The sequence below is a fragment of the Leucoraja erinacea genome, chromosome 6, assembly GCF_028641065.1.
Source record: "Leucoraja erinacea ecotype New England chromosome 6, Leri_hhj_1, whole genome shotgun sequence".
NCBI lineage: Eukaryota > Metazoa > Chordata > Chondrichthyes > Rajiformes > Rajidae > Leucoraja > Leucoraja erinaceus.
In genome coordinates, this window is record NC_073382.1 from 51,144,356 (window position 1) to 51,216,444 (window position 72,089).

The 72,089-nt window shown below is 43.1% G+C and overlaps 1 non-coding gene and 1 pseudogene across 1 annotated transcript; one reads left to right on the forward strand and one right to left on the reverse strand.

The window, feature by feature from the left end:
* The first annotated feature begins 26,372 nt into the window (after positions 1–26,372).
* On the forward strand, positions 26,373–26,513 carry LOC129698489 (U4 spliceosomal RNA). The gene has a single exon (XR_008723675.1). It is a non-coding gene; the product is annotated as a U4 spliceosomal RNA (small nuclear RNA).
* Positions 26,514–51,511: 24,998 nt separating this feature from the next.
* Positions 51,512–51,615, reverse strand: LOC129698473 (U2 spliceosomal RNA; annotated as a pseudogene).
* Between the last annotated feature and the right edge of the window lie 20,474 nt (positions 51,616–72,089).

Genomic DNA, 72,089 nt, shown 5'->3' on the forward strand with positions numbered 1-72,089 from the left:
GTTTTTATAACAGAATAAAACTAGGAAACTGAAGTACAAGTTGAACTCGTATGATATGATATAGTTACACAAAACTCTGGCTATATTCCATTTATCACTGTGAAATGTTGAGCCAGAGATCAGCCACAAATCACATTGAATGGTGAAGGGCTGATGATCTCAGGTCTGTACATTGATAACTTGATTAGTACCAGGATGCGTTCTCTAGAATGAGTGGGCATTATATGGGGTCATTAGAGCCTTGGAGAGATACTTTACTGACACCTCAACTGTGTTTTGAGCCTGTGGTGAATTCTTGTCTCCCCACTGCTGAACGCTGCTGTGCCTGAAGCTGGAAAGAATTGACCAATGAATCACCCATAGTTTGATGTGATGAGATTGCCTGTGAGGGCTGGTGTTGGTGGGCCAGTGCAAGTGATGTGACCGCTCAGTGCAGAGGTGTGTGGCCCAGCGCTGCCAGCATGATGAATACCAGCCATTGCTGAGCGCTGGCAATACTTTTAACAGAAGTTTTAACAGATCACCTAGATCCTTGGGTGTTTTCCATTATCTCCTGATAGATTTCTCAATGGTAACCTGCTCACTGGATGAGAGAAGTCTGTGACGGTTCTATCAAATACAACAGGAGGCGATGAGAGAACGGTACAGTCTGCCAGACTCCAGCAGTGCATTGAACTAATTGAAACTTGTAACATTCAGAAAGGTCACAGGAGTCTGACCGAGGATAGTTCCAGGGACAAAGAAGTCTAAATGAAGAGACTAGAACCGTACAGAATGAGTGGTAGGTTGTTTTGGACTAAGATGGAAATTTTCATCACTTAGAAGATGGCGAACTCTTGAAATGCATTACTCCAGGAAGCTGCAAAGGCTTGGTCATCGTGTACAATGTAAAGGGAGATCAGTAGATTTATAGACATTAGTTTAGTTAGTTTAGTTTAAAGGTACAGCGCAGAAACAGGCCCTTCGGCTCACCAAGTCAGCACCGACCAGCGATCCCTGAGCACTAACACACACTATCCTACACACGCTGTGGACAATTTACAATTTTACCAAGCCAATTGGCCTACAAACCTGAAGTGTGGGAGGAAACTGGAGCACCCAGAGAAAACGCACGCAGGTCATGGGGAGAATGTACAAACACCAAGCACATGTAACTATAGTCAGGATTGAACGTGGGTCTCTGGCGCTGTAAGGCAACAACTCTACTGCTTTGTACAAGGCATTGGTGAGACCAAATCTGGAGTATGGTGTACAATAGGAAGGATGTCAACAAAATAGAGAGAGTACAGAGGAGATTTACTAGAATGTTGCCTGGGTTTCAACAACTAAGTTACAGAGATAGGTTGAATAAATTAGGTCTTTATTCTCTGGAGCGCAGAAGGTTAAGGGGGGACTTGATAGAGGTCTTTAAAATGATGAGAGGGATAGACAGAGTTGATGTGGACAAGCTTTTCCTTTGAGAATAGGGAAGATTCAAACAAGAGGACACGACTTCAGAATTAAGGGACAGAAGTTTAGGGGTAACATGAGGGGGAACTTCTTTACTCAGAGAGTGGTTGCAGTGTGGAATGAGCTTCCAGTGGAAGTGGTGGAGGCAGGTTCGTTGGTATCATTTAAAAATAAATTGGATAGGCATATGGATGAGAAGGGAATGGAGGGTTATGGTATGAGTGCAGGCAGGTGGGACTAAGGGAAAAAAAGTTGTTCAGCACGGACTTGTAGGGCCGAGATGGCCTGTTTCCGTGCTGTAATTGTTATATGGTTATATGGTTACTGCTGCACCACTGTGCCACCCTTGAAGGCATCAATGATATTGGGATAGTGTGAGGTAAACATTTGACCATGATTTTGGTTGAAGGATTGTATAACTCACTCATGTGCTTATTGCTTCAAGTCTTGTGTTATGAAACAGAAGAAGATGCCAGATGGAAAGACTATTATTAGCTTCCAGCCCAAGTGCATCGTTCACTATCTACAGATCCAGCCAGTCTCAACCCTCATAAAACAAAATCTCATAAGGGAGACTTCAATTGATTAAGATTTGTGAACATGAGTCGCGTCAGCATCTGTCCCCTGAGGCAACATAATCAACTCAGCTGCTAGCTGAGATAGAACTCCACTAGTTCCAAGATTGCCATTTGGGGCTCATTCAGTTAGACTTTCACTCTGATTTACTCCATATTGTCCTGTACCCATTCCTGTCTGCAAAATAGTAATTTCACTGACAATAAACCTGGCAGCTTCTCATTTTACACTGCCTAAAGATTGCCCTTAGCATGCCAATAGCTTATTAATGCACACCTATTCGTAATGTGACTCTCAGCATATTACGCCAGAACTATTTGGACAGTTACATGGATAGGATAGGTTTAGGGGGATACGGACTAAATGCAGGCAGGTGGAACTAGCATAGTTGGGGCATCTTGGTCGGCAAGGACAAGTTGGTCTGAAGGGCCTGTTTCATGCTGTATGACTCTAACCTTATTTCTGGATTATCTTACATGTCATGATCTAGATTTAAAGTCACTTTTAACAATCAATCCATACATCTGTTTACAGGAAATAAGTTACCAGGACTATAGGACTACTCCTTGATGACATTATTTTGATATCAACCAAGAAATTCAGCACAAACTGAATATTTTCATGCCAATTGATTTAACAAGAGTGGACTGGAAACACCATATCAGTAAGGCAATGTCAGCACAGTGGATGGCATTCAGGCAGAACATTTAAGGGTCCAGAGGAAAGATGTTCCTACGGAAACCCTGTTCCTGCCTTCATTACCAGATGGAACTGAGATAGCAACCTCAACAGGTGAGCAAGTTTTTATTCAGATGTCAAACTTAAACATCAAACTGAACTGATGTCCAAACTCATAACTCATGAAACCAAAGCTATGCAACATATTTATTCATTGATGATGTCAGCAAAGTACTGTCACCATAGAACAAGTAACAACATTTTTAAGATACTGTTAGAATTAATAGACGTTTAGTTTAGTATTGTCATATGTACCGAAGTATAGTGAAAAGCTTTTGTTTGCATGCTGTCCAGTCAAAGAAAAGACTGTACATTAATACAATCAAGTTGTCCACAGTGCAAAGATAAAGGATCAAGGATACAACAATCAGTGCAAGATTTAACATTGAAAGATATAACATAAAAACGCTTCCAATATTTCAGTCTATTTGGCTCATGAAGCCACATTTTGCTCTTCCAGTCAAAAGCCATTAATGCAATTAAGCTGATCGAGGTTGGCTTAATCCATATTTATGATATTTAAGAAATGTAGCCAAAGTAATTATCATTCCCAGAAGAATTGCATTACAAGAGTATCATGCATTGAAAGCAATATCCAATATAGTTGAATAAAAGCCCCATTTGTCCTGAAAGCTAATGTAAAAGATCTCTGGCACTGTTAAGGGTCGGTCCCACTTTCCCGAGTTATTCACGAATTCTCCTGTTATTTACAAATTCTCCCGAGTTTTCAAACTCGCAGAATGTTCGTAACGAGTCCGTAGGAAGCCGTAGGATTCCGTGGATATATCGTAGCAGCTCGTTATGCCAGCCATAGGTACTCGGGGCATCAGGTAAGTCGGGATGTTTTTTCAGCATGATGAAAAATATCCACGAGTAAAAAAATAGCCCCGAGTACCTACGGCTGGCATAACGAGCCGCTACGATATATCCACGGACTCCTACCGACTCGTTATGAACATTCTGTGAGTTTGAAAACTCACGAGAATTCGTGAATAACTTGGGAAAGTGGGACAGGCCCTTTATGAGGAGAAAGGTCATTATTATGGCACCTTGAATCAGAGACTGGACATACAGTTACATTTTTCACTCTGGTTAGTTCCTGCCAGCTTTTGTTAAGCTCCACATTTTGCAAGCAAGAGAGAAATGTGTCAGTTAGTGTCATGCAAACTATTTGAGTGATGTGTCTTTCATGATGGAGTGGTTGCTGTTTGTAAGATGTGGGATGTGGCCATAAGTGTGCAACGGTGAAGTGGAGCATACTGCACAAAGTGGTATAGGAGTTTTGAGTGTTAGAGACTGCCAGTAAGTTAGTGTTGGGGTGTGTTTGTGTGCAGTGAGGGGGGTAATGCAGCAACAGCATTTAACAGTATATTCACTGACCTTGAGTTATCATCTAAGGTCAGTGAACATGTGGTACAACTTCAAATATACCCTCTAGCCTGACCTCTGGCATTGATCTTGGATCTAAAGAGCCTCCTTGCTGCCTGTAGATATAGGTCCTCACACCTATTTTTCTTCATCACTTTGAAGGCTGCCAAATGAATGCTCAGAAAACTTGGGTTAATCCCTCTGGCATGTGCCATAGCTTGCCTGGCCAGTTCCCTAGTAAACCATCTATTCACACGTGCTCCAGCCATAGCATACCACTCCTTCTAAGAGATCCAAGCTAGCTTTAGTTTGAGTTCAGTTTAGTTTATTGTCATGTATACCAAGGTACAATGAAAAGCTTTTGTTACATGCTAACCAGTAAGCGAAAAAACAGTTTGCGATTACAATCGAGCCATCTACAGTGTACATATACATTGTAAAGGGAATAATGTGAATAAGGTTTATTGCAAGATAAAGCCAGTAAAGTCCGATTAAAGATAGTTTGAGGATCTCCAATGAGGTCGATAGTAGTTCAGGACCGCTCTCTAGTTGTGGTAGGATGGTTCAGTTGCTTGATAACAGCTGAGACAAAACTGTTCCTAAATCTAGAGATGTGCGTTTTCACACCTATACCTTTTGCCCGATGGGAGAGTAGGGAGTGGCCAGGGTGCAACTCGTCCTTGATTATGCTGGTGGCCTTGCCGAGGCAGCGTGAGGTATAAATGGAGTCAATGGAAGGGAGACACAAAATGCCAGAGTAACTCAGCGGGACAGGTAGCATCTCTGGAGAGAAGGAGTGGATGATGTTTCGTGTCGAGACCCTTCTTCAGACCCTTCTTCAATGGAAGGGAGGTTGGTTTGTGTGATGGTCTGGGCTGCATCCACAATTCTTTTCAATTTCCTGCAGTCTTGGGCGGAGCTGTTTCCAAACCATGTTGTGATGCATCCTGATAAATCACTGCATGCTAAAGCTGAACAGTGGCTAGCTGATACAATCGGCCAAACAGCACTGTGGAAACTGGTATCTTCAAATGAGCGGCTGACCTGCTGGCTGCATCCTAGTCAAAGGGAACAGCATAATAATATCGTGCTGTGCAACTATTAACTCTATCCCACAGGGGTTTTCAAAGTTAGGCTCCATGCATATAGTGATGTGAAGTAAAATAAAAATCATGTATTTCTGTTGGCTGTAAAACTTACTCAAGGGTTACGAGACATCCAACTCACAACTTAATTGTATCTCAAGAGCAGATCAAAAGTTACAATAATTTTTTACTGAAAACTTTCTTTGTCATCTGTCCACTGACAGATATTCAATCTACAAGATTGGGCATTGTTGCCTTTCACAAATCTGTCATGCCCACAAATTAACCACTATGATAACTAGAAAAAAACCAGAAGAGACTTTAGATGTTAATTCTCTCCATTTTGACTGCGGCCCAGTGAGCAGTTATTGGAGGCACAGAATATGCCAACAGTATTGACATTTATTCAGGGATCTCTGGCCAGCCTTTTCCGCAACAGTAGAAATAATAGTGGTTCAGGTTGAGAGATTGTTCACTGAGACTGGGATTCTCAAGTAACCTAGTCCTTGTGCACGAGACTCTGCAATGCAGCTGAGTAATCCAGCAATTTTTTTTGTGCCTCTGCAATAAATTAAAGGCTGGATGTTATCCTTAACTCCTCGCTGAAATAAACAAGCAAGAGTTCTGGACTCCAGTGTTTTTTATGTGAAAGGGTATATCAAATAAGATAAGTACAGCAGAATTATAACACATTTATATTTAACAACATTTGTAGTCCACACTCTCTAAGCTAAAATGGTTCACAAAACATGATTCAAATGTGTCATTCCTCAAAGTACTCAAAACACTTATAATAGTAGAAGGAACAGAGCAACATCAATGTACTGTACCTGTATCTTTATAGCTAAACTAATCACAGCTTTGCTTCATCCACCTTGTAGTCACTTTGTGAAACAATGAATTGGGTCCACAACAAATTGGTTCCACTAAAACCAAAGTCCATTATAAAGAGGTCTGTTAAAATGAAGGTTTATGTTAAAAAAAAAAAGATATTTAAAAAAATGTTTTGTGGTACTATTATTCACCATGATGGTCAAGTAATGATGGCAGGAATCAAGAGAATCAATACCTGAATTCAGACTTTGCTATCTATCTGGATCAGTGAGGACTATGGAGGAACATTGCAGGAACAACAAAATACTTTTTCTGAGTAGGAAGGAAATGCAGAACTGAAGGTACACAAAAAAGCTGGAGAAACTCAGCGGGTGCAGCAGCATCTATGGAGCGAAGGAAATAGGCAACGTTTCGGGCCAAAACCCTTCTTCAGACTGATCGGGGGCGGGGGTGGGCGGGGACAAGAAAGGGAAAAGGAGAAATGCAGAACTGAAGATGGACACAAAATGCTGGAGTAACTCAGCGGGACAGGCAACATCTCTGGAAAGAAGGAATGGGTGACGTTTCGGGTCCAGACCCTTCTCACTACATGCCATTCAGCCCACCAAGTCTACATCAGCTCACAGTACATTCCCATTAATCCTAATCACCCCACCTATTTTCCTGTAACCATTTTATTTATTTTCAGATAAAAATGTAAACAGCTCTCAAACCCCAGTACGGCTCCATGTCCCATGCAACTATTAATCTGCAGGATCAGCCATGCATATACCAGAACCCTGGAGTAGGTGAGATGTTGGGAATTCTGTGATCACTGATTAATCTCTTGGCTTTCCAAAGACTTTCTAATATCTATGACACTTACGTCAGAAGAGCGATGGAATTCTTTCAACTTGGCTGGATGGATGTAGTTGCAATATTTCTTTAAAAAACTTGCCAACACTCAGGGAAATCCAGCTGAATAATACCTTATGCACTAACTCAAACACCGATTCCCACCACTCCTTCTTTAGTACTCTTTAATTTGTGAATGTTACTACAGAAGTCCAAACATTACATTTACATGAGAATAGGAATTCCTCTGCTTTTCTCTTCGTCATATGTTATCCTGAGTCAGACAAATATTGCTATTCCTTCTTCAGTGGAGACTGGAACTTCTTACATAGCAGCGTATTGGAGTAACCGATCTGAATGAAGTCCTTGCACTGGAATATGCAAACTCCTGTGCACAGATAATAAAACAATAACATCTTATAAATTATACTTATAATTAGACAGGAAGAGAAATAAAAATTGGAACATAAAATTGAAATTGTGAGAAGGACATAAAAGAAGAAAATGAAAAAAAATTAAATCCACATTAATTTTCTTCTGAGTTTCCACATCTAATAATAATAATAATAATTTTATTTATAGAGCACTTTAAAAACAAACATAGCTGCAACAAAGTGCTGTACATCACTAATCATTGACAAAAAAGTTAATACACACCAAAAATAACAATCAAAAGAAATAGTAGGAAAAGACATGTAAAATAAAGAAACATCAAAAACACCACAAACAGAAGCAAAGCCTCAGGCATGGTCAAAAGCCAGGGAGTACAAATGCGTTTTAACACTGGATTTGAAGATGGACAGTGAGGGGGCCTGTCTGATGTGCAGCGGCAGGGTGTTCCAGAGTGCCGGAGCAGCAACAGAGAAGGCTCTATCCCCTCTGAGCCTCCGACTAGACCTCGGTACCTCCAGGAGCAGCTGACCAGCTGACCTGAGGGACCGGGCAGGAGTGTATGGGTGGAGCAGCTCAGAGAGGTAAGGCGGGGCGAGCCCATTCAGAGATTTAAAAACAAATAAAATCTATAACATTTCTTTCAGGATCAGAGCAGTTGTTCATTAGTAATGTTGATGATTATACCATTTAAAAAAATAATTCAGTTTTTCCTCATTGCACACAGCCTAACTATTTCCCTCTGACTTTCAAATAACCATTAGGGGCACCGTACGATTGGCAGCCCCGCCAACAGTCTGTTTTTTTGTCTTTTTTATTTTTAGTGTGTGTTAAAGTTTGTGTAAATGTTCGCTGGTTTGTTTTATGTGGGGGGAGTGGTCGGGGGGATTTTTTTTTTTTTCAGTTTCTTACCTTGCCAGAGATGCAATTAATTTTCATATCGCATTCTCCGGTCGCTCTGCGGCCGACCATCGATGGAGCTGGAGGGCTCCTTGGACTGACCTTGGGCCCCACTGCGGGGCGTGGACTTACATCAGAGTTGACCCCTTGCCTGGGATCGCTCCAACCGCGGCCTGCAGTCTTTACATCGGGAGCTCGCAGTCTCGGGAGAGGCCGTGGATGTCGGGAGCTCCAATGTCGGGGAAGGTTCGACCAGCCCCGATGCGAGGTTCGATCGTCCAGCGCGGCGGAGCTGACATCCCACCGATGCAGGAGCAGATCGTCTTGACGTGGAGAGCCTGCCGCCGGCTACGGAAGTTAAGATCATCCCGTCAACGGAGGGCTCGAGGCACCCGACCGCAGAGAGCAAAGGATGAGATTGAACTTTCCTTCCATCACAGAAAGAAATGTGGAGGAGTCTCTGTGATGGATGTTTATGTTCAAATGTGTTTTGTGTGTTCCGTTGATTTTTATTTGTACGACTGACTTAGCAAATGAAATTTCTAATATGTTGCAAAGCATCATATGTTGCAAAGCATACTTGGCTAATAAAGTATGGGCCGAAACCCTTCTTCAATTGTGATTGTGATTGAAGTTAAGAATTGTAGGGAAAATGTCTAAGTTCCCACTATCACTGTAACCGGCACAATTTCTATAATCGGACTTGTTCTCATCGTATTAACATTTAGACATTTGTTATGTACTCTTTTTCTCTGCACTACTTTACTCTCATTTTCGGTCAACATTCATACATCTACGCAGCCCTGGCAACCATCAGCCTGAAGAAGGATCCCGACCCAAAACCTCGTCTGTCCATTTTCTCGACAGATGCTGCCTAGCCCGCTGAGATCTTCCAACACTTTGTGTTTTGCTCAAGATGCCAGCATCTGCAGTTCCTTGTGTCTTCAGACCAGGCAATCAATTGGTAGATTGTGAACAAATGGCAACAATGCTAAATTCCCATCATGAATTACCATTACATTAAAAACATATAAATCTCAGTAACCTAACACCTTCTGGTGAATTACCTTAGTTGCTTAATGTCTTGGAATTTTACAAGTATTAGGAGCATTGGGATGAAAGTAAATAAAATAATATAGCGTCATGTAACACAAAATGGATTACACAAAATGTGGTTTAATTGATTTCTTCTCTGTATACTTAGGATTCACTATATTCAGCATCACTTTTTATATTACATTGAGAAGATTGTTTTCCAATGGTATATAATTTCTGCAATATTTATGAAAACAGGAAAAGATTAAAAAAACATGCTAGTATAATAGAGCATTAGGAAAACAGCGGGAAATAAAGGTAGTTTAAACTGGGAGATATTTATTAGAAAAGTCAAAGTGGCTTCATTTAATTCAATTTCACAGAAAATGAGATGTACCTAATTTCAAGAACATGCATTTTTTTCATTTAAGCATGGGCTATCAAAAGCAATCGTTAACAAAAAAATGACAAATGGCAAAGTCATAATCAGATGTGCTAATACAAGTGGTTTAACTTTCAGTAATTTGCACTAATTAATCTCCGTGAATGGTGCTGATGGACAAAAATTAAGTAGCAAGATAACTATCAATCCTTTGTATTAACAAGGCAACTATAAAGTGAAGCATAATTGGAATTCTTTATCTGTTGCTGACAAGCCTTAAATAGCGGATAAAGCAGATTGCCAATTAGCAATAAATACCTTGGATTAAAGACAATAGTGACATACAGTACCATGACGATTTATTCATCCTTTAAATTATGTCCTTCTGTTGGTTACATCGATAAAAAATATCAGACATACTACCTGTAGATCTATATAATGTGTTCCAAAATGAAATCTGAATATTTAGGGTTCCAGTATTATGCTTCAGACCGAGACTTATAGTGAGTGTATTGTGGTGATTTATTTCACCTTAGCAGCATGGGGAGAAATTCAGCCCAGGGCAGACATGACAATTGTTTCAAATAGGTGTTGCAGGGCATGAAATTTCAAAAGGAAAAGGATTACCATTATATTAATCCCACTCTTTGTGGAATGATAGCGCAGAGAATGACACTAATTGACACAAATGTGGTAATCCCTCTCTAATTAGAACATGCCACATGCTTCGGGTGACAATGTCACAGTGAAAATTTAAGGAAACCCCCACCTAAGTTCTGAACAGGAGGTGTGCAGGATGAATGATCTGCTCCATCAAAGCTGTGACAGCCTGCTCATATTGATCCTCAAAATAGAAGTGAAAACTGTTCTACTCTCCTTCACTATAATTCCTCCTCACCTTGAAGAGCAGTCATGACCTAAACAATTCAACTCCAAAGCACAAAGTATTCCAAATAGCATTCTGTTTATATAATACATTAGATAGTACAGTAATCTTAAAAAACACTTTAATGGATTTACAAATCTCAAGTATCAGTTAAAAACAATTCAAAAATTAATGGTTTGATTAGGTGTTCCTGATCTGGTAATATTTTTTATTTTTACCCATCGATTGAAGTTTGCTCAATATGTTTTGCCGCAATCAGCAATGGCTATGGTTTTACTGCTGGCAATAAATCGGATATGGCAGAGCAATCCGATAAACACAAGATGAAACGACAACTTTGCAAGACAAAACTTCACTTATTTTGATTTGTATGTAGACATTTTGTCTCATGGATATGTATTACAGTTTTTGCCAAATGAAAAATGATGCATTCTATGACAGATTGTAATTTAATAGGAGCGTGGGGACAGGAGAGGGAGGGAGAGTGGAATCACTGCAAAATCACATTTAAGACTAAACTGTTCCCAGAGTAGAAGTATATAGTTATAAATTTATTATACACAAAATAAAAGTTGGGATTTTTTCCCAAATTAGTTATTAGTCCACAGCTCCATAGACCTTTTCGGAAATTCCGTTTATTTTGGGAACTAAGCTTTGTCTGCTCTCACTGACAGTGTCCCTGCCATCACTGACAATATTGACAGGCTGTTGCACCAGACAACATCCTGGCTGCACACTTGCAAAGACATTAGCATAGCAATATTGCCCACGTATGTGTTTAAGAGGGAACTGCAGATGCTGGAGAATCGAAGGTTACACAAAAAAGCTGGAGAAACTCAGCGGGTGCAGCAGCATCTATGGAGCGAAGGAAATAGGCAACGTTTCGGGCCGAAACCCTTCTTCAGACGGAGGAAATAGGCAACGTTTCGGGCCGAAACCCTTCTTCAGACCGTCTGAAGAAGGGTTTCGGCCCGAAACGTTGCCTATTTCCTTCGCTCCATAGATGCTGCTGCACCCGCTGAGTTTCTCCAGCTTTTTTGTGTAACCTTGCCCACGTATGTACTGTGTAAAAATAATCCTACAAGTCTAATTGTTGTCCAGTCAATAGTCTCTCACTTATCAGCAAATTGATGAGAGGTGTCATTGACGGTGGTATCAATTGGCATTTAACCAGCTTAATCCATCCATCAAAGTACATTCTGAGCTCTGTCAGGACCACTGAACTCACACCTCGTTACAACTGGTAAAACTGACAAATGCGCTAAATTTCAGAGGTGAGGTGACATCTATGTACAAGTTGATTGATTGGCAAAATGAAGCCACAATATTGCTGACAACAAGAATTAACGACTCCTAAAGTCCTTTATTTCGCAAACAAAGAGGGCTTTTGGGATCCATCATCTGCAGATGTTCTAGGCCCAGCCATCTTCAACCGTTTCATCGGACTTTCCCTCCATTATGAGATCAGAAATGGAGATGTTCGATGAAGATTGCCCAATGTGCCAATAATGTATTTTCAACTCATAAAATGAAGCAGTCTTCATGTAGCAAAATTAGACGACAGTCAGGCATGGGTTGAGAAATGGCATGTAATACTTACCAGGCAATAACAAGAGAGTTTAACCGCTACCCTTAAAATTTAACAGCATTATCATTGGTGTGATATTGTACCCATTACACCTACCTTCCCCATCAGCATCCATTGACCAGAAACCTAACTAGACATACCATGTATGGCTACAAGAGGTAGCTGGATATCTTGCAGCCAGTGACCTACCACTCGACTCTCCAAAGACTTTCTATCATGTCCAAGACTCAAACCAGGAATGAACTGAAATGCTCCCCACTTGCCTGGATGAGTGAAGCTCTAACAATACTCAGGAAGCTCAACGCCACCTAGGACAGTGAATTAAGCCTATATGAAGAACTGCAGTGGATGTCATCTATAAAAGCCATTGCAGTTTCTCACCAGGCTCCATTGACAACACCTCTCTGGTCCATAACTACTGCTACCATAACTACATGCACATGGAAACAACAGCACCTGAGATTTTCTCCTACAACGGCACACCCTACTGAGTTGAAAACATTGATGTTCTTTAATTGTCGCTGTGCCTAAGCCTTCAAACTTCTGACCAACTGAGCAGAGGGAGTACATTCACCAGAAGAACTGCAGCATTTAATGAAAGTAGCCCATCACCACCTTCTCATATGGTATTAGGAATGAACAAGAAATACTTCCCCTTGTCAGTGGTACCCTCAGTCTATAAATGAATAGAAGAATGATTCCTGGCTGGAGGAAAACTTTTTTCCATAAAAATAATTATGCAGAATAAAAAATATATGCAAAACCAGAAAGTTCCAAAACTTCCAACATTCTCAGCGTCTATACATTCATTAGTGTTACGTTGTGTTCACAAACTATCCATATAACCAACACCAGTGCCACTCAATGTGGCCACTGGGGTGATATTTATTCCCTTGTTTGAGGGGTGTCTCCACCAGACCCTGCCCCTCAATGCCCAGCAGCAGAGGGACTCTAGACTGTGGTCCTCCCCCACAGAGCCTTGGCGTTGGCTGCACCAAGCACGAACTCCTACACTCTAGAATGTGCCAGTTGACAATATTCCGGAACAGACAGCTCGCTCTGCTATCTCTAGTGGAAATGTTTATAGAGGCAAAGCTGGCGGCAGTATCCCAAATCAAGTCCCTGCCCAACACTGTCACACCACTTCCTGGTTACACAGAAATAACCAAACTCTTCTCGCTAAACCTCAGCTCAATGCTGGCTGGAAAACTTATGTTCTATCCCAAAAAATGCTGCTTCTGCATCTCTAATATTAATGGACTCTGATTATCACGTTAAATGGGACTACAGCCAGATTGCGGTGGGGGTAGATAGGTGAAGTGGTGAGAGTTGACCCAAACTACAAGCAGTTGAATGCATCACTGCAGCCACATTGGAAGTTTCTATCTGTGCCCTTACCTGCCTTATATGTCTCATTAAAACAATTGAGGCCCCAGGATTGAAGAAATTACTATTGCCACTGTATGGCATCTTGGTGGAACGGATCCGATGCTATCGGGTAGTTATTCTTATTTGCGTTAGGTGAGTGAATGTAAATTCCTTCAGACTGCCGCTTGTCAGAAACCAAGGAACTTGAGATTTCCTCTAATGCAATGCCAGCCTATTGAGTTTGCAACAGGAAATAGCGTTCACTTTGCAGCCCTGTTTCCACCAAACGTTCCACCACTACGCACAAGAAGCGCCAGACGCCATTGTTTGCAGATGCCGAGAAGTGTGGTCAGCTCTGGCTGAACAATTTCTAATCTTGTGATGTGGACTCGATAAGAAGAAGAACGGCAATAAGTCTAAATCGTACCTTGAAGTTCCTATTACTGCATCACCTGGTGCTGCTGTTACTTTGCCTTCAGATGATTACAAATGCAAGTTTTTCTTCAGCTTCTATTTTACATGCATGCCATTTTGATTGAGGGTATAATGTATGAGAATATTGCTGCCTTTCACATTACAACAAAACCTACAAAGATTTAGCATGATGTGATCTTTTGAGCATCTGTGCATAAAAATGAAGTTTGACATCCATGATTTTTCTTGTTTTTATTCACCCTAAATAGACGGCTTGGAATAGCAATCTCAAAATAGAAGCTACACCATGAATATATCATTGTTTTCATACCAAATGCTGCCCTCCTAATGTACTGATTAAATCAGGCATGACAAAAAAAGCTGCCGATTTCAAACAAGAATGTATAAATTGTTAAAAGTCCACTGAACTAAGTTTGTTTTGGAACATGTGAAATGAATAGTGTGTGTAGCAGTTGTAACAGAAGTGCCAATTGATGTATCTTATCAAACCTCTCGAGTGGTGCACTACATGGTTTTGCACTTACATCTGTTAAATATAGCAGCATTGTACAACTGACTTTCAAAATAAGTGCACATTCTTCAACATATTATCAAATATCAGACTACTTTGCATGTAAAATTCAGATAATCCTGTGTGGCATGAAGATAGGTGCAATTCTTTTCTTTCCTGCATATAAAATCCACATGAGGATTGTGTTTTACTTTTATTGTGATGATAACTTGGCAACTTCCAAATCGGCCCGTGATTTGATTTAGAACTTGAACTTGCCTGACTGTAACCATATAACCATATAATCATATAACAATTACAGCACGGAAACAGGCCATCTCGACCCTTCTAGTCCGTGCCGAACACATAATCTCCCCTAGTCCCATATACCTGCGCTCAGACCATAACCCTCCATTCCCTTCCCATCCATTGAGGGCACAAAAAGAAAGAAAGTCTCATATAAAATTGGAGAATTCAATGTCCATACTGTTGGGCGGTAAGCTACCCAAGCGGAATATGAAGTGCTGTTGGCTTTGTTAGTCAACAGGTAGAAATCGTTTGACAATCGGTTAAATCCAAATAATATACAACTAACAATTGACAAACTGTACTTTTCTTTAAGCTCTTGAGAAGTATTTTCAGAGTTTAGGTTTCATGACAGAATGTTCAAAGTTGTCCTTGCATTACTTGTTTCAAGGCATAATTGCAATTATTTAGTTTAATTTAGCGATACAGCGTGGAAACAGACGCTTCGGCCCACCAAGTCCGCGCCGACCAGCGATCACCTGTGCACTAGTTCTATCCTGCACACTAGGGATAATTTACAGAAGCCAATAAACCTGTGCATCTTTGGAATGTAGGAAGAAACCGGAGCACCTGGAGAAAACCCAAGCAGTCACAGGGAGTATGTACAAACTCCATACAGACAACACCCGTAGTCAGGATCGAACCCTGGTCTCTGTGCTGCAAGGCAGCAACTCTACCGCTGCGCTATTGCGCTGTCCTAAAGATTTTTTTTGCCAGTTCAGCTCAAATAACATGCATCTACTGAAATTATATGACATGCAATGGAATTCTATCACCAATGGACTTAGCAATAAGGGTTGTTTCTCTCACAAAATATTATGTTCCATATAGAAATACTTAACTTGACATTCCTAGTATTGAAGTGAAGAATTAACTGTCAAAAAAATGTGTGGAAGGAAGTTGGTATCATGACAAGCACATTATTTATTATGTACAATATTTATAAATATTTTATTTATTAGTATTTCATCTCAAAGAAGCCATGGGGCACAAGTAATAAGTTATTACAAATTATATTGTACATTGATCATAATTTATCCAGATAGCTTTTTTTATTGGAGACACAAGGAACTGCAAATGCTGGAATCTTGAGTCAAATACAAAATGCTGGAGTAACTCAGCAGGTTAGACAGCAGGTTATAAATGATATGTTGATACTGGTGAGGCGGGATTGATTGACTCCCGGATGGAGTAAGCAACAAAGACTAAATATGAAAAGAAGACAAAAGGGTATTGGGTAAAGAGAGAAGCCAAGTGAAATGTAAAGGAAGCAGGAGGGACTGTGAGAGAAATGGGTATGCACTGAAGTGGGAGAGGGCACAAAAAGAAAGAAAGTCTCATATAAAATTGGAGAATTCAATGTCCATACTGTTGGGCGGTAAGCTACCCAAGCGGAATATGAAGTGCTGTTGGCTTTGTTAGTCAACAGGTAGAAATCGTTTGACAATCGGTTAAATCCAAATAATATACAACTAATAATTGACAAACATACTAGTTCTACTATTTTCCATTCAGCATGACGTAAGTAAAAAGATTAACCAATGTTGGAAAATAGTGGCTTTCATCCCTTCTGCAAAGATTAAACGGAACCACGTGACACTACAGTGTCATGATGTTTCCAGATACACAGGACAAGATGTTAAAAAATCCAAAGTGCCAAATGTCAACTTGCTCCCAGTGGTGATGGGAGCCTTATGCACTCACCTATGCTCCTCCGATGTTGAGAAAGGCTAGGCAGACACGTCATTGTGGTTATCACGTGGGCACCTATTTTCATCGACGACCCACGACGTCTCCAGTAGGCTCAGCGGTGCATTCTGACATCCCAGAACCACCCCCCTCTGCATCTCTCTAGTCGGTTATTTGGGAGACCAAATGGGGTATTTTCTCTTCAGCTAGAGCCACTGGCTACTCTGCTCTGCCACCCGTGACGTTTCTTTGATGGCCTGGCGTAGGGCTTGTCCGCTGATCCCCAGGTCCTTCATCAGTCTTACGGTTGATGTTGCCATGAATCATCGACATCCAACTTCTACCGGGCAGATCTTAGCTCTCCACTGTTCTGCCTCCGCTGCAAGCTCTGTATATCGCAGTTTCTTTCTTTCGAAGGCTTCCTGCACAGCATTCTCCCAAGGGATTGTGAGCTCCTCAAGATACACCATGCGCTGAGAGTTCGACCAGAGCACAAGATCAGGCCTATCTCTGATGGAACTGTAAGCCGTTGGTCCCCATCCACCAGCATCTGCCAATCCTGGGCTGCCTCCAGCTGTCCAAACCTGGTCCTTGGTGAAATTTTCCATTGTCCTTGCTCCCCCTCCCGAATATAGGCAATTGGCTTAACTGGGTTGGTTGTCCTTGGCGGCAGGGTTGTTCTCCTGCCTTCCGGAGTCGCCGCCAGGCATTTGAGCACTTGATTATGTCTCCAGGTGTACCGTCCTTGGGAGAGGCTTACTTTACACCCAGTGAGGATGTGCCTGTGTGGCTGGTGTTGAACCCAGGGGGCATGATGGATCTTCGCCCAGCCATTGGTTGAGATTTTTTGGGCTAGGAAGGACATCATAGGTTGCCCGAATTAGGAAACGTATCCTGCTCGCCTCCATCTCCCACATGTCCTTCCAGCTGATCTTCCTCTTTTCCACACTCTCCCATCTCATCCACTGGCCCTGTTTAGCTTGCGACACAGCCTTGGCACACCTACTCAACTCCTCCTGTCAGCGGACTTCGGCCGCGACCAACTTCCGGCGCTCCAGTGATGATGCCCTGTTCCAGCAAGGTCGATTTCCGCCAAGCCCCTAGCCACTTCTTCCGTGTTGGATTTGCCCTATCATGTCGCATTGGTGGAGAGCAGACTTCGCTTGCTGTGTCGCATTCTTAACCGTCCACTTCTTTCCTTTTGCCAGGGTTGGAGCAGCAGCTCGGATGACAGTGTCCCTTGATTCTGCCAGGGTCATCTCTAGTCTGACTTTAGTTCACTTGAACTCCTCTGTGAGACTAGAGAGAGGCAGCTGGAGTATCCCCTGACCGTACAGGCCTAAGCTGCTCAGGCACTGAGGAACACCTAACTACTTTCTCACAAAAGAGCTGATTGTTCTTTCCATCTTCTCGACTCTTGTGAGGGTGATATCATACATGGTTAGTGGCCACATAAGGCGAGGTAGTAACCCAAACTGCAGGAACCAGATTTACAGCTTTCCAGGCAGCATGGATCGGTCGATGTTCACCAGACCTTTGATGACTTCTTGCCTAAACTTGTTAGCCTGATCAGTGTCCTTCAGTTTAGTGTTATACCATCTTCCCAGACTGTTGATTGGCTTCTGTGACACAGTTGGAATAGGTTCTTGATCAATGAAGAACCTTTGATCTGTCAGTTTGCCTTTGGTTATAGAAATGCTTCTTGATTTGGATGGCTTGAATTTCATTCTGACCCTAGTGATGTTCTCTTGAAGCTTCCCTGAAAGGCGCCTGGTGCAAGGTGCTGTTGTTGTTATGATTGTCATGTCATCCATGTAGGTGGTAGACGAACTCTAGACTTCAGCCGCTCGCTGCCCACTACCCACTTGGAGGCCCTTATGATGACTTCCATAGCCATTGGAAAAATCAATGGGGAGATGGTACTTAATGCCAATCTCCATGCAGTGCCATGTGGTCGTGAAGTCAGGCGTGGTGAAACAGAGCTGCAGATCTTGAAAATAAGCCTTGACATGGCTTGCGATAGTCTCTGGTATCCTGAAGAAGTCAAAGGATGCCCAGAGGAAACTGTGAGGGACAGTTCCGAACGCGCTGGCAAGGTCAAGGAAAATGACATGCAGATCTCTCTTCTCTTTCCTTGCAGTCTGGATTTGGTGCCAAATCAAGTTATTAAGAATTAAATATCGACCTTGGAGAGTGGAATAGCCAGCGACCAACGAGGCACTCCTGATTGCAAAGGAGATAGCCATCTTTAATGAACACAGCTCAAATCTGGTAGATCTCATTGCAGTCATTTCTATTTGGTCTTCGGTGGCAAACCCATTTCTACTCAATGACACATATCTTGATCAATTGCTGACATCACATACTGTACGTGTTCAGAACATGGAAGTCCCAGGTTTCTGTCCATACAGTCTCTCCATAAGTCATTGAGAGGATCTACAGCATCAACCTGTTGGCTTCACTACTTTGCCCAATGAGGTTATGGTCATGGTCACAGCTTACATACCACAATACCATTCCAGGCTGTTGCTGCTCCTACTGATATCTGCCACATGTCACACTACAACCAAAAAATACAGTTCTGAAAATCTTGCAATTGAAGTTCTTATAGTCTTTGTAACTTTCACAAAGAGTTTTTTCTTGATAATCCACAATACTCTTTTAATGTCCTAAAAGGAACAATAAACCGTTTTCAGGTCTGTTATTGAACAACTAAGCTAAGGGTTCAGATTTGGACCTTTTACTCATTTTTCCTTGTATGTTGGAAAACAATCCACATTTACTTTGGTTAGTCATTATAGAAAATCTAATAATGTAAGAATGGGCCATAATATTATGAACACGACCTATCCAGTTGGAAGGAACAAGTTCAATAGGTTAAGCAACCCTGTGGATATTGCTTTAAAATAAACAATTGCAACTATGGATTGTAATTTCTGTTCATCCTTTGGCTAATTTAGAATGGGCATTAAATGTGTGTGACTGTTCCATTTTTAAACAGCTATGACATAAAGTTATAATAAATGTAGGTCTGGTTTAGAGTATAAAAATGCAATCTTAAAGATATTTTGCTGAATGTGGTTGAAACTATTTCTGACTGCAGTTTTATTTTAATTTACATTGCTGCTTTACACCAGAGAAGCTGAATTTTGCAATTTTGGATTTAAACAGTGCCATCATCTCCATATTCATGAGATTCTGCAGTAGTAATTACAATGTCGCAACTGTAAGTGGCGGCGCTGCCCTGGCAGCAGCGGCTCGCCTGCAGTCCGTTTGTTTTTACTTTTTTGTGTTGTTTTTTTTCGTTTTGTCTAGTTAAGTTTTTGGTTTTTAGATTGTGTTTATGTGGGGGGGGTGAAACGGGGCTTGCTGTCTCTCCCCTCGGGGGAATGCGACTTTTTTGTCGTATCCCCCTTCTCTACCTCCGTCTGCGCTGAGGCCTAATGGCGGAGCTGGCGACCTCGAGACTCCGGAGGCAGAGCCAGTCAGGACTTGCCCAGGGCTCGCTCCCGTGAGGGCGGTCTGGCTCGGGGCTGGAACGGCGCTCCCGTGAGGAGCTGTGATGCTCCCGTGATGGCGGCCTGGCGCGGGGCTGAGACTCTCCCGTGAGGGGCTGTGGCACTCCCGTCGGAGCGGCCCAGCTCGAGGGCGAATGGCGCTCCCGTTGGGGCGGCCCAGCCCTAGGGTGGAATGGCGCTGCCGTCGGAGCGGCCCAGCTCGAGGGAGGAACGGCACTCACGTGAGGGCGATCCGGCTCGGGGCTGGAACGGTGCTCCGGTGGCTGGGACGGCGTTCTGGCGGCGGTGACCTGAGTCTGGGGTTCAGCCACGGGCCAGCGGCTGTGTCCGCTGGACTGGAGAGCGGCAGCTTCGACCACCCCGGGCCGCGGTGTTTGAGCCGGCCCATTTACGGGGTTCGGTGAGCCGCGGGACTGTTTGTGCCTTTGCTTCTGTTTGTGGTGTTTTTGATGTTTCTTTATTTTACATGTCTTTTCCTATTATTTCTTTTGATTGTTATTTTTGGTGTGTATTAACTTTTTTGTCAATGATTAGTGATGTACAGCACTTTGTTGCAGCTATGTTTGTTTTTAAAGTGCTCTATAAATAAAATTATTATTATTATTATTATTATCGCCCGGTGGGGAATCGCCTCAGCGCAGAGGGAGAAGAGGAGGGAAGAGACTGTAGCCCAAAGATTTTTACCTCCACCACAGTGAGGAGGTGCTTGGAGGACTCACTGTGGTGGATGTTAATTTGTGTTTATTGTTGTTTATTATTGTATTATTGTATGTATTACTGCAGGCACGAAATTTCATTCAGACCGTAAGGTCTGAATGACAATAAAGGTAATTCAAATTCTAATTCTAATTCTAATTCTAATTCTAATTCAGCCTTAATTAAGACAATTCCAAAAAAATGGGATTTGCAGATGAATAGGCCGCAGAGATGCCTTAAAGCTGATTGTGCTTCAGCTAGCCTCACCAATCTTGCATTTGCTTCAATGATATTTTAATGTTAATGAATCATTTCCATAGGGTTGCCCATTGCGGTAATTGGATTGTCAAACAGTACATAACACCATTTAAGATCATGCACCAGTTACCCTCATTCTCCAAATTATTCATTTTAAATTTGTAGGATGCAGATTTTTTTAACAATGACTCAATTTATTCTTAATCTATTCTCGCATGAATTTGGGGGCTAAAGGATCTGTATCTCTAAACTAAACTGATAAGGCTGAGTCATACGTATCCAAGTTTGCCAGTGAATGGAAAAAGATGTTAGGGCATACTTTGTTGAGAAAATTGCGATTCTGCAATTGTACATGGAGTGAATGGGTGAATCCCTGCCAAATGGGTAATAATGAGAGAAAATATGAGGTCATGCACTGGTATGAAGAATCAAAAGGCAGACTATTATCTAAATGGAAAGAAACTTCAAATGAACAAAGTCAAGGTTTCAAGGTCAGATTATTGTCACGTGCCAATTAAGGTACAGTGAAATTTGAGTTACCATACAGCCATACTAAGTGAAAAGCAACAAGACACACAACCACATAAAAGTTACCATAAACATCCATCACACTGGATTCCACATTCTTCACTGCGACGGAAGGCAATAAAGTTCAATCTTCTTCTTTTACTTCTCCCACAGTTGGGACAGTCAAACCATCCACAGTCGGGGCGATCAAAGCCCTCGCAGCCATCGGTCTCCAGGAAAGGCCGCGCCACTCCACGATGTTAGGCCGCAGTGTGGACGGAGATATGATATGGGAAAAAAAATTGCATTTCCGTCGAGGTGAGAAATTGAAAAAAAGTTCCCCCCATGCCCTCTCCCCATCCCCCACATAAAACAAACCAAGGAACACTAAAACATACTTTTAAACACATACTAAAAATAACAAAAAGAAGAAAGGCCAGACAGACTATTGGCGAGGGATCTAAGTGTTCTTGTGCACAAATCACAGAAAGTTAGCAGACAAGCAGAAGGCAAACTGCACAATGGCATTTATTGTGATGGGGTTGGAGTTTTAAAAAATCCCTATTTTTGGTGCCCTTATTTATGGAAAACTACTGTAGCAATGATGGCAGTTTAACAAAGTTTCACTCAATTTATTCCTGATGAGAGGATTGTCATATCAAGTGGGACCAAACAGGTTTGGCCCATATTCTTTGGAGTTTGAAGAATGCAAAATAATCATTGAAACGTATAAGGTCCTCAGTGGGCAAGAGAAGTGTCTTTACTCATGGGAGACTCATGAACAAGAGGACATGGTTTCAAGATAAGGGGCATTTAAAATGGAGGCATGTAGTTTATTCTCACAGATGGTGGTGACCTCCTGAATTTTCAATTTCAGAGAGTCATGGAACTAGTTTGTTAGAAATATTTAAATTGACAGTAGTTATTTTTTCTATTTTTAAGGTCAGGGAATTGATGGCAAAGGAATTCTGGCTCAGAGAAGGAATTGAGACTTGGACTAGATCACCCATGTTCATATTGACAGGAAGGGGAAGGGAAGGATAGAGGGACCTGATGGCCCAGTCCAGCTCCTATTTTCTTGTGTTCCGATACAAAATGTATTCAGAGAGAACCTCAGTATTGATTATCTTTAGGAAGATGACATGTCTGAGAATGCAATGGTCCTTCAGTACCAGAGGGCAGCTTCAATTATGAATTGTTTCTCCGTGCCTGGGGTTTAGGACATAATATTTTAATCTAGAGCCAGAGGCTCCAAAAGACCAAAATCGATGGACAGTTATTTAAAATATTAAAAGGAAATATGTAGACAACTTAATGCAAAGTGAAAATTGTCTGAGAAGTATATATTCTTTTCAAATATCATCTACAAAGCTCTTCATATCTTTTCCATGACACGTGACAACATCAATTCCCTTCCTTCTGAACTGTTTCTTACCGTGCGACATTCATTGATTTGCCTTTGAGGATTTTAGCTTTTGGAGCTGTGTCACGGCATTGATTATGGAACTAAATAAAAAACTCTTCACGCTATCAGGAAGAGCGTCATGGGCAGAGGGGGCCATGCAGGTTCAGAGAGGTGCTGGCTCCTAGAAATTCATTGCTAGGATTAACATTTAACAATGCATTGTACTCTGTCTCTGAATTTACAATCTGTTGAAGGAAACATGGTGGATTTCAGGCCACACACACTATTGCATCATTGCATGGTCTGGTAGATGTGCATTCAGATGAATTTGTTGATGTGCCACATACAATAACATAAGGCAAATTTTTAATAATATCTACCGTAACACCGAATCATCAGGAGATGCTTTGATACACTTAAAAAGCATAAGTTCAGATGGTATCCAATGTTTTCATCTTTCCTCAATCTTTTGTTTTTGAGAAATCAGTTATTTTTTCCGTATGTTACGTGGCTTGTACTGAATAATCCTCCATCTCACTGTTCCAGCTGGATATCTAATCAGCTCTCCACCGAGACCTTCCCCTCGGTAGATCTTCAGCAGTGCTTGAAAATGGTAATCCAGACATTCACAAAGGACATTTATACAAAGGTTTATTATCACATACACCAATTGGTGCAGTGAAATTTGACTTGCCATTTGCAGCACACCAATAAAAATAAGACACAACGTTTAAGAATTTGACAATAAACATAAAAACATCCCCCCACAATGGTTCCCACTGTGAGGGAAGGCAGCAAAGTCCAGTCCTATCCCCTGTTCACCCATAGTTGGGCCTATTGAGGCCTCCGCAGTCGCCGCTACGGCAGCCCGATGCTTCAGGCCCTCTCGCCGGCTGATGGAACTCCGGCATCGGCAGAACCCTCTCAGGGGCTTGGAGTGCCTGGAACGGCCGCTTCCTCCCCGGAGACCGCGGCTCCCGAAGTCCACGGGCCGCGCTGGTCGGAGCTCCAACACTGGTGATCTCGGCGAGAGATCCCAGGCTCCGCAGTGTTTAAAGTTCAGCGCCGCCCCGCAGCTGGATGCCCCGCAGCTCCGCAATGTTGGAGTCAGTGGTCTCAGCACTCCGGAGTCCACAGCACAGCGACCTGGGTAAGGCATCGCCCACTCCGTGATGGTGCTTCAGCGCTGAGCTGCCGCCGAAGCTGAAGGCCTGGCCGGTCCCAGCAGGAAACGCCGCTCCAGTCCTGTTGGTAGGCCGCGAGGAAGGGGCGAAGATACGGCTCGGATAAAAGCAACATCTCCAACTAGGTAGGGACTGAGAAGACCAGTTTTCCCCTTCCCCCCCTCCCCCCCCCCCCAACCCCACATAAAAAGACTAGACCTCCAAAACAAACACTTTTTAACTCATTAAAAAATTTAAGAAAGGGTGAAAGGACTAACAGCTTCTGGCAGGGCAGCCATACTCGACGGCTTCAAGATAGATGTCAACAGTCTTCTAGTTGTAAATACGGTGTTACCACATCTAATGATTGAAAGCCAATAAATAATCTCTCGGGTTATAATACTTGATGTCCATCAATTCATAAAAATGTCATTCATCAGTTGTTGAAGCCAAAACCTTCCAGTCAGCATTATTGTAGCACTGTTGTTATGGCATTAATCTGAAAATGATAATAGTGATTGGAAAGGGAAAACAATATAGGTATCAATAACGAATAGACCAGTGTAGATAAATATCGGCTAAAAAATAAAAATGTTTGTGCCATTTTTTCAGCCACTATTAGCCTCAGACATTGTCACAATGCACCACAACCCTATCACTCAACCATCAACGTTCAATATAAATCAAATATAAGGGCAGCACAGAGGCGCGGCGGTGGAGTAGCTTTACAGCACCAGAGACTCTGTTACGATTCTGACCTTGGGTCGGGTGCTGTCAGTACGGAGTCTGCCGAAGGTCCTGTTTCTGCGATGTAGCTCTAAAGAAATGTTAAAGGAAATGTGGAGAGAACAGAAGAGTGTGATTAGGCCATGCTCTCTGTGGAGAGGAAATGCAGCCGGGCGTTGAAAGGATGAATGGTCTTTTTCAGTGCTAGACCACTACGTGGTTCTATAAAACAAAGTGAATGCTATTTTGAAGGCAAGCACAGGTAATGAATATCATAATATTTGCAAATCTGTCTCACTGCTTCCTTTGGTCTCTGATATTGCCACGTTGTTTGTTTGATACCATAACTTGGGTTTTCACGGAGCATGATCAGATTACAAAAAATCACAATGCTGTCAAACCCAAGTCAAATTTATAGTGGAGCTTACCCTGCAAAGCATCTTAAAAGTTCAAAGTGATAACTGAGATTGGCAACACAAGTGACAGATATATAGCAGAGAGAAAAAGTGCTTGTGTTGGAGGAACTAACCAAAGGCTTGAATAACCAGCGTCTATAAAATATATCACGACCTACCTACTTCACAATTTTACTCACTGATTCATTCTTGGTTTATAAAATGAATTGTTTAAAAAAGCTTTGTCTTATTTCAACTATCCATCTGAACATTATACATTAGAGGGTGGATTAATAACTCAACTGATCATTCATTTAGATCCAGGCAGTTTAAATAGATGAGAAGTCAACATTTAAACTATTTGTATGCATGAAATAATTTAAGTGAGCAGAGGTATAATTCATCAGAAGAGTGTCAGCATACCAAGTTACAAGGGAAATCTGTTGTCAGCATATATTCATTACTAACTGTACACAAATCTTGAGAGGTGTTCAGTTGGGGGATTGAATGAAAAACTGTAAAACCTCTGCAGTTTACCAAGTGTGATGTGACAGTTCGATCTATTTTATTTCAATCATGTGAGTGACTACGTGAAGAGCCCGCCAGCCTGCATGCGCGTCAATACGTCTAACGCATGGCGCACGAGTCGGAGCAGTTCGAAACTGCTCTGGCAGGCAAGTCAATTTTACTTTCAGCGGGCCGCTCCGATAGCGGGCCCAGTGCAGCTATGGAAGTGGCCGGGGTTTGAGCCACCGTGGAAGCTCCATAAGGAGCGAGAGAAAAATGTTGCGAGTGCCGCCGTTCGAGCTCCGCATGGGAGCAGGCGGCCGAATTTGGAGGCCGCTGTCGGGCTCCATAGGAGCTGGGATGACGGCTGCCGGCATCAGAGCTCCGAACGGGAGCAGGCAGACAGATTTGGAGGCAGCCGCGGGGCTCCGTAAGGAGCTAGGATTTCATAAATTGCGGCAGGAGGTTTAGCAGCCGGTGAGTTAAAAATAGCCGCTCAGATAAGCTCAGCTGCCGTAGCGCCGACCAATTTTAAACATAGTTGCTGCTAGCGGAGGGGCTCAGCTATGCTGCAGCAGCATATAGTGTATGCTTTATTTTTGGGCAGCTGTAAATAGAGTTGTCATTAATAGCGGTTGCCACTCGGTCACGTTTGTGACTATGGTAGTAGAGAGCATTCAAAGGTCATATTTAATTCTTTGGCAATATAACGATATCATATGATGCCAATAAACTTTATATTAAAAATGATAATTACAAAGGACATTTATTATCACAATGGTGTAGTGAAATTGGACTTGCCGTAGCAGTCCAGAGCTCCTGGCTTAGGAAGCCTTTTTTGAGCAGCTTTGCACAGTGGCAGTATCGTAGCCGATGAGGTTTACCCGAGGCACGATTATTGCTTATTCAAAATTTTTCCCAACACCCCGCTATGACGACTTGAAATATAGTCAGCAATGGCAATTTTTGACAGTCTCTGCGGAGACTTAGAACAAAAATTAAAATGTACCTATCAGACTCCTGTGGGAGCTTCACCTGGTGGTTTCATAGTAATTCCCGCTCACTAGAGGGGACTGTTGGAGATTCTTTTATAAGGGATTCCAACTGTGGATATCGATAGAGCAGTTGAATCTCTGATTTAATGGGGATATGCTTCTTTTAATCACATTTGCCTGTGACGACACCTGGCAGGGTTGCAGTATTAAAAAAAAAATGTTTTAAAGTATTTCTCCCACTCTGTCTAGCGGACTATCGGGAAGAGGTGACTCAGATTATAATGCTGGCTCATCCGAGTTGGCCAGAGGCGCTCCAGTCCTTCCCTGTAATACTCCGTTGGGGCTCCAGAAGGGAGCAAGGACTCGGAGTCACTAGCAGGTGCAACCTGTCTGGTAAGTATAATGATGATACCAACAGATCACCAATCTGCACAGCTAGTCCCGGTTCGGCTGCTGAAGGGAGCAGCCTGACAACCCTGAGTCGGGGCAAAGTCAAAGCCAAGTCTGTGGGACAGGTCTTGTTGGATGATTTGGGACATCTATGGCAGATGTGATTGGGCGTTTGTCTCAATTACAACATCTGATGAATCACATGGTGGCACAAGAAATGCTCCGTGTTACGAAGGCATGTCAGGCAGCAGCTCCTGGTTCAGGGTTGCAATATTCCTCCCACTCGGATGAACGGAGTGATGGAGATGGTGCCAAAGTATATGCACACATGCCTGAGGCAGCTCCTGGTTCAGGTTTGCATAAGTCCTCCCACTCGGATGAAAGAAGTGATGGAGATGGTGCCAAATATTATGCTCCGTATTACGGAAGCATGCACAGGCAGTTCAAGTCATATGCCTCTAGCTACCCCTGGTTCAGGGTTGGAATATTCCTCCCACTCGAAAGACTATCGGAGATGGTGTCACAAAATATGCTCTGTGTTATGGAAGCATGCACAGGCAGTCCGAGGCATACGCATGTGGCAACGCCTGGTTCCGGATGCACTATTTCTCCAACTCTAAGAGAGTGTCAGAGATCAGTATGGAACTGATCCGAACATGGCTATGTGCCTGAATCCCATGCTTTATTGCATGATGTGCGAGAATCGCATAAGGACGAGCTGCCTGCTCTTGCCTCCTAATTTGCTGTCCCCTCGGGGACGGACAAGCCACTACAAGAGGAGTTGGCCAGCGACATCAGCTATCTAACAGATATGACAAGCATGACAGACAGTGTCTGCAAATGAAACCTCGCTGAAGCTCCAACAAGCAAATCGACCCGGGGTCAGAGGCGTTGGTAAGTAAGGTCTCGTTATTAACCTCCGTAAAATCCGAAATGGAGCAGTCTGTCGGCCCAGGTTTGGGCTGTCTCTGGGATAGATCAGGTTGATGTAGAGACATTGGCAGGGTGCCTTGCATAGTAACCTCTGTAAGTTCCAAGTAGGAACAGTTTGTTTACCCTGGTTCAGGGTAGACCATCATGGAACTGGCTGGCCATAGGGGTCATAGTGACCAGGGAAGCACTGCCTCATCATCTGTGATTGAGGTTATCAGACTGCTCAGTAGAATGAAATAGTTGAAGTCTTCCTCAACATATGGTTTATTTCTCCTCAGTTAGTAGAATTGCTGGTTCATTGGAATCATCATTGCCATCCTCCCTGGGAAAGGTAGTTATCAGCAGGAAGCTGGTCTGGCATATAATACAATTTTTATCTGACCTGCAGGTTCATGTTGTGAATCAACAATGTATTTATAATAATCCATAGGCTCTCAATACCAGTATTCCTGATTGAGTGGCGGGTCGAAGAGATTGTGTTATACACTCTGGCGACTTAATTACTGATTCAGGACTGCAAGGTAATTCCTGATTCAGCCTTGCATTATATTATACTTCCGTTTACCTGCATGCATATCATCCCTACCAAATGAGTGGCAGATACCACTACACAGGGGCTGGTTGGAGCACCAGGCCTACCCAATTAAAACCAAGCCTGAAGGCTTTTTATTCGCAGGTTTTCAGCGCTTACCATGGAAGCAGCGCACTCCACATACTCAGTATCGTTCCCCAGCTGGCCAGGATGCCTGAGCCAAGGGGACAGAGCAAAGTCTTGGGTCAGTTGACTCTATTGATCATCCGCCTAAGGCCATTTTTGGTGGTGTCAGTCTCAGGGGTTGCTGGATATTGGTGGCGGGGGGTAATAATCACCTTTTGTCAATTATTTTATTGGCAGCCTTGGTGGTTTTTATAGCAAGTGCTTTCTTAGAAACTGCCTTGATCACATCTACAGCCACCGTCTGTCTCGGCATAGCAAAGCGACAATGAGGTGGAGGCCGTCGAGGTATGCAAATATTATTCCATCAGTCGCATGAGATTTGCTGACGATATTCAAGTCGGAGATAGGTTGAGACGGTTCAACAACAGGTGGGGACAGATAACCTCCGATCTTTCCATTTTACAAATCATAAACGGTTATAGATTCAGTTTCTGGCTGATTCATTTCCTCCGCAGCAAGTGAAGCTTAGAATTCCGTACATACGGTCTAAAGAGGAAACTATGGCTATCCAAGTTGAAACCATTTTAAGATGGATAATTTTCATTCAGCAAAATAGCTGAGTACAGGGGATTACTTTACGGCCTCAATCGATCTCGAAGGCCCACGAGAGTCACAGGATATATCTGAGGTTTATCTGGCAAGACCAATTGTGGAAATTTTAGGCTCTACCTAACGGGTTAACTTCAGCCCTAGGCTATTTACAAAGATCCTAAGGTCAATGCTGCCCTACTCAGTTCTAAAGGGCAATTTGTCATGGAGTTTAGAGAGGACATGCTTATTGTAGGGTAGAGATCAAGTGTCACAGAGTTAGCCGTTTCAGCAACCAAGGTGCTCCTAGAGCATCTAGGGTTTGTTATTCATCCAGGAAATCCATACTGGAACCGGCATTATCTATTACATATTTAGATTTTGTCATAAACTCTGCAGATATGTCTCAGACCCTACCCACAGATAAGGCTCAGGGTATTTATCAGTAGATGCCTCCTAAGGTAATTTAAGACAAGGCAACATAAAATATAGCAGAGCCAAATTGGCCTACTCAACCATGGCTTCCATTGTAAATAAGTCCACAGAAAGAAGATCCTATATTTGCTCGAAGACATGAGCGGTGGCTAGTTCAACCTATTTCTCGTGCATCTATCACTGCAAGGGTGTATGGAAAGTTTTGTGAAGAGACACATGTGAGCTACTTTCAAACGGAAGTAGCAGAGATTTGTGGTTTTCTTTCAGTTTGGGTTTAAGAGAAGCAACTATATTATAGCATAATTAACACTGCTTGTACTGCTTTGTTGTTGTATCTAGTACTATGTGGAACAATAAATGATTGGTTCTCACTCACTGTTGACTAAGGTTATGGAAGGTGTCTTTTATATGAACACTCTAAAGCCTAGATACAAAGTAGTGTGGAATGTGTAATCAGTATAGATTTTTATGAAAATTATCATCAGCTGTATCCCAAATGTTGGAGCAGTTACTCTTAAGTTAGTCATGCTTATGGCTGATTTCAGCACGAAGAGCTCAGTCTTTACACAATCTCCGTCTGGATCTCTCGGTCATACCTGACAAGAGGGTAGAATTTTATTTGAATGAACTCATAAAGCAAAACAGCCACAGTTGGGTACAAGTTGGAGTTGACAGCATACCCACCAGATCAGAGATTTGAGGGTGTTTATTATGTAATAAGATACACTGAGGTTACTAAGAACCTGTGAGATGAAAGAAAAGTTTCTTCATAGTTATATAATAGTTTCACAAGAGATTGTTGGTGCAGACTATTTCAAGATGGATAGAGTGTAAGCAGCTGAAAGCAGGAGTGAATACAAATAATTTCAAGTCTCACTCTACCAGGGCGGCTGGCTCGTCAGCAGCCAGTAGAATGGATATTCCTCTTAGATCAGTTTCTTGCAACAGCAGGAGGCTCACATAAGCGCACTTTCAGAAGTTATAACATTTTGTTGAACATGTCTGGACAGTTGCAGATAGAGTGTTGCATGAGCTATTGTCTAACCCAAAGGCAATTGGGACTGTGGTTCAATTAAGGGCGATGTACATGTATGTAAAGTTAGCATCATGTTGTTAATGGCCCATGTCCTTTCTACTATTTATGGTTTATCTGTTTAGTGTTTTCACATACAGATTGGTTGACTGCATGAAACCACAGAGCTTTGAAGGCTTCACGCAGTCTCTCACGAGACTTTGGTATGAAATAGAAAGATTAAACGAGAACTTACCGTTTGAAGTTTGATCTTTATTTTATGAGAAGTTGGAGTGAGAGACTACATGCCCTCCACTCCCAACCCTGAATCTCATAAAGATCATTTGGTAAGTCAAGCGTTATTAATCTTTATATAGTTTAATTTGGTGCAAGTGGTCTGTGGTTTCATACAGTTGCTTTAAAGATTGATGCGCAAGCGGGCTGGCGGGTTCTTCACGTAGTCTCTTACTCCAACTTCTCATAAAATAAAGATCGAACTTCAAACGGTGAGTTCTTGTTTAATCTTTCTATTTTACAGCCCCAAATTTATGTTATTTTTGCCTCCAACTGCCATTTGGAAAACCTTTACCTCTAAATATCCATCAGAAAATAAACACAGCAATTAAGTTTGTGGATGTTCAAAAAATTAGAATTGGTGAGGCAAATTTTGGAGGATTTCGGAGACCTGAAGGAGAATTCAGAGAAAGAGATGTTGGAGTTTTAAACTTAAGTTTTAGCAGGAACAGGGTGACGGGTCAAAAGTATTTGGTGTAAAGTAGGATACGTGGAACGGAACCTTGATGACCATGGTTATGAATTGTAGAATAGAGGAGCATTGGATGAGTCAAGTCTAAAGATAACAAAAATATGAACAGAGTTTTCAAATGAGCTGAGGCATTATTGAAGGTCCTAATGTAACCAAGTGCAAATGTCAGTCTTAGTAACAGCTGTGCTAAGTGGTTCCATAATCAGTTCGGGTGAAAAATGACACTGGTTATTGAATCCCACACAGTTGCCAGGGAGAAGGTTGGAATTAGGGTCTCAGGGACAGAGTTTGTGATAGAAACCCGCTGAGTTTCTCCAACACTTTGTGTCTATCTTCGAAACCAGCATCTGCAGTTCCTTCTTACATGTGAAAATAGGCCCTTCTGCCCAAAGATCCTATAGCAGAGCTCTGCTACAGGATCTTTGCTTCTGCCCACGCCAACTATTGATCACCCGTCCACACTAGTTCAATATTATCCCACTTTCTGATCCATTCCCTCGGCACTGTGACCAATTTGTGTGCTGGAAATTCCAGAAAAAAGATGTTGGACACAGAGCAATTGTGAGGATGTGGCTCTGTGAGTTGCTTCATGAATAGTAGGATGTAGTAGGAGGGTCTGAAGAAGGGTCCCTACCAGAAACGTCACCCATCATTTTTCTCCAGAGATGCTGACTGATCTACTTAGTTACTCCATCTCTTTGTGTCCATCTTCATCATAAATAAAGTACCTTTGTTGCTTCTTTAAATTATATTACTCATACCCAGAGCTTAGGGAAAGAATATGGGAGGCAATGAGAGGGGAGGAATAGCAATCACGATGAGTTAGTGGACCATTCCTCCTACTAGTAAAAAAGGCACAACAGAGGATGTATTTCCTGCGGCAGCTGAGGAAGCACAATCTGCCACAGGCAACGATGGTCCAATTCTACACGGCCATCGGAAGCGTTGTGCCGCTGCCGCGAGAGTCTCTGTGCCGAAGGGACAGACTCTCAAAGGGAGGTGGAGAGAGGGGAAGGAGACAGGGAGACAGGGGGTGAGAGGAGAAGGAGACAGGGAGACAGGGGGTGAGAGGAGAGAGAGGGGAGAGGGAAGAAAGGGGGCGTGAATGGAGAGAGAGAAGAGGGAGAGGAGGGGGAGAGAGAGGTGAGGCGGAGAAAGGGGAGGAGGAGAGAGGGAGGAGAGAGGAGAGGAGAGAGAGGGAAGAGGAGAGGGGGATAGGAGGGAGAGGGAGAGAGGGGGAGAGAGGGAGGGGAGGGGAGAGAGGGAGAGAGAGGGGGGGGGGAGAGGGAGGGGTGAGAAGGGGGAGGGGAGAGAGAAGGGGGGGGAGAGGGGAGGGGAGAGGGAGGGGAGGGGGGAGGGGGGAGGGGAGGGGAGGAGAGGGGTTGAGAGAAGAGGGGAGGGGAGGAGAGGAAGGGGGAGGGGAGGAGGGGGGGAGAGGGGGGAGAGAGGGAGGCGAGGAGAGGGAAGGAGGAGCGGAGGTGAGAGGAGAGGGGAGTTGGAGAGGAGGTGGGGAGAGGGGGAGGGGAGAAGAGGGGGAGAGGGGAGGAGAGGAGGGGGGAGGAGAGGGGAGGAGGGGGGGATGAGAGAGGAGGGAGAGGGGAGGGGAGGAGAGTTATGTGGGGAGGGAGGGGAGGGAGGGGAGGGGAGAGGTGGAGGGGGAAGGAGGGCGGGAGAGGAGAGGAGAGGTAGGGGAGAGGAGAGGGGAGGGAGAGAGAGGGGGGAGAGAGGAAGGGAGGAGAGAGGAGGAGCGAGGAGGAGATAGAGAAGGAGTGGAGGAAGGGGGAGAGGGGGAGAGAGGAGAGAGAGAAGGGGAGAGGAGAGGGGAGGAGGGGGGAGGAGGGGGGAGAGAGGGAGGGGAGAGAGAGAGAGAGGAGAGGAGGGTGAGAGGAGAGGAGAGGGCGGGAGGGGAGAGGAGAGGTGGGAGGGAGGAGAATGGGAGGGAGAGAGGGAGGAGAGGTAGAGAGAGAGAGGAGGAGGAGAGGAGGGGAGGGGGGAGAGAGAGAGGGGTGAGGGATGAAGAGAGAGGGGGGGGAAGGAGGGAGGGAGGGAGGGTACGAGAGAGAGGAGGGAGAGGAGATAGAGAGGGAGAGGGGGGAGAGAGGGCGTTAGAGGGAAAGAGAGGAGAGGGAGGGGGAGAGAGAGGGAGCTGGAAAGGGAGGGAGAGAGCGAGAGAGAGGCGGAGAGAGATGGGGAGATAGATGGGGAAGAGGGAAGAGGGAGATCGATAGGGGTAGAGAGGGGGAGGGAGAGAGGGAGGAGAGGAGAGGAGATGGGGAGAGAGAGAGAGAGGCTGAGATGGGTGAGAGAGGGAGAGACAGAGAGAGAGAGAGAGAGAGAGGGGGAGAGGAGAGAGGGAGAGGGAGAGGAGAGGAGGAGAGGGGAGAGGAGAGGAGGCAAAAGTCGGCTGCTGGCCCCTCTTTTGGGCCTACGTCCGTGCACGTGTGTCCCTGGAGAGGGAACATGCGGTGTTCACAGGGACTTTGGAGGTATTCCGTGGGCAATGGTCACCGCCTGGGGTTGAGAGTATTGTGAATAATGATTGTAATGTTGTACTATAATGACACTTGATATAATGTAAGTTCATTTTGTGTATGACTTGATCTGTTGTAGTATTTGATGTGTTGAATAAAGTCTTTGGAAAAAAAAAAAAGAGAGGGGGAGAGAGAGTTAGGGGAAAGAGAGGGGAGAGAGAGTTAGAGAGAGAGAGGGGAGAGAGGGGGGAGAGAGAGAGAGAGGGAGGGGGAGAGAGAGGGGGAGAGAGAGGTGAGAGGGAGAGAGGGGGAAGAGAGAGAGAGGGAGAGAGAGAGAGAGAGAGAGAGAGAGAGAGAGAGAGAGAGAGAGAGGAGAGAGAGAGGGGGAGAGAGAGAGAGAGAGGAGAGAGAGGGAGAGAGAAGGAGAGAGTGAGAGGGAGAGAGAGAGAGGGGAGAGAGAGGAGAGAGAGGGGAGGGAGGGGGAGAGAGAGAGGGGGGGAGGGGGATGTGTGAGTGACAGAGAGAGGGGAGAGAGAGAGAGAATGAGAGTGAGGTGGGAGGGAGAGAGGGGCGAGAAAGAGAGGTGAAGAGAGAGGTGGAGAGAGAGGAGAGAGAGGGGGGAGGGAGAGGGGGATAGAGAAGCAGGGCTGCCAACTCCCATGCATTGAGCGTGAGAATCACGCATTTCACCAAATTCTCACGCTGATCACAAATTTCTCTCGCTCTGCTGTGAGAAATTCTTGATCAACGAAAATTTCAAAACTCATATCAACTGCATGGGCCGCGGGTGTTAGAAGCGGAAGCAGCAGCGGGGACAGATGCAGACGAGGAGCGGGGCTGGAGAGTGTTTTCCGCGCTGGCGAGTCGCTCACTGCAGCTCCGGCCATGGAGCAGCCTCAGTGCAAGAGTCCCGGGTCGTCGGAGGCGTCGAAGCGTTGCGCCGCTGCCGTGAGAGTCTCTGTGCCGAATTCGCCCAAGTGACCGGCATGGATCAGGCTGCGGCTCGGTGCATCCTGGAGGACATCCAGTGGTTGCTGGAAGTAAGTACCAAGCACTGGGTAGATACGGTGGAAGATAGTGCACTTCAAAAAGACATCCTGCTTGCCTGCTAGATTTTCACTTACTGTAACTGCAGGAAAAATGTTCCCGATGTTAGGGGCGCTCAGAACCATAGGTCACAGTTTAAGAATAAAGTGGGGGCCAGTTAGGACTGAGATGAGAACAAACTTTCTTCACGCAGAGAGTTGTGAATCTGTGGAATTCTTTGCCACAGAAGGCAGTGCAGGCCAATTCACTGGATGTTTTCAAGAGAGAGTTACATTTAGTTCTTGGGGCTAACGACATCAAGGGATATGGGGAAAAAACAGGAAAGAGGTACTGATTTTAGATGAATAGCCATGATCATATTGAATGGCAGTGCTGGCTCGAAGGGCAGATGGCCTATTCCTGCAACTATTTTCTATGTTTCTATGCTTGAGTACATGGCAATAAAACTTGATCACTTGATTTTGAAGCATTCATGCATGGTGGAGGTATAATGTAGTCATGGAGTCATACATTGTGAAACCAGGCCCTTCGGTGCAACTTGCCCAAACCCGCCAACATGTCCCAGCTACGCCACCTGCTTTTGGTCCATACCTCCAAACCTGTCCTAACCATGTATCAGTCTAACTTTTTCTTAAATGTTGGGATGGCTCCTGCCTCAACTACCTCCTCTGGCAGCTTGTTCCATACACCCATCACCCTTTGTGTGGATAAAGTTACCCCTTAAAAAGTTACCTCTTAAAAATACTTCATACAAAAAACATTGAAATCATACTTCTACAGTGCACTAAAACATGATTTTAATACATCAAATTTCAAAAAGTTCCTACCCTGGGAGGGGGGACACCCTTCTTCCACACCCTCTCCCCACTCGGTTGCTCCACTCCCTCACCGGGTACCCCCAAGGCCAGTGATCAGTGATCGCACAGCCTCCCTCCTTTCAAAAACGCTACAATCCTATTTAAAGCATATATATTGCATTCAAGTGTAAGTTAAAAGACTCGCTACAGTATGCACCATATTGCACAATTTCAAGCTGAAAAATGCAAATGTTCCGTACCAATGGGAAGGGGACACTCTCCTTCCCCTCCCCCCCCCCCGGTCGCTATACTCCCTCGGGCTTGGTCTCTCACAATTTCTCACTCCCAACTCTCACCCAATGTTGGCAGCTCTGTAAATAAATGTAGTGGTGAGTTTCTTCAAAATGCATATACACTCCTGATTCGCAAATATGAAGGCTAATCTGAAGAATGGGACTAAAGGATTTACCCTTAATGTGGTAAACAAATTTAGCGTGAGCCAGCTCATTGCAAACTTTAGCCACGATGTACCCATTTTATGCCCAGCACGGGGGCTCCGTGACATCGAATGCATTGATCTCTCTTGAAAATCACAGTAAAATGCTTGTCGACAGTTTTACAGCAGGCAGCAGTCCCATGATACAGGAGCCTGTTGAGCCCTGCCAAGTAGAAAATAGCTGCTCCGACCTGCATTTCATTGCAAATTTAAGAGTAAATTAACACGATAGAAACTAAGTGCTGAAGTGCTGCTTTAATTACAGATTTATTATAAAAAGCATAAGATTAAACGCTATCACTAATGACAGGAAAGCTCAGCTATCATCATTTTTTGTCCAAATGAGGCCCCAGTGCACTTAATGCATTTTTTAAATCAAAGTTTTCTTATTGCACATCCCTCGAGAGCTATTTTACAATTCTGCAAGATCAAATTAATTAAGTAGCAATTGTGTAATCCTCCTTGAAAGGCATCTGTTTTTAAAGCTCATCTCCGTTCCTTTATTTCTGCTGGCACATTACCATGTAGCAACAAGTCATGAGTATTTATTATATATATATCTATCCGCAAAACCTCTCAAATATTCTATCTGTACCTTGCTTATCAGAAAACAGTATTTCATTTCGAATGAAATATTGACAACATGATTGAGTGTGATTGATTTTATTTAAAGTTTAACTTACATATTTCTATGATCAATTCCATGGGTTGTAGAAATGAAAGGTTGCTGCAGAGATGCTGCATATTGAGTGTGTCCATGTTATTTTAAGGACCCTTTTTGAAGTCTTGCTACGTTATTTCCTATTTCTCTGTTAATTCAGGGCGGGGGTGTGGGGGGGGGGGGGGGGAGGGAGAGAGGGGAATGGGGGTTATTTGATTTTTTCTTAAAAACACATCCTGAAACTATTTTTAAATATTACTTTCATTTCCATAAAATGTGCTTTTAGGAATCTGTGCCACAAATTCTAACAGGCAAAACTCGTATTATACGAGAGATTTGTGCAGAATCGGCTAAGTCATTACTTGGATGTCTGATTTGTGTGGATGAAGGAATATATTGGCCATAATGTTACATTTCATTAAAATAAGCAGGTTTCTGGCATTAGCCAAAGTGTTCATTGGCAGCACACCTCAGTGCAGATGAGAGAGTGGGGGAGTGGGGCCTTGAGTGATCAGATGCAGAGGAGAATAATATAGTATGTCCCTTCCCCCTCTCCATGAAGACATCAGCCATAGAGCCCAGTAGTGTATTTAGATTTCCAAAAGGCTTTTGACGAGGTGCCACATAAAAGGCTGGTGTACAAGGAAAGAGTTAAATGTATTGGTGGGTGTATGTTCGCACAAACTGAAGACTGGTTATCATATAGAAAATAGAGAGTCAGAGAAAATGAGGCTTTTTCCGGCTGGAAGGTTGAAAGTAGTGGAGTGTACCAGGGATTACTTCTAAGTTGTCATTTTTGTACTATTTATATTAATGACCAGGAGGATAGCACAGATATGAAGTATCCATATGGGCCAGGCTGCATCTCTGGAGAAAAAGGATGGGTGACATTTCGGGTTGGAACCTTTCTTCATACTGGAGAATAGGTTCCAACCCGAAACATCACACATCCTTTTTCTCCAGAGATGCTGCCTGACCTGCTGAGTTACTTAACAGGGAAAGTACTTAATTGGAAACAAGGAACTGTAGATGCTGGTTTATAAGAAAAAGACACAAAGTGCTGGACTATCTCAGAGGATCAGATAAAGTATAATCTATCCATTGGAGACATTTGGGGAGAATGTAGTAGAGATAAGGAAGTCCTCCAAAGTTGGCAAGTTCAGTCAATAACCGTTAAATTAAACTAAATTCCGCCACATGTTGTCAAGCTGGGATCAGTTTGGGTTTCATAATTTTAAATAATTGAATTAATGGAAATAAAAATCAGGTAGGATGTATAATTGGCAGCAAAACCAGTACACATGATTTACACCAATTCCCCTCTCAAAGAGAAAGAAAGACTATTTTAATATTTCCGTCCCCTAACAAATCTTTCCTGAGGCACCAAACACACATTTCCTTTCATAAACCTGTGCACTGTGTATCATTAGTTGAAGCTATGTTCCTTATTTCAGAATTACTTCAAATTAGATCCCAGAGTGGCACTTGTGATAGATGATAACATGCCCGCTGGTTGTGGAGACCAGCCGTACTCCAGAGACTTCAATTAAAAGCAGAGGAAATCCTACATTGTCAAAGATTATGACTCCTGAATACCACATAAAACATAGCACGGCACTTGGCAGTAACAGGACCTGCAGCCTACTAGGTCCACTCCATACATGATGCCAAGTTAAACTAATCTCCTCTGCCAGCAAGTGAGCCATACCTTTCCATTCTTCCACAACTTTAAACTAAACTTAAACTAAATAATTTTGAAACTGAGGAGGTATCCCAAGTGTTCAGATCAATATGCATCACTCTATCTTTACAAATGATTTGGACATTATCACATTGCTGCTTGTGAGAGCTAGCTGTGCATAGATTCAACGGTTCAATGGCATCTATTCTTTTTCTCCAGAGATGCTGCCTGGACCTGCCTCGTTACTCCAGCATGTTGTGTCTATCTTCCTTTTTTTGCACACAGTTCAGTACATTTCTTACTATACATAGGCACAATTATACTTAAATAGAAGAGTAGTAATACAAGATTAATAGATTACTAAGACAGTATACAAGTCGGCACGTTTCAGGGCCAAATGTAGTCTTAACTTGGTCATAGAGACTAGAATAGACTAATCTATTCTACAGACTAGTCTATTCTAGACTACTCTATAAGTAGATGATATAGATACTCCACTTTACTATAGCATTTCGTACATTACATTTCCGCTAATGCTTTAAAAGTACTTTATTGGGTGTAATGACTTTGGAACTTCCTCAAGAAATGAAAGGTGTTACATAATTGCAAACCATCTTTTCTATGTTCCCATCCAAATATTCCTGAGTATATAATGAGCTATAATAAAATCTTACACAAGTTCTTTGAAAATCTTTTCACTTTAATAATCTGGAGTTCAAATGTTTATTGGATATGAATAATAATGCTTGAATTAATTATACATTTTAATAATCTCTTTCACCGCAGTAGCATTCTTTGCATTAAACAGCACTTCGATCTGATGGATATCTTTGCTATCTAGAGTAATTGTGGGAGCTTTGTAATTCTCACCCTGACTAAATTGACCAGACAAATGCTTCTGGTTTCACCTTATGGGCACAAGTGTGGATCTCCATATGTTCTATTTCTTTGATTTCAAACATTACAGCTACTTGCCAAGGATTTCTTTGACATTTTTGTCTCCTTTGATTTGCTTACAGAGCTTTGGAGCGAGGCATTTCTGCGAATTCATTTACAACCATCCGAATGGCTGTAAAAGATGCCTTGCCTCTGTTGTAAGCACAGCATGAGTGTTTTCCACCATTTATTCACAATTGACTCTGAAACATATAACTTAGTCATTTATTTCATTTCTGTACGCAAACCAGCTACCCCCTTTCCTTCATTACAGCAGTTACTATGCTGCAAATGTGTTACAGTGAATAACTTAATGATGTTTTGAGTTCCTAGAAGGTACTATCTATATAATTAAAAGTCTCATCTTGACCACTTCCTATCTGCATTGTATATTGATTTTAGAAAAAAATGCTACCCTGTATCGCTGTGATTTTTTCTCACAGTCCTCCTCCGCTGAACCAGCCCTGAGGATTTTCCCATCGATGAAAAAAATATAAAAATGTGTGGAGTGTTTAAAAAGCCTTGAGATCAGCTGATTGGTCCTCTCGCCTGTCAATCACCACAAAGAAGGTAATGGCCTTTCTGGGGGGGGGGGGGGGGGTCAGGGGCAGGACTATAAAACCCTGGGTGCCTGGACATGAGTCAGTCACTCTGTAAGATCGTGAGGGAGATGCCACGACTGTCATTCTAAGCTGTGAATCAACTGAACTGTGAGTCTGCAATGTACTTGCAATAAATGATTTGTTAGCCCTTAATGACAATGCCATGAGTTGTTTGGCCTGCTGCCCTGCCTGTGTTTGAAATTGCAATGCGACTCTCGTCAGCAGCGGCCTCTGCAGTCCGTCTGTTTTTTTATTATTTTCAGTTTCGTTTAAATGTAGTTTTAAATTATTTTTTGTCGGGGTATGTGTGTGGGAAACACTAAATTCTTTCCCCTGCACGGGAACCTTTTTCTTTGTCGGGTCTCCATTGTCGTTGGGGCTGCTACGTGGAGCGGCCTCCAGCAGGAATGACCTGGGTCTCCAGTCGCGGAGCTGCGGTCGACTCACCTTCACGGAGCTGGCCGAGTCCGGAGCGGGTGGAGCTGTGGTGGAGCGCTGCTGTGGCCCGACCCCCGGAGTTTCAGAAGCTCCTACCGCAGGTCTGTGGACTGAAATACCGGGAGCCCGCGGGTCCCTGGTTGGAGACCGCTTTTTGGGGCTTCCGCAACGGCGACTTCTCCCGCCCGAGTTGCGGGGTTGAAGATTGCCTGGAGCGGGGCCTTACATCCCTGCCCCGCACGGCTTCGAATTGCCGCGGGACTTTGTGAGCGCCCGCCGGGGGCTCCAACACCAAGACCCGGTGCTTGGCCTTGCATCACCCGGCGTGGCTTTAATGGCTGCGGCACATTTAACATCGCCCGCTGGGGGCTTTGACTCTGTCTTTGACTCTGACATGGGGGGGAGAGGGGAGTGCAGGGGAGAGATATGTTTTTTTTTGCCTTCATTCACAGCGAGGAGAAGATGCGCTGTGAAGGATGTTTGTGTAAATTGTGTTGTGTCTTGGGTCTTTTTCGTTTTGTATGTATGACTGCAGAAACGACATTTCGTTTGGACCTCAACGGGGTCCAAACGACAAATAAATTGTATTGTATGGTGTTGTATTGTATTGTAAATGAAATGAAATAACAATGCCATGAGTTGTTTGGCCTGCTGCCCTGCCTGTGCTTGAAACTGCAATGCTTTATTAGGTCCGACTGTGTTTGGAAGGAATAAATGCTTTATTTAGTCCGACTATGTTTGGAAGAAATAAATACTTTATTAGGTCCGACTGTGTTTAGTCCAAAAGTCCCGCTCATTTCGTGACTTCCGCATAGTGGACAGGTCGCGCTGATTGCGTAATTTCCGGTGAGTGCAGAGGTTGTGCTGATTGCGGAAGTGCCGCTGACTGCGGAAACCCCACAGTGGAGAGGCCGCACTCAGCCTGTGAGTAGATTCAAGAAAGAGTACTGTCATATATATGGTGTGTGAGTCAGTGTGAGTCAGTGTGAGTCAGTGTGTGGGAGTGTGAGTGTGTGTGAGTGTGTGTGAGTGTGTGTGTGAGTGTGTGTGTGTGTCTGTGTATGAGTGTGTGTGTGTGTGAGTGTGTGTGTGTGTGTGTGTGTGTGTGTGTGTGTGTGTGTGTGTGTGTGTGTGTGTGTGTGTGTGTGTGTGTGTGTGTGTGTGTGTGTGTGTGTGTGTGTGTGTGTGTGTGTGCATATTGGAATTGGTGAAGAGGTGGAATATTGCATTGGGGGACCAGCCCTCCTGTGTGAAGCTTACTTAGTCTAGTATAAATATAAATCTCACCTTTCTGTTTGCATTCCTATCCTATTAAATTAACATGCTTAAAAATATTAACGTCAAGTTAAGATTTTGGAGTTCTTAAGGGCCTGTCCCAGTTTCACGACCTAATTCACGACCTTTTTTACTCGTGGGCATTTTTCATCAGGCGAGAAAAACGCCCCGATCTACTTGATGCCAAGAGTACCTACGACTAGCATCACGACCTACCTACGACCTACCTACGACCTCCTACGACCCCATGACGACCATGCTGCGAGTATGAGTCAAGGGCAAATTCGGTAGAGGTCGTGAATTAGGTCATGAAAGTGGGACAGGCCCTTTAGTGAATCTTCAAAATAATAATAAATTAACATTGCGTGCAGATCGAACCTAAAGCATTTCATATTAATGACCTTTCGTCATGATCTTTCAGGTTTTTTTTAATGTATAATGGTAACATTCCTCAGTTTCAAGTGTATTGGAAATAGATAAAAATATTGCAAAGCTAGACACAAAATGCTGGAGTAATGCAGCAGGCCAGGCAACATCTCTGGAGAAAATTAACAGGTGACATTTCAGGCTGGGGCCCTTCTTCATACTGTCTGAAAAAGGGTCCCAACCCAAAAGGTCACCTATCCATTTTCTCTAGAGATGCTGCCTGACCCGCTGAGTTACTCCAGTATTTTGTGTCTATCTTCGGTATAAACAAGCATCTGCAATTCGTTTTTATTACATACAAATATTGTACTTTAATCTCACTGCGAATTTACCTTTCACACTATTCTGAACCCACAGATTAGTGCTTTTAAATATATCTGTCGGGACTAATTCAAATTTATTTCTGTTAAAAAAGTAACTCTTTATATATGAGTAGCCGACGTTTCGGCACGAGACCCTTCTTCAGACTTATGTCGGTGGGGGGGAGGGCGGGAAAAAGAAAGGAAGAGGCAGAGACAGTAGGCTTGTGGGGGAGCTGGGAAGGGGAGGGGAAGGAGGGAATTGCGAACTGAGCGGAGGTGTTGGACAAAGCGATCGACAAGCCTGCGCTTGGTCTCACCGATGTAGTGAAGTTGACACCTGGAACAAGCGATGCAGCGGATGAGGTTGCAGGAGGTGCAGATGAACCTCTGCCTTTCCTGGAAAGACAGGAGCTATAGGCACGCGCATGGACCCCAGCTATGCCTGCCTCTTCTCCTAATTCCTCCGTCTGTGCCACATCTGCACCCAGGATGAGGTGTTCCACACCAGGTTCCCCTCTGCCATTGTAGATGAGGCTCTCACCAGGGTCTCCTCTATATCCCGCAGCTCTGCTCTCACTCTCCATCCAGCTACTCGTACCAAGGACAGAGTCCCCCTTGTCCTCACCCTCCACCCTACCAGCCGTCGCATACAACATATAATCCTCTGACATTTTCGCCACCTCCAACGGGATCCCACCACTGGCCACATCTTCCCATCTCCTCCCCTTTCTTGCTTTCTGCAGAGACTGTTTTCTCTGTAACTCACTGGTCAATTTGTACCTTCCCACCCAAACCACCCCCTCCCCCGGGTACTTTCCCTTGCAACCGCAGGAAATGCTACACTTGTCGCTTTAACTTCCCCCCTTCCCTCCAAGGACCCAAACAGTCTTTACAGGTGAGGCAGAGGTTCACCTGCACCTGCTCCAACCTCATCTACTGCATCCGCTGTTCCAGGTGTCAACTTCTCTACATCGGTGAGACCAAGTGCAGGCTTGGCGATCGCTTCGCCCAACACCTCCGCTCAGTTCGCAATAACCAACCTGATCTCCCGGTGGCTCAGCATTTCAACTCTCCCTCCCATTCCGAATCTGACCTTTCTGTCCTGGGACCCCTCCATTGCCAGAGTGAGGCCCAGCGCAAATTGGAGGAGCAGCACCTCATATTTCGCTTGGGCAGTTTACACCCCAGCGGTATGAACATTGACCTCCAATTTCAGGTAGTCCTTGCTTTCTCACTCCTTCCCCTCGCCTTGCCAGCTCTACCACAAACCTACTGTCTCCTCCTCTTCCTTTCTTTTTTCCTCCCCCCCACCCCCCCAACATCAGTCTGAAGAAGGGTCTTGACCCGAAACATCGCCTATTCCTTCTCCCCATTGATGCTGCCTCACTCGCTGAGTTTCTCCAGCATTTTTGTCTACCTTTGATTTTGCCAGCATCTGCAGTTCTTTCTTAAACAATTTATATATGATCGTAATAAAGGAGAATAAAACATATTATACATTCTCCATCACAAAGCCCTAAGTAATTGTGTTGACAGCTCGAATAATGTGTTCCATAAGTGTAAATACATTGGATGTGAGTCAGTACCGATCCTTCAGAAATATCAAATTCCAGTAGCGCTTCCCTGCAACGGGATGTACAGAGTGAGCATTCTCCTTATATAGGAGCAGTGTTGCCTCGATAAATACAAGTTTCTAACACAAGGAGATTATTATCCTTAAAAATAACTAATCTAAAGATTTAACCATTCTTTTGCCATATTATGAGTGTGTGAGACTATAACTTTCTGTGTTATATTCAAGAGCTTGAAACCTCCATTTATTGAATGTAGTGGGTACTTGGGGAAGGATAAATTTGGAAAAGCTGCCTCAGGTTGGACGGTAGGAGCACTGTCCAAACGTGCAGTGGCTTCACTAAAGCAGATCCTCAAATCCTTTGCTGGATGATTAGTGGAGACATTTTACATTGATCTCACCAATTAATTTAAAATGTTCATACAATCCTCTGAGAATGTAGATTACTCTTAGTCTGGTGTTGGAGAGGCATAGGTTTCTGCATTGTATCTTCCTGTTGGATTGCTTTATGTCGACCTTTCTTGGGTTTTCTTAGTGCAATGGATTTGCCATATCTGATGCTACTTTGTCCTGTTTTTTACTCAGTTCTTCAGTTAAAGACCAGGAGCTGGATGTAATGTTTCCTTCCTGCTGCAGAACTCTTCATTGCATCTCTACCCAGTGTAGATCTTTAAGATTTGTATCTTCAAAGTTTTCTTTGTGCAGTAAAAAAGAAGAGGAGAAGGGGAAAGAGGAGGAGAAGAAGAAGAAGTAGGAGAAGTAGAAAGAGGAGGAGAGGAGAAAGGACGAGGAGTAGGAAGTGGAGGAGGATGATAATAACAATAATAATAAAAACAATAATAATACTATAATAACAACAATAATAATGATAATAATAATAATAATACTAATAATATTAATAATATTTCTGGCACCTAGAGCCAGTTGATGGTGTTGAGGAGGGGAAAGGTTAGAGATAGTGGGAACCAGATAAGAGCAGATGTAACCAGGTAGGGGTGGGTGATATCCAGTGATATCCATGTACAAAGGAAGGGGGATGCTGAGGAGGGTGGAAAAAAAGAACAAATGGAGAGAGACCCATAATGAATTGGGAATGAAAAGGAAACATCAAAGTTTCATAACTAAAATGTGGCAAACTTTCTAATGGTCTTGAATTCTCAAATTTGCAATGAATGTTAATTTTGAATGTATTTTTGTACAGATGCAACAAAGAAAATGTTTATGTTCTATTGCATTTGTACTTGCATTTCCTCCTAACATTTGAGCGAGAGTGTCAAGAGTCAAGAGAGTTTCTTGTCATGTCTCCAAGATAGGACAATAAAATTCGTGCTTGCTGCAGCACAACAGGATATTGTAATCATAAATACAGATCAGATCAGTGTGTCCATATACCATCTATATTACTAAAAGTCTGATCTTGACCACTTCCTGTTGTTCTGTATATATAGATTTTAGAAAAAAACGCTGCCACTTACGGCTGTGATATTTGGCCATCTTACTCATAGTCCCCCTCCGCTGCACAGGACAAGAGGATTTTTCCCATCCATTAAAAATAAAAGACTTATTAGTGTTTAAAAAATGTTGAGATTCTCTTTGCTGAAGGGCATGCCCCTTCCGGAGAGACTATAAAACCCGAAAGTGTTGAGTGCCTCAGTCAGTCTCTGCAAGATGGGGGAGCGAGAGGGTCACTTCTCTCAGTCTGAGCTGTGAATTACACTGAACACGTCTACTAAACTGTGACTAGTTTTACTGACCTGTCAGTGCCCATAATGTGTTTTGAAAATATAGTTTGGAAATGCTAAAGCTGTGTTGCCTTTGGTTTGGAAATGCTAAAGCTGTGTTGCCTTTGGGTTGGAAATGCTAAAGTTGCCTTGCCTAATTAAAGTTGCCTTGCCTAATTAAAGTTCTCTATCCTGTAAATCACACCATGAAGGCCACGCCCACTCTGGTGGGAGGGGGGAAGGGACTATAAAAGCCAGAAGTGTGGGCGTGGCTCAGTCTCTGCAAGATGGAGGAGGGAGTGGTCATGGCTTGCTGTCTTTAGTGGCCTTGCACCCTGCTTGAAGTGGCAAGAAACTGCACTTGAATATTGACCTTGCACACTGCTTGAAATGGAATTTCAAGGAATAGCTGTGTCAACTACCACCCCACCAGCCGTGAGTGAGTGAGCTGCCAGCACAACAGGCTTGAGTGACTGAGCCGCAAGCCTAAGAATCCATTCGGCCCACAATGTCCATAGCAGCCCTCTGGAAACCAGTCCCTTCAGCCCACAACACCCATACTAGCACTCCAGAGAGACAACCCCCCCCCGCTGGCCACCAATATTGGAATTGGTGGAGGTGGAATATTGCGTTGGGGACCAGCCCTCCAGTGTGATGCTGGGACCCAACGGGTCCCATTTAGTCTAGTAGAATATATATATACACACATCAATAAACAGATAAAGTGCAATAGGCTGTTATAGTTCAGAGTTTGTTTGAAGTTGTGTTTAATAGTCTGATGGCTGTGGGGAAGAAGCTGTTCCTGAACCTGGATTTTGCAGATTTCAGGCTCCTGTATACCTGATGGCAGCAGAGAGATGAGTGTGTGGCCAGGATGGTGTGGGTCCTTGATGAGGCTGGCAGCCTTTTTGAGGCAGCGACTATGATAGATCCCCTCTCTTTCATATGTAAAACACAAAGAGCTGGGGTAACTCAGCGGGTCAAGCAGCATCTCTGGAGGAGCTGCAGATGCTAGAATCTTGCGTAGAACACAATGAGGTGGTGTAACTCAGTGGGTCAGGCAGAATCTCTGTATTCCGGCATTTGCAATGCTTTGTGGCTCCCTTCCATATGTGATGTTTTTGGGATGTCTTATAGCTGGGTGAACCTTTAGCACTGTGAAGGTTGCTGGATTACTGCAGCTTTAGAAACATTAAGCCCCAGAAAGCAGCTGGCTTGGAATGTACGAAATGGGCTGTAACTTTGATAGATATCCACAGTTTCATTTGCTTTGCTTTGTAAAAGGGGAGAAGGCTACACATCTCAGCAGAGTCTTTCCTTGAGATAGTTTTTTCTTAAAGTCTAAAGTCTAAAGGTGCCAGTACACAAGATTAGGGGTAGGGTGTTGACATGGATAGAAAATTGGTTGGCAGACCGGAAGCAAAGAGTAGGAGTGAACGGGTCCTTTTCAGATTGGCAGGCAGTGGCGAGTGGAGTGCCGCAAGACTCGGTGTTGGGGCCGCAACTGTTTACCATATATATTAATGATTTGGAAGAGGGAAAGAAGGAGCAACACTAGCAAGTTTGTGGATGACACAAAGCTGGGTGGCAGTGTGAACTGTGAAGAGGATGTTAGGAGGTTGTAGGGTGACCTGGACAGGTTGAGTGAGTGGGCAGATGCGTGGCAGATGCAGTATAATATAGATAAATGTGAGGTTATCCACTTTGGCGCAAAAACAAGGGGGCAGATTATTATCTCAATGGGGTTAGGTTAGGTAAGGGTGAGGTACAGCGGGACCTGGGTGTTCTTGTACACCGGTCACTGAAAGTTGGCTTACAGGTACAGCAGGCAGTGAAGAAAACTAATGGAATGTTGGCCTTCATAACAAGAGGATTTCAATATAGGTTCTTCTGGAATTGTATAGGGCTCTGGTGAGACCACATCTGGAGTATTTTGTACAGATTTGGTCTCCTAATTTAAGGAAGGACATCCTTGTGATTGAGGCAGTGCAGCGTAGATTCAGGAGATTGATCCCTGGGATGGCGGGACTGTCATATGAGGAAAGATTGAAAAGACTAGGCTTGTATTCACTGGAGTTTAGAAGGATGAGGGGGTATCTTATAGAAACATATAAAATAGTAAGATTAAACGAGAACTTACCAGTTTGAAGTTTGATCTGTATTTTATGAGGAGTTACGATGAGGGATTACGTGAAGAACCCGCTTACAACGCATGCGTGTCATTCTTCAAAGCAGCGGTGTGAGGTCACAGGAACCTATAATGATCTAACATAGTAAGATTATCAAAGATATACCAGTTTGTGATATGATCATAAGAGGGTGGGAGCGGAGGGCACGTAATCCCTCATCGTAACTCCTCATAAAATACAGATCAAACTTCAAACTGGTAAGTTCTCGTTTAATCTTACTATTTTACTTCGGAGTCACGTGAGTGACTTCGTGAAGATTTCAAAGCTCTGTGACCTCATGCCGTGGAACGAGTCCATGCTTCACAACTGCCTTGGGTATTGGGAGAGAGCATAATTAGTAAGTTTAAAACACACTTATACAAAAAGTTGTGTGGTATAACGAAAAATATATAAATTGTTTACATGGAGAATCATAGCCCTGTGACCTTTCGGGCAAATTATATTGTTGAACGTAAAATGGTTTCTGAATACAATGATGGCTCCAAAAAAATAACTGGTTTATTATAAAACCTTTGGAAAAACCTTTTGGATGACCATCCTGCCATACTGAGGATTTGGTCTGTGGGTACCTCTAGAATTTTTGCTGCGGATGTTGCTGCAGCCCTGGTGGAATGAGAGTTAAAAAACATTAGTGTCTATCCCTGCCAACTCTAGGACATATTTGAGCCACCTTGATATAGTTTGGGTCGTGACCCTTTCATGCGGTTTCTTGTAAGAGATAAAACAACGCCATTCTCTGACCTCGAATGCTCTTAGTATATTCTATGTATTGTTGGATGTGTCTTGCTATACACAGTCGTTCGTCATATGGGTATACCATAAATTCAAACACTTGACCCGATGAACCTGGTCTGTTTTCTTTTATTAAATCCTGTATGACAAACACCAGTTTCTCGGGTGAGATGATCAGGGAGTCCAGGCTCAGTTTGCTTAATGGCTGGACTCGTTGTGCGGTAAATAACACCATGAGCATAACCATCTTCATGGTCCTTTACTGGTGACAATGCTGTTATGGGCTACCAGCTCGTCAGCATGTGTAGAACAACACCCACTTCCCAGATTTCGGAGTACCTGGTTTTCTTACCAGGGGGTGCGTTCCCACCATGTGCCGCTCCCTTCCTTGTGATAGGTAATTGGAGAGTGCACTTCTGGCACTATTGATGGCACTGTAGCTCCATCGATTATCATAATGGAGGCTTGTTAAAATTCCAATACGGCCAGAATGTTCTTGGCCTTTTGGTCGAGGTTGTTGTCCAAGCAGTATATGCCCCATTTCTTGATGTGTCCAAGGTACTGCTTCCGTGTTGACAGTCTTAGTGCAGATGAGATGAGATTCATCGTCCTGTCTGACAGCCCCATGCCGTGTAGTGGGTCTTTTAGACTCTACAAATCAATAAATCCATAGTCTTATGGCATGGATGACTGCCCCAGTCACTAGATGAATTAATAAATTTGGCTATGTTCATGAGGGAACATGGTTCTAACACCATCCCCTGTATGACCGAATACCATGATTTAGTAGGCCAGTCGGGTACTCTGAGAATTGCAGATGCCGAGTCTAGTTGAATTTTCCCTAGAACCCCATTGATGGGGCAGAACGGGGGAAATACATCACCCTATGGCTTTGTTTACATAACAATGCCAAGCTGGTATTAGAATTTTAGTAAATAATATTGGGGCTGATGTTTGCCCCTCTTTTAAGTCAATGCCTGCCATATAGAAAAACCCCAGCTGACACCAAGTCTTTATCAGTAATAAGAGTATCCATCTTAAAATGAATATCTTGAACAAATGTGTTTAGGGCTGAAAAATCAATGATAATCCTGCAACCCCACTCTATTTTATTTTTAATAAATATGTTTGATACAAATTCTAATGTTCCATGAAAAGTATGCTCAATCACACCTTTTGTGTACAATTTTTGTAGCACCATGTGGGTTTTTAGATTGTTTGGTTTATGTAAGTACAAAATGCCATTCTGGTGTATGTTGTACTGGGGTTATTGGGATGAGTAAATCCTATCAGATAACCCTGAATACTGCTGAGATTATATGAATCTGTAGTGATTATATACCATACATAACTGTAGTGTTGCAACCTCCCCTCCCCCACCATCGTAGGTCCCTTTTTAACAGAAGAAACCACACCCAACTACCTCCATGGTTACCGGTGGTTGTGTTATTGCCTTGGTTTTTTGAAAAGGAGGTTCTGGTTTGATATCTCTTGTTCTGGTTGTGTGTGAGGTTGAGGCTTCCGCATCTTCCAGGGTGGCCGCCCTGGCCATACCCTAAAAAAGGATCCTGCGGGTTATATTGATTTCTGGCACTGCCACTGGTATGAGCCACATTTTTTATGGCCTTGCCTGTGGCTGGTATCGTGCTCCAAAATAGGCCCTTGCGCTGGCCTTGATGAGCCCCAGTGTCTTGGCTTCGTCCACACACGGTTCTTTGTTTGCAAATGGTAGCATTTTTGGGGTCCCAGTGCTGGCTGAATGGCAGCCTTCCACATGTAGTTCAGGTCATATTGCATATTACTAAACAGAGCTAGTGCGTCTTGATGGTCTTTGATTACCTATGTTTAGTCCAGGGTGCGGGTGTATGCTATGATGCCTTCCGTCAATCCCTTTAAGGTTCTCTGGATCTTGAGGTCCTGGTTCCTGATGTTCGTCCCCATATGCTGCCAAATGCATTGGTTTACGCTGGGCACCTGTAATGCCTCACCGTTGCCAGGTGGCAGATGTCTGGCCAGTCTCTGTAAATATTTCTTGTTGGCGTTTGTGGCCAGACATATAGTAATACTATTGCCATCCTGGATCCAAGTCTACCCATGTTTGACTTGGTTAAAGTAATCAGCCACCATGTCCAGCAGAGTCCCTGCTGTGTTAGGATCATGGGATGCTGTATTACCAGGCTCTGGCCCATCAGGGTCCTGCCTACTCTTTTTTTATAGAGTTAGAGATCTCTAGGGTCCCGCACGGGGTACCCATGTGGGCTTAACTGCTGCCCACTTGTCTTTTGTTCTGCGGACCCCTTTTGCAGGTCAGCCCAGAACTGACCCACAGTGCTCCCCTCTGATGGGGTAGAAGCATTGTGCAGCCCTCAAAGAGGTACTGCTGTGGGTTTATCACGTTGGAGGAAGGCTCCATACACCACTTCTTCCTCCTCCAGCGCTCTCGGGCGCTGGTCGCCGGCGGTTATGCAAAGTCGGACCCTTCTGAGTCCACTACCTTGTTTGATTTGTGTCTAGCCTTACCGCTCGGCCGCATGGCTCTGGCCGGTGCAGGCCCGACATTGGGCACAGCTGATCCCACTATGGTTGATTCAAGTGCCGCTGGCTGCTGCTGGCTGCCCGCTGCTCCACGGTCCTCCTTCTCCAGCTTTGTCCTTCCTTCCATGGAGTGGATATGGCCGGTGTGGAGGACATCTGGCACAGCTGATTCCACCTAGTCCATTTCATTAACCCGGCTCCAACGCTCTCAGCGCTCCTGGCTGCTCGTTTATCTCAGACCGCTGGGACCGACCCCGGTACTCACAGTACTGGTCCCTCGCGGTCGTTTCAGCCGGTCAACCCCACTCTAATGCCCTCAGTTCTGGGGACTCCTGCTTATATGGTCCTTAGATAAGGGACGTATCAGATTTAAAACTGATAATAAACAGCTACTATAGTTGATCTTAGCCAAAAGGCCAAGAAGCGATCACTCTAACTAAAACACCCCGCTGGGACCGACCCCGGTACTCACATTACTGGTCCCTCAGGTGGATTGCAGCCAGTCAACTGCACTGCAATGTCCTTTGCCTCGGCGCTGGCCGTTAGCGCTGCTTCAAGCCAGACTCGCTTCCAAAGCGAGACTGGCATACTGCCCCAGAAATGAATTTGCCCCCTGTTGCGGGAGCGAAGTCGGGCACAGGTGTTTTCCCCTCCGGGAGTCGAAGTGCCTTTGCTGCTCCTGCCGTTGTCGGCTGCCGCTGCCGCTGCTGGCTGCCGTTGCTGTTCTCCTGCCGGCTGCCTGCACTCCGCGGTCTTTCTGCAGCTTACATGGACCCGGTCCATGTCTGCACCTAAAGGGTAAGTGGAAGGAAACGCAGAGTCTCTTACCTGCTGTTCCCGACTTTTAATTTTTTCCCCTGGTGAACGTCGTTCCCTCCGTGTCGGGTTCGAGCCGCTCGGACCGACCCCGGTGTTTACGGGGCTGGTCCTTCTGTTCCTAGGGACCCCCTAATTTTAAAAAGTGCCAGAGCCCTAATACAACCCACTGTTTTGTGGGTTGTTGGCTCTGTTTTTCCCTCCACCCCGTATGGGGTGAAGTTGGCACTCGCTCCCGTTATGGGAGACAGTGGTGCCGACTTCCGTTGCTGGCTGTCTGCTGCTGTAGAAACGGCAGCTCGTCAGCCTTCCTGGAAAGAATAAGAAAAGGTAAGGAATTTTCTTACCTGTTCCACAGCCCCAGGCCCATGTAGCGTCGGTCTTTGGGGCTGTGTCGGCTCCGGAGTGCTCCCTTGTCGGTATTTTCTTCCCAGAGCTGAAGTCGCACGAACTCCCGCTAAGGGGGACTGTCGTGCCACCGGCCGTTGCTGGCTGCCTGCTGTCCTTGTCGGCGCTTGCAGACTTCTCCCCCGCCAGCTTCCAACAGCCTTCTGTAGAAAAAAGGTAAGTAAAGATCGATGTTCACTTACCTTACTGTTGCAGGTTTGAAAACCCCGCCGTTTGGGAGGAACGTCCTTCCTCCCGACAATGACGAGTTGCAATGCATTAGCGTAATGACACGCATGCGTTGTAAGCGGGTTCTTCACGAAGTCACTCACGTGACTCCGAAGTAAAATTATAAAAGGACTGGACAAGCTAGATGCAGGAAAAATGTTCCCAATGTTGGGCGAGTCCAGAACCAGGGGCCACAGTCTTAGAATAAAGGCGAGGTCATTTAAGACTGAGGTGAGAAAAAACTTTTCACCCAGAGAGTTGTGAATTTATGGAATTCCCTGCCACAGAGGGCAGTGGAGGCCAAATCACTGGATGGATTTAAGAGAGAGTTAGATAGAGCTCTAGGGGCTAGTGGAGTCAAGGAATATGGGGAGACGGTAGGCACGGGTTATTGATAGGGGACGATCAGCCATGATCACAATGAATGGCGGTGGTGGCTCGAAGGGCCGAATGGCCTCCTCCTGCACCTATTTTCGATGTTTCTATGTTTCTTTTAATAAACATATTTCTGGACTTCCGGTGGCGCCATGGAGCACTAAGGCACAGCAGTGCGCTCCTCTCCTGCAAAAATCGCAAAAAGGCTGTTTTAAAGTCAGTACCGATTTTTTTAAAAAAACTCACCGGAGCTGCTTGGCGTCGCGTACAGGTGACATCATCATAAAGTGATGCGAAAATCGGGAGTTTAATGGTAAAAATCGGGAGTTTTAAATGAGCAGAGAAAAAAGCTCACGGGCACCTAAGAAGAACACCATAAGTCTCCAGCTCGAGAAAGTATTAGATACTCTGCAAACGACAGAAGAAGGCTCAGAAGAAGACGAATCTTACAGCCAAGGGTCTCTGCTTGAAATGGCTACAAAAGGAGACAAGAAGGACAAGGAGGTAAAGCAAATGCTTTTAGATATGACTGCTACAATCAATATTACACTGGAAAAGATGCAGATTATGGAGTCTAATATGGATAGTAATAAGCAGAGTATGGATACTAATATGGAGAGTAATAAGCAGAGTATGGAGACTAGTATGGAGAGAATTTCTCAAAAAATTGATAATACTTGCAGTGAGTTAAAGGAACTGAAGAAGCAATATAAGGAATTTGATTAAAAAAACTAGTCAGAGTGTGTTAGAATCGAAAATGACTATAACAAGAAATTTAAAGATGTGAAGGATGATATCGGAAAACTGGATGAGATAATGGAAGAGATGGAGAATGAGATAAAAGAGATGGTCACGGAAATAAGGAGTTTGAAAAAATCACAGAAAACTGAAGAGGAAAAACTTTGAAGAATGACTGACAAATGTCTGGACTTAGAGGCAAGATCTAGAAGACAAAATCTGAGAATTCTTGGAGAAGGACGAGTGGGACATGAATCTCAAGCATGTACTTTCGTTACTGATTTACTCAAAGATGTTTTTGAACTGTCGGAAGAACCAAGAATAGACATCGCTCACCGAGTTGGGCGTGTTGCAAGAGGGACAAATTATTCAAGATAGATAATTGTGAAATTCCGTGATATCTCTTCAGTGGAGTTTATATTGAGAAAGATTACTCATGGGAAGAATCTGACATACCGTGGGGATAATATTCGAATTTTCCGTGATTACCCACCGGAGGTCGTCCGGAGAATGAAATTGTTCACACAGGCAAGACACACTCTGAAGGACGTCCCCGGTGTGAGATACGGGTAGTTTTTCCTGACAGAATGAAGATTTCTTATAACGGCACTGAACGCTCATTTACAGATCCCAAAAAAGTTTTTAAGTATGGAGAGGATATCATAAAGAAAACATCGGGGGAAGCTGTCGACAAGGACGAAGTTGAACTTTTTAATTCTTATGATAGAGCTTTGAACTGGTTAAGATGGCGGAACTTTGCAGACAATTACAAAGCGTATCTGTCTGGAATGTGGTTTTGAGAGTGCTGGCCATGTTTCACCTTGAACGAAAAGCTCAAAGTTTAACCCCTTGGTACCTGCTTGTATGGCAGTTAACCCCTTGGTACCTGCTTGTATGGTGTTTAACCCCTTGGTAGCTGTTTGTATGGTAGTTAAAGAATGGGATATTATGTAAGAATCCTGGGTGAATATATATGATAAGATTAAGATTAAGATTCAATTTATTTGTCATTTGGACCCCTTGAGGTCCAAATGAAATGACGTTTCTGCAGCCATACGTTACAAACAAATAGACCCAAGACACAACATAATTTACATAAACATCCATCACATCGCTGTGATGGAAGGCCAAAAAAACGTATCTCTCCACTGCACTCTCCCCCGCCGATGTCAGAGTCAAAGTCAAAGCCCCCGGCTGGCGATGGCGATTGTCCCGCAGCCATTAAAGCCACGCCGGGTGGTGCAAGGTCGCACACCGGGTTCTTGATGTTGGAGCCCCCGGCGTGCGCTCGCAGAGTCCCGCGGCCATTCCAAGCCGCGCGGGGCGGTGCTGTGAGGCCCCGCTCCAGGAGCTCTTCAACCCCGCAACTCGGGCGGGAGAAGTCGCCGTTGCGGGAGCCCTGAAAAGCGGTCTCCCTCCAGGGACCCGCGGGCTCCCGGTGCCGCCGTCCGCCAGACCCGCAGTTGCACCCTCCGAATCTCCGGAGGTCGGGCCGCAGCAACGCTCCACCACCGCTCCACCCGCTCCGGACTCGGCCAGCTCCGCGACGGTGAGGTGAGTCGTCGGCACCAGAGCCCCCGGTCTTCCTGTTGGAGGCCGCTCCTCGTTGCAGCCCCAACGACAACGGAGACCCGACAAAGAAAAGGTCGGGTCTCCCGTGCAGGGAGAGATTAAAAGTTACCCCCTCCCTCCCACCCCACCGCCCCACACACACACACCCCAACAAAAAAATAACAAAAACTACATAAAAACATAGACAAAAAATAATAAAAATGCAGACGGGCTGCAGAGGCCGCTGCTGACGATAGTCGCGCCGCCTACCGTATAGATAAAGTTTAGATTAGATTAAGATTAGATAAATTGGAAAGGCATATATAACCATATAACATATAACAATTACAGCATGGAACCAGGCCATCTCGAACCTTCTAGTCCATATATACTTATAAATGTGTATATGTTGTGTTTTATATTTGTTTTTTTTTACTTCTTATGTCTCTTCCTGATTTCTTTCGGTTTTCACTGGTGCTGGTTTGATAAATATAAAAATATAAGAAAAGGCAAAATATGAAATGGTCTGTAATTTTTTATGAGGCTCTACTAAGGGGGAGGAGCTCAATGTACAACAACATCAACGGAAGTCTATACATTTTTTGCCATCATCGGTGGCTATTCGTCTTTAAGGTATCTTTTCTTAGAGCACAATCACGACTTTTATTTGTTTTTTTTTCTTGTAATTAATTGTATATCACATTTTTTCTTTCTTTTTTTAAGGCAATATATAAGAAGGAGATGCAATATAAATCTAAAAACTTGGGATGGCCACCCAACTCCCAGAATTCTGAGGTATTTGGTTGCGCCATATGATTCAGGAATACTATCTTGATTTACAATGCAAGACGATAGACAAATAAAGAATGGAGGAATTACATTCTGTAGCTGGAATATAAGGGGTGCCAATGAACCAATTAAGAGGGGTAACATTTTTGCTCAATTAAAATCTTTGAAAAGCGACATACTGTTTTTGCAGGAAACTCACATGAAACAACAAACACAAATGAGGTTAAAGGCGAAGTGGATCAGCCAAACATACTCCTCCTCATTTACTTCTAAATCTAGGGGTACAGCTATTCTTATTCGAAAAGGTATTCCTTTTAAATTAAAGAATACTATATCAGATAAAGAGGGAAGATATATTATAGTTTCGGGAGAAATTTATGCCACCCCACTAACTATGATAAATATTTACGCTCCGAATTTTGACAACCCCCAAATTTTTGATAAAATTATAGATATAATATCAGAGTTTAATTACCAAAATGTGGTCTTCAACTGTGTTTTAGATTCATATCTAGATAAATCAGCAAAACATAGGAGGAGTAATTTAAAATCTAAGACTAGTGAACTTCTAAATACATATATATAAAAAATACTAATATAATAGATGTATGGAGATCTGCTAATCCAGTTGGAAGGGAATACTCGTTTTACTCTTCGGTACATAAAACTTATTCAAGAATTGATTATTTTTTAGTGGAAATGAAATTAATGCCATATACTATCAATCCAACATACCACATTAGTAGTATCTCAGATCACTCTCCGTTGACATTTTCAGTAAAATTTGAGGTAATGCCTGGTAAAAGATCTTTTTGGAGGTTTAATACACATATTTTAAATGACTTACAAGGCTATCAATATTTAAAACAACAAATGAAACTTTTTTTGATACAAATGATACACCAGGTACCTCGCCTTCTTTATTATGGGAAACTTTTAAGGCATTTATTAGAGGAATTATAATTTCATATCAAATTTTTCAAAATAAAAAGAATAAGACAGAACAAATGTTGTTAGAACAAGAAATCAGACATTTAGAGTTAGATAATGCTAAAGATTCCACGACAGCTAAACACAATAAGATAATATTACTGAAATTTAAACTTAATCGAATTTTATCGGCAAGAGTAATACGATTATTCCAAATTACAAAACAGGAACATTTTGAGTTTGGTGACAAACCACATAAGTTTTTAGCTCGCCAATAGAAAAAAACAAGAAAAGGAAAATACTATAACTAAAATTAAATCAGAGAAAGGTGAATTACTAATACTACCTAAAGATATTAATAATAGATTTGCTCAATTTTACCAAAATTTATACACATCTAAAACTAAAATAGAAGATAGTAAAATTAAAAAAAATTTAGATAACTGTAATCTTCCAAAACTGGACCTTTTGGAACAAGAGGAACTTGGAGCTCAAGTTACAATCAAAGAAATAGGTGAAACAATAAAATCATTGAAAAATGGTAAGACACCAGGACCAGATGGTTTTAGTAATGAATTTTATAAAGAATTCCATGAGATACCAACCCCTTATTTATTTAATTTATACTCCCACACTTTTAAAGAAAACAAACTACCTGAAACACTAGCAGAATTAACTATTATGCTTATTCCAATTCCAAAAGATAAAGATTTAGAAGATCTGGGCTCATACAGAGCTATATCTCTTTTAAATACAGACCAGAAAATCTTAGCAAAGACTTTAGCAAGAAGATTAAGCAAATATATTAGTAAATTGATAAACCCTGATCAAACGGGGTTTATACCCAAAATATACTCATTTAATAATTTGAGACGCCTGTTTAATATAATGTACTCGCATAAAGTAGGGGAAGAAGATATATCAATGATTTCTTTGGATGCAGAGAAAGCATTTGATCAGGTAGAGTGGCAATACTTATATAAAGTACTGCAAAAATTTAATATGGGAGAGAATTTTATAACATGGGTAAAATTATTGTATGTTAAACCGATGGCAAGAATTTTAACTAACAACATGTTATCTCAAAAATTTCAATTATCAAGGGGTAATAGGCAGGGATGTGCGTTATCACCCCTGCTATTTGCCCTTATGATAGAACCTCTGGCTGAAAGTATAAGAATTCATCCGAATATTCAGGGCTATAATACTAGGGACTCAAAGAATAAAATTTCATTATATGCAGACGATATACTTTTATATATTACAAAGTCACATACGAGCATACCAAATTTATTACATTTAATAGAGGAATTCGGGTCTTTTTCTGGATATGGAATAAACTGGAATAAAAGTGAAATCATGACATTAAAACCTCAAGAACCTACACACTTACTGAAGTTCCCCTTTAAAATCGCAACAGAAAAATTTAAATACTTGGGTATTCAGATTACTAGAAAATATAAAGCATTATTCAACGCTAATTTTATACCTTTATTAAATAATACATTGATTAAATTTTGGAAAACACTTCCTTTATCATTATTAGGTAGAATAAATGCAATAAAAATGATATTCCTACCACAATTACTATACCTATTTCAGTCTATACCGGTATATATACCAAAATACTTAAAAAAAAAAATTAGACTTTAATATTGCTAATTTTATTTGGGACTATAGATCACATAGAATTACAAAAAAAACACTTATGTAAACCAAAAGAGGTCGGGGGACTTTCACTCCCGAATTTTATGTATTATTACTGGGCAGTGCATATTAAGAATATAATTTATTCGCTGGATAGTTCTACCCAACAGACAGAATGGATAAAAATGGAGAAAGAGGATTGTCGTCCTTGTAATATAGGAACGATCCTCTTCTCCCCGAAAAAATGGAATAACACAATATATAAGAAGAACCCAATTATATATGGTACAATAAGAATTTGGAAACAAATAAAATTATCTTTAAAATTAAGAAATTTATCATTGTTAATGCCAATTGCGAATAACCCTTTATTTAAACCATCTCTTATTGATAAAACATATAACCAATGGGAAAGTCTCGGAATTAGAAGGATCGGGGATATGTACGAAATGGGAAACCTACTATCATTCCAACAATTATAATTAAAATTTAAACTGAACAACCAATATTTTAAATATCTTCAGATTTGCGATTTCATGAAAAAATATATACAAAGATATCAAAAAATAACACCTGAATTATTGGAAGAAGCAATGAATATTAAAGCTGACACAAAAATTAATATCATATTTATATAATAGTATTTTAAATATAGGCCTACCATCGACAGAGGTACTTAGAGAAGAGTCGGAACGGGAACTAATGATAAAAATTACGAAGGTTACATGGGAAAAGTACTTGAGATATATTCACAAATGTTCGATTAATGTAAGACATAATCTAATTCAATTAAAAATTTTACATAGATTATATTATTCAAAGCCAAGATTGAACAAATTTTATCCAAATATATCCCCCATTTGTGATAAATGTTTATCCCAAAACGCAACTATAACACACTCCTTTGTTTCCTGCATAAAACGTTATAGATTTTGGAGTGATATTTTTGAAATATTTACAAAATTATTCAAGATAAGAATGGATCCTAATACTGAAATTATTATATTTGGAGTAATGGAAGATGGGAATAAATTGAACATCTCAAAATTTATTTTTTAATTATGGTTTAGTAATAGCAAAAAAATTAATACTTAAATTTTGGAAAAATACATCAACACGAACGCTTAAAATGTGGATTGCAAGCATGTTGGACACCGCACATCTTGAGGAAATGCGATTCCTCCTAATGCATAAATCAGACCAATTCATAACGAGTTGGTCTCCATTTGTCGTCTTTTTGGAATCATATGGTGCAACACAATTGTAAAAGCTAACTGTTTCAGGACTGGACGAGGGTTGGTCAAGATTATGAACAATGATCTCCTTACTTTTTTTTTTCTTTATGTCTTATTCTCTTTTTTCTATTTTCTTTTCCTTAACTTTCTTCACTTATTCGTCTTTTTTCTTTTTCTTCACACACTATATATCTCACGTCTTTCTATCCTTTACTATCTAATTTATTTTTCTTATTCTCATCTTTTTTTATTATAACAAAAATAAATAAGAAGCTGTACATAAAACGTATTATGAAAATATATATTAGGCACTTTGGTGCCATATGATTGTACTTGCTTCTAATAAAATAAAACATATTTCTCACGTAGCTGGCAAATGAAATAATGAAGTTTAGCGTTTAGATGTTTAGAGATGGTAACCGTACCCGCACGTCCAGTCACTATAAAAGTCACTAACTAATACATGCCTTTTTACTATGGAAAATAAACCAGGCAACCATGTTACCCCAGTAATAAAGTTTCTGAATGATCATTTAATTGGTATGCATTGCAAATATTTCAATTACCCTGCTGGGGACAGTGAAACCATCTTCTGCAGCTGATGAATGGTGTTGTTGAAAGGCTTGATATCTACACAAGGATTCAATGATTCTTTATTGTTACATGTACCTAGATACAGTGAAATTTGTTTTTGCATACAATACACAAAGTACTAAAAGTGTTGCCACATATCTGGCTCCGACTAAATTCTAAAAGTCCAAATGGAGTCCCAATGATCCCTCTTTGTTCTTGACAGCCTCCCCCCCCCCACTCACGCCAGGTCCTTTGTTGTTAGTGGCCTGATGCCTTTCCGTAGCCCGTCCTCAGCCTGCCGTGTGTCCACAGATCGTTCTCAGCCCAACTGCATCTCCCCCTCATATGGTTTGCCAGAATTGCATTCCGTCGAACATGTTTGCAGGTTAAACATTCTGCACATGACATTTTTTCTCTTGGATGGCACTCAATGGCATACCCAGAACTCAAAAGAGTGTGATAGATCAGGCATCTGACATCTGCTGAGGACTGGACATTAGCCAGTTGGTATCTACTGCCAAGGTTTGCAGGTCTCGTAGATAGCTTTGCCAGGCAATGAAGGTTGTTCATTATTGTTGGTATCAAACAAATCAGAATGTCATTGATATCAAACCTTGAACAGGTACATGGATAGGAAAGGTTTAGAGGGCTATGACCCAAACGCGGGCAAATGGGACTAGCTTAGATGGAGCATCTTGGTCAGCATGGACAAGTTGAGCTGAAGGGCCTGTTTCCAAGCTGTATGACTATTTGACTCAATCCTAGTTCTGCCACAATGAGAACATGCGGTCCCCAATGTAGGGGCCTTGAGCAATGTCCTCCGCCAGTATTCATGGAGTAGGTGTCATCAATCAGAGAAACGTCCACCAGTGCAATCCCACCTCTCCAACTGCCTTGGATTTTTTTTATTGCTGTGACATTTAGCCTGCCACAGATAGCCTGCTGGCTGGCTCTTGCAATGTCTTGGTGCCAGGTGGGATGTTCATCACTAAACATACAATTTGCTGGTCTAGACAGCAATCTTCACATCGCTGACAGCCCTTGCATGCATGGGCGGAAATTCCCGGGGGGGGAGGGGGATGGGGGGGATGTCGCCCCCCCCCCCCATGATTTGAGAGGTGGGGGACAATTCTTCGGCCCCTTTACCATTTTGCTCCCACTCATCACGGAAGGAAGCTAGTGCTACACTCTTCACAAATAAGCCAGTGCTAACTGTAATGACCATATCATGGGTACGTACATACGCGTACATCAGGGGTCTACAAACTATGGCTCGCGGGCCACATCCGGGCCGCCATGCAATTTTATCTGGCCCGCAGCAAGTCCAGCACAGGACAGAACGTGTGTCAGTTATGCGTCGAGTCCATTCGTTTGGTGAGCACGGCGGCCCGGAGCTGCTCTTATGTTGTTACCGGGTATGTTCCTTGAATTGTCAGAGCTGAGCCATCTGCAAGGCCGCCGTGAAGAAGGGTGCAATGTGACAGGGTTGTGTGGCGGCGGCCAAAATGGGTCGGTGGGGGGGTTACGTCCGGTGGCGGCGACAGCGGTCAGAATGGGTCGGCGACGCCTTATAACATGCGGTCGTTCCTCTCTGCCCTCTCTCTCTCTCTCTCTCTCTCTCCCCTCTCTCTTTTTCTGTCCCCCCCACCACCCCCACCCCGTGTTTTAAAAGCGATTTCCACCCATGCTTGCATCGTGCATGTTCGTCAAGTGCCTGTCACAATGATGTTGTGGACGTAGCCCAGTCCATCACACTGACCAGACTTCCCACCATTGACCCTATCTACATTTCATGCTGCCTCAGAAAAGCAGCCGACATAATCAAAGACTTGTCCCATCCTGGTCATCCTTCTCCCTGCTCCCATTGAGCAGAAGATACAGAAGCTTGAAAGCACGCACCACCAGACTGAGGAACATCTTCTTCCCATCGGCTATCAGTTTTTTGAACGGCCTTTCCATGAGCTTGGGTACTGCTCGATTCACCACTACCACACTGAGGACATTGGACTTTGTCTCTGGAACTGGTGCTCTACATTGCTGAGAGCTGAGAACTGTGCACTCTGTATCTTCTCCTTTGTTCTACCTATTGAACTTGAGTTTGACTTGATTGTATTTATGAAAGTATTATGTGATCTGATTGGATAGCATGGAAAACAAAGCTTATCACTGGATCCTCAGTACATGTGATAATAATAAACCTAACCTAACCTAACCAAATGTATTCCAGGAAATACCAGTGCCCTGACCTTGGATGTCTTCATATAGAACTATTTTTGATGGCGGAATTCATCGTCTGACCTGACTGTGTTGGGCGCACCTTGTCAAGAGCTAAATGTCATTGGCATTGGTCTTCCTGGCTACCTTCCTCTCTACCTTTGCTGGTACTGAAGCTACCCGGGAGAATGGCCTAAAAGGAGATGAGGACAGATGGATCTATGGTCCAAGTGTTTTGTTGCACTGTGTGCAGGCCAGGGGAAGCAGGAGTGTTTCTCATCAAACCTACCTAATTGTAATCAAAAACCAGCAACCACCCAGCCACAAGCACCAGCCAGGAAAATGTTTGATTTTCCCATCACTTCCCTTTGTCCACTGAATCCAATTTACCTGATCCAACTTCTGAATGTCTGATTCTTACATCTCATACAAATTAGTTCCCCTGACCCACCCACAAGCCACAAACAACTATATTTGTTTAATCCAATGCAATGTGGTTTAATTTTTTCCGAAGATAGATGCAAATTGCTGGAGTATCTTAGCAGGACAGGCAGTATCTATGGAGAGAAGGAATGGGTGATGTTTCAGGTCCAGACCCTTCTTCAGACTGATTTTTCCCATTGCTTCCCATGATGATGCAACAACAATGCATCCAATGTTTATAGTTTAGTTTAGAGGTACAGCATAGAATCAGGTCATTCAGCCCACCAACCACTCACCATCCCTTCACACTAGTTCTATGTTATTTTGCAGCCATTCCCTATACACTAGGGGCAATTTTACGGAAGCCAATTCGCCTACAACCCTGTGGGAGGAAACTGGATCACCCGGAGGAAGCCCACGTGGTCATTGGGAGAATGGGCAAACTCCATGCTGACAGCACCCGAAGTCAGGATTGAACCTGAGTCTCTGGCAATGTGAGTCAGCGGCTCTACCAAAAAGAAGGAGCACTGTTTTCAACCAGAGACCTCTTCATCTGCGGTCAAATGCTCTACCACTGAGCTATATCCCATCGTTCATAAAGAAAGTTTTATCGTCTACAAGATTTGTAATAAAGATAAGCATTCATACTGATTTATGACTATTAGTTGTTTTTTTTTTAAATTCTCTGAACACCTCTAACTAGATTTTATATTAGACTTCCTCATCATCTATGAAAATCCTTTATTGTTCTGATCTGAGCCATGTTGGGATAAATGTCATATTTTCTAGCTGGAATGCATGTTCATTCAGTATTATGGTATTATGCATATTTATTTCCTTCATCTGTATCTGTTTTCCAGATGCATGGTGCTTCATTTCAGGTTGGTATTGAAACTGCTTTCTCGGTTCTTTAAGCCAAGATTTATTCATATCATTGAACTCCCCACTTTGTGCATATCGTCAGTGGGAAGAGGTATTCTAAAAAATATAATGGAGTTTGTAAGTCATGGAAAGAATATATTCTAAAGTCTTATGCAAAGTCTTGTCCATCAAATCAACCCTGAACAGTATATTCATTAAGCCTTTTCTGGGAAGATTTACAGCCCATTTGTAATCAACCAGTTAAATAAATAGCTTCCATAAGCTAGAGGGTTGTACGTGCTGAAGAATATTGAATGCATATGAAGTAATTCAGAGTTTGGTGGTGGTTGGAAGTGAAATGATTGAACAAAGCATATTTATTAAACATATTCATGTAATGATACCAAATTGAATATAATAATTTTGGGACTTGCTTCATCTGCAATTGCTGGTCTCAGGGAATTTCAATTTTTGTCCCTTTAGCAAGTGAAATCATAATGACAGCGCGGAGGGAATTAACAAATAGGCCTGGGACACAAACGACTCTGATTGCATTGCAGAGCATGTACAAAAGGAATTTGTGCAGAACACAAAGTACAAAAAAAAAGTCTGCTGTTTGCATTTTATAATACAGCATATCCCTCCCTCATGGGGAATTGCTGAGGATTGACACGGAGAGGTTAAGAACAGGACAGCCATTATAATTCTGCAACAGATATTGACTATTTTCAGCAACTCAGCACAAGCATAAGAGGCCCTGGGTCTACTGCTTATCTGTTTTAAATCTAATTTGCTCAGCAGCTAAAGAATGCCTCCTGAGGGGTTTCCAGTCACACTCCTTTTGGAGCCATTAGCCATAGCAATGGAGCAATGAATTAGAACTAAATGGCTGTAGTAGAAGAAACCATTAAATGCACATATTCTGTAATAAATTGTACCTTACATAAACAACAAAAGACCATAGTTCTCAAGGTAGCATATAGTTGTGTAGAAAGAGACACCGCCTGTCCCGCTGAGTTACGCCAGCACTTTGTGTCTTTTTTTCCCCAGCCGTGGTATACACTACTAAAGAATGTTGTTTGAAATAATTTTGTATTTCTTGTAATATCGTCATGGAACCCCTACGTCATATCATCCTTCCTCAAACCTTGACCTTTAGCTTTATTATTGTCATGTGTACAGTCAAAAGCATTGTTTTGCATGCTATCCAAACGGATCAGATATACCATGCATAAATACAATTAGGACAAACTCAAGTACAACAGATAGAGCAAAGGGGAAGAGGTATGTGATAATTCAGGCTGGATGGTGGGTCTGTGAATGATTGCTGCCTTCCAGTATCTCTGGTTGAAGTGGTAATGTTTCATTTTCCAATTGGGACCATGTGTGTTTTGCCAAGTTAGTGTTGTAGGCTATCATACTTAAGCCTAGCTTTGCCCCTCCATCTCATATTAATATTAATCAAGTGTCAGCAGAATTTTGCACTTCAGTTGCTAGTGGAAATTGATGGGATAACCTTCAGCCAAATGAATGCAGAGAGAGGTTCTGCAATCCCTGGATTGGTATCCAAATCGTTTATTTTGTGTGTATTTTAAGGTGGCACAATGGCATAGTGGCACAGCGCCAGGGACCTGAGTTGGATCCTGACTATGAGTGTTGTCTGTACGGAGTTTGTACTTTCTCCCTGTGACCATGTGGGTTTTCTCCCACACTACAAAGATGTGTAGGTTTGTACGTTAATTGGTAAATTGTAAATTGTCCCTAGTATGTAGGATGGTGCTGGTGTACAGTTTGATTGCTGGTCTTAACCTATAAAAATACACCCTCTCCCAATGACCCCCTACCCCCTTCCCCTCCCCCCTTTCCTGTGCCTCACCTGGATGGGTGTCCATTTCTCCCACTATCCCACTCCCTTTTACCTTCCCCCTCTCCCCCTTCCACCTATATCCCTCTCTTTGGCTTTACATTTCATCCCTGTTCCCTCTTTATTTTACAGGCTTGGTTCTTGTCATCTCTGGACTTCATCCACCCAATCGAAACCCCCCTCACCTGCATCCATCTATCATTTGCCATGACTTGTCTCACCCACATCTCTTTCCAGCTATTCCCCGTCTAAAATTAGTTTGAAGAATGGCTCCGATCTGAAGCGTCACCTATCCAAGTTCGGCAGAGATACTGCCTGACCTGTTGAGTTACTCCAGCAGTTTGTGCCTTTTTTTGTAAACCAGCATCAGCTATTCTTGGTTTAAAAATATATCATTAAGTATTGGAAATTATTAGAAATTCACTTAAAAGAATCAACATCATTTCGTGGCGGAACATTTTAAATTTCCATACTCTTTTCGGTGAACGTGCATTGTGATTTTGTTTCTTAAATGTTCCAATACTAATATTATGATAATTTTCTTCGATTATCAAGATCTTAGCTAGAAAATAACTTCTCTTGTTTTAACGTTTCAAATCTTTGTACTTGCAAGTATATCTCAACCATGAAGTCTTCTCACTAATCACTGACTATCCAAGAAATCTGTTCCATTTTTCACATTAAAATGTAAACAGTAAACAAGGAACACTCAATAAAATTGCCAAAATTGTACCGTCAAATCATCAATTAGGACCTCTTGCTTAATGAAAATTATATTTTTCATTTACTGTAAATATCTTTTGCCATTAGGTGTAGCTAGTGGACTTTTATTCATAACATATTATACTAGTATGTTAGTTGTAATAAGGAAAGCAAAACTCTGTATATAATACAATCAATCTAAAATCCCACACTGTGAACTTCACAAAACATTTTATGCATTCAACTTAAATGATTTGTCTTCAACTTTAGGACTTAAACAATTCTTGACCAACATTCTGTATAATTAGATGAACTTCATCTTCTTAGGCAGTCCCTCAGGATTCAAGTCAAGACAAGTTGAGTTTACTGTCACATGCACAAGTACAGTGCGGTACAAGTACAATGAAAACCTTGCTTGCTGCAGCAGCATCACAGGCACATCTCATACAACATACAATGTACAGTGGCGCAGCGGTAGATTTGCTGCCTTACAGCCCAAGAGACCTGGGTTCGATCCTAATTAGGGTGCTGTCTGTACAGAGTCTGGACCTTCTCCCGGGTGCTTCGTTTTCCTCCAACACTCCAAAGACGTACACGTTTGTAGGTTAATTGGCTCTGGTAAAATTATCCCTAGTGTGTAGATTAGTGTTAGTGTACAGGGTGATCTAAAGATGACCTTTGTTTAGCATTAAACATTACTGAGCATTTTCTGCAATTTCTGTATTTAACTCTAGAAATGAATGCAAGCACACATTATTTGCAGCATATATGTTATGTTAAAGAGAGGCCATCTTTAGATTTATATGGACAGTTCTTTAATGTAATGTGCACTATAGAATATTAAAACAAAGAAAGAGAATATATGGATATTCAACTATCATTTTACCAGACAATATAAGCAAGTTCAACGTACACGGGTGGTTTTAAACTGAATAAGGGGGGTGGGGTGTCAAATGGGATAGTCGAGGATGGAGTTAAAGGGAAAGGGTTTCTTAAATGTGAGAAGAGAGACAGAGGAATGTAAAATGAGGGTAGAAGCAATAGGTAGCAAGGTGAAATGTGGCAGGCAGACAAATCCAGGGCAAAAATCAAAGAGGGCCACTTTTCAACATAATTGTATAAGGGGTAAGGGTGTTGTAAAAACAAGCCTGAAGCCTTTGTGTCTCAATGCAAGGAGCATTCGTAATAAGGTGGATGAGTTGAATGTGCAGAAAGCTATTAATGACTATGATATAGTTGGGATCACGGAGACATGGCTCCAGGGTGACCAAGGTTGGGAGCTGAACATCCAGGGATATTCAATATTCAGGAGGGATAGACAGAAAGGAAAAGGAGGTGGGGTAGCGTTGCTGGTTAGAGAGGAGATTAATGCAATAGAAAGGAAGGACATTAGCTTGGAGGATGTAGAATCGATATGGGTAGAGCTGCGAAACACTAAGGGGCAGAAAACACTAGTGGGAGTTGTGTACAGGCCACCTAACAGTAGTAGTGGAGTTGGGGATGGCATCAAACAGGAAATTAGAAGTGCGTGCAACAAAGGGAGAACCATTATAATGGGTGACTTCAATCTACATATAGATTGGGTGAATCAAATGGGCAGGGGTGCTGAGGAAGAGGATTTCCTGGAATGTATACGGGATAGTTTTCTAAACCAACATGTAGAGGAACCAACGAGAGAGCAGGCAATTCTAGACTGGGTATTGAGTAATGTGGAAGGGTTAGTTAGCAGTCTTGTTGTGCGTGGCCCCTTGGGCAAGAGTGACCATAATATGGTTCAGTTTTTCATTAGGATGGAGAGTGACATCATTAATTCAGAAACAAGGGTTCTGAACTTAAAGAAAGGTATCTTTGAGGGTATGAGACGTGAATTGGCCAAGATAGACTGGCAATTGATTCTTAAAGGGTTGACGGTGGATATGCAATGGAAGGCATTTAAAGACTGCATGGATGAACTACAACAATTGTTCATCCTAGTTTGGCAAAAGAATAAATCAGGGAAGGTAGTGCATCTGTGGATAACAAGGGGAATCAGGGATAGTATCAAAACAAAAGATGAAGCATACAAATTAGCCATAAAAAGCAGTCTACCAGAGGACTGGGAGACATTCAGAATCCAGCAGAGGAGGACAAAGGGCTTAATTAGGAAAGGGAAAATAAATTATGAAAAAAAAACTGTCAGGGAACATAAAAACTGACTGCAAAAGTTTTTATAGAAATGTGAAGAGAAAAAGATTAGTTAATACAAACTGAACACCCTTTCAGTAAGAAACAGGTGAATTGATCATGGGGAACAAGGACATAGCAGACCAATTGAATAACTACTTTGGTTCTGTCTTCACTAAGGAAGACATAAATAATCTGCCGGAAATAGCAGGGGACTGGGGGTCAAATGAGATGGAGGAACTGAGTGAAATCCGGGAAGCCGGGAAATGGTGTTAGGTAAATTGGATGGATTAAGCTTATACTTAAATTTTGGAAAAATGCTCCAATACCTACAATAAAAATGTGGATTTCAAACATGTTCGAAACACTACACTTGGAAGAGATGAGACTCCTCCTAGCAGGCAAAGCAGACCACTTCCAAAAGACATGGTCTGCATTTATGGAACTATTAAAAGTATAAGGTGCAATAGTAATTTAAAATATAAATGGTACCAGGATCGGGGTAACGGGGGGTATAAAATTTAATTTTTTTTTAAAAATACGGTTGGTATATTCTTTTTTGCGGAGTTTTGTGTTACAATAGAGCGATTGTTTTTCCTTTTTTTTCTTTTCTTTCTAGGGTCTAATTTCCCTTTTTTACTTCATTCTCTAACTTCTTCCCTAAGGGGCTTCCTTTTCCCAACACTTTCCTGCACCACGACTCTTGCTCACTTTCCTTACTTCTTTTATTTCTATCATTTTTAAAGCTCGAAAAACGAAGTGGTACAACAAATGTATTAAGATATACTGTATTATTGTAATTTGTGATGTGTATTATTGTAATTTATAAGCCAAGGTGGGTTAAAGGTCAGGTTAGAGTTAACCCCACACAGGCTATCGATTCCTAGCCTTTTCCTCGCCAACGTAGGCTCACTAGCAAACAAAATGGACGAACTCCGGCTACGGATTACCTCCCACAACTGGATCCAAGACTGCAGCATCTTGATCTTCACAGAAACATGCCTTAACACCGACGTTCCTGACAGCGCCATCGAGCTAACGGGTCGTCATATACTCCGAGCGGACAGAACAACAGACTCCGGTAAGACCAGACGTGGGGGGTCTGTGCATTTATGTAAATAAAGCATGGTGCACGGACACCACCATCATCGAGAGTCACTACTCAGCTAACTTAGAGTTCCTCTTGGTTAAATGCAGACCGTTCTATCTGCCCAGAGAGTTTACCTCCACTGTTGTGACTGCAGCCTATATTCCTCCTGATGCTAATGCTAAGCTTGCAATGAAAGAACTGCATACTGCCATTAGCATACAACAGACTCACAACCCCGAGGCAGCCTTCATTGTTGTGGGTGACTTCAATCACTGCAACCTGAAGACTGTACTCACCAAATTCCACCAACATGTCTCCTTCACCACTTGAGAAGACAAGATACTGGACAAAGTTTACACCAATATGGCTGAAGCTTACAAAGCCACCCCCCTCCCCCACCTTGGACAGTCTGATCACCTCTCATTGTTCCTGCTCCCAAAGTACTCCCCACTCATCAGACGTATTAAACCCACAGTGAGGACAGTTAAAGTTTGGTCAGAGGAGGCGGACTCTACACTTCAGCAGTGTTTTGGAAACACTGACTGGAAGGCGTTTGCAAACCCTTGACTCCCACACGGACTCTTATACATCCTCTGTTTTGGACTTTATCAACTCCACCATCAACAGTGTCACATCCCTCATTACCACATTCCCGAATCAGAAGCCATGGATGAACAGCGAGGTCAGGCTACTGCTGAAAGCACGGGACACCGCTTTCAGGTCAGGCGATTATCAAGCCTACAGTTCAACCAGGGCTAACCTGAAGAGGGGCATCAAGAAGGCCAAACACTGCTACAAGCTAAGGATTGAGGAGCATTCAATAACAACTCCGACCTCCGACGCATGTGGCAAGGCATCCAGGCCATCACGGACTATAGACCTACCAACACCACCCCCACATCCAGCGACGCCTCCTTCCTTGAGGAGTTTAACCACTTTTATGGCCGCTTTGACAGGGACAATCTAGAGATGGACAATCAAGAGATGGCCGTTTTGACAGGGACAATCAAGAGATGTGCTCCCTGCTGATCACCAGCCCCTCACACTCACCCCCTACGACGTGTATGTGGCACTGAGCAGGATTAATGCACAAAAGGCTGATGGCACTGATGGCATCCCCAGGCACGTCCTCAGGGCCTGCGCTGCGCAGCTGACAGACGGCTGGACTGACATCTTCAACCTGTCACTTGCCCAAGCAGTTGTCCCCACGTGCCTTAAAACCACCTCCATCGTGCTGGTGCCAAAACACTGCGGCAAGCCTCAACGACTTCCGCCCAGTTGCACTTACTCCCATCATCACTAAGTGCTTCGAGAGGCTGGTCCTGGCACACCTCAAAGGCTGCCTATCCCCCACACTGGATCCCTATCAGTTTGCCTACCGCAAGAACAGGAATACGGCGGATGCCATCTCAACGGCACTTCACTCCGCCCTCTCCCACCTCGACAACAGAGACACCTACGTAAGAATGCTGTTCATCGACTACAGCTCAGCATTTAACACCATTATCCCCTCAAAACTGATCACCAAACTCAGCGACCTGGGCATCGACCCCTCCCTCTGCAACTGGATACTGGACTTTCTAACTAACAGACCCAGTCTGTTAGGTCAGACAACCACACCTCTTCAACCCTCACCCTGAACACCGGCGTTCCACAGGGCTGTGTGCTGAGCCCCCTCCTCTACTCCCTCTTCACCTACGACTGCACACCTGTACATGGTACTAACACCATCATCAAGTATGCAGATGATACAATGGTGATTGGCCTCATCAGCGACAACGATGAGTCGGCCCATAGGGAGGAGGTCCAGCTCCTAGCAGCATGGTGCGCTGACAACAACCTGGTCCTTAACTCCAAGAAGACCAAGGAGCTCATTGTAGACTTCAGGAAGTCCAGAGGCGGCACGCACACCCCCATCCACATTAACGGAACGGAGGTGGAACGTGTTTCCAGCTTCAGGTTTCTGGGGGTCAACATCTCTGATGACCTCTCTTGGACCCACAATACCTCAACTCTGGTCAAGAAGGCTCACCAGCGTCTCTTCTTCCTGAGGAGAGTAAAGAAGGTCCATCTGTCTCCTCAGATTCTGGTGAACTTCTACCGCTGCACCATCGAGAGCATCCTTACCAACTGTATCACAGTATGGTATGGCAACTGCTCTGTCTCCGACCGGAAAGCACTGCAGAGGGCGGTGAAAACTGCCCAACACATCACCGGTTCCTCACTCCCCTCCATTGAGTCTGTTCAAAGCAAGCAATGTCTGCGGAGGGCACTCAGCATCGTTAAGAACTGCTCTCACCCCAACCACAGACTGTT